Source organism: Morus notabilis, unplaced genomic scaffold, assembly GCF_000414095.1.
Source record: "Morus notabilis unplaced genomic scaffold, ASM41409v2 Scaffold235, whole genome shotgun sequence".
Lineage (NCBI taxonomy): Eukaryota > Viridiplantae > Streptophyta > Magnoliopsida > Rosales > Moraceae > Morus > Morus notabilis.
Genome location: NW_010360036.1, coordinates 302,063 through 370,243, shown reverse-complemented (window position 1 = coordinate 370,243; position 68,181 = coordinate 302,063). Strand labels below are relative to the sequence as shown.

The following is a 68,181-nucleotide window of genomic DNA, read 5'->3' as shown; positions in this document are numbered from 1 at the left end:
CTTTTTACTGTAGCAAAACTCGAATCAGCGAAAAAAATGAGACCGTAATTTTAAATTCCAATGAAACAGTAATTAGTGAAACAACAAAAATCTTAAATGCATAACAAAACAGTAATTAGTATCTAACAGCCACTTTCAAATGAGTTGCACAGTTGCCAAGCAGTCGCAGTCCCAAAGAGAGAGAGAAGAGGAAGAGGCGGAGATACAAAGGGGTCTTAGATTTTGAAAATTTCTTGTGTAAATATGCTATTAATTTATATTCCTCAAATTTCTGCCATATTGTTTTTCTTATACCCTGCAATATGATATTTACATCATTCTCCCTTTTATCTTTGTCAAACATGCCCTAAAAGGAAAACCGGATTAGTCCGAATTTTCAATTATTATAAATTTTACCTCATTATTGCTCGCATCACAAGTAGATTTTTTTTTTCTCATTTTGAATCTATCCTTTTCTTGTAGGGCAAGTACAATTTTAAAGTCTAACAAAAAAAGTAATTAGTAAAAATAGCAAAATGTTAAATGGCATAATTAAACTAAGAAATGGGTTTGGTGGGTACAAATTTTCAAAGTGACGTATCATTTATGCATAGCCTATATGAAATGTGGATTGGGTGATAACATTTGGATTCTCATAACATCATCCACTCCAAAACCTTTGGATATGCCAGAGTTCACAGGCCCACAAACACTTTTTGATGTCAGATTTTGATGACATATTATAATTACTACTACCTTTTGCACCTTTATGTTACGCCATTGTTAGGTCTAAGGTTGGTTTGTCTGCCCCAAAAAAGAACATTCTAGTATATTAAACGTTAGATAAGCTTGATTTGAATAGAACGATACAAGAAGAATGAGAATAATAAGAGAGAGCACAGGTCAGCTTAATGTGATAAAGATTACTTCTTTTTATACATTATTAAGATTTTTTTATGGCCCCATTTGATTCACACATTCAAGTCGGCATTATTAAGATTTTTTATGACCTATTTGATTTGCACATCTAAGTTAGTAATTTTGATTATGAATTTAAATTTTGTAATTGAACCTATTAAGAAACTTTTTTATTTAAATTTTTTGTGAGATAACAAAATTAGAATCGTAAATTTAAGTCTTAAAACCAAACGAACCCTTAGTACCTTGCAATAATTTAATCGCTTGTCCTAATTCAATGTCTCCGTTAATGTCGAGCAAATTATAAATGACCTCAATTTTCACTTTTCTTTTTTGTTTGGATAATTGCAAGTGACCTGGTTAGCCATAAGCTGCTTTAGTGTGATTAGAGAAAATATAATTGTTTAGTGGGGCTGTTGGGGATGTATAGGTGTTGGAAAGTAAGGGGGAAAAAAAAAAGAAAGAGAAGATAATTTTTTTTATATGGTCAAAAAAAAAAAAAACCATATCATTGAACTTTGGATTTTTTATTTAGTTATATTATATTTACATAAAATTTATATGATTTAGAGAGTGTTTGGTTTATGTATTCAGAATCATTCTTATTTTATGTGTATTTTTTGTGAGAAAAAATACTATAGAGAATCATGAATCATGATTCAGAATCAGAGACGAATATAAGAAACAAACGTCCCCTTACTGATTTAAGACTTCGCATTAATCCTGCTACAGAATCCCAAAAGGAAAAAAAAAAAAAAAAAAAAAACTTTGGTAAACAGTGTGCAGGCAAAGAATAGAGGATGATATGAGTGAGGTAATGATATAAAGGGTGGTTGTGGAATGATTAATGATTCTAACACGTCTTCACGTCCTTCATCTTCATTTAAAAAAATGGTAAAAGGTGGGAGTAATTTTTTTCTTTTCAAATACTTAAACTTTGATGTATTCACCGTTAAGATATGATTTCTTTTTTTATTTTATGATAAATATCATTATTATATTGGCAAATCAAACATGTATCGCGACCAATTCTTAAGCATTCATAATAAAGACGTACACAAAATATAGATCGACGAAGGATTTTTTCTTTTTTTTTCTTTTTTTAGGGAGAAAGAGGAAAATAGGTCAAGACTTGAGATAAATTAAAATTAATAGGCCAATAGTTTACATAAGTTAATAAATAGACCAAATTAATATTTTTGTCAATAATTTGTCTGGTTATGAACCATAACTTGACAAGTTATTGTCTATTTTTGTCTATAACTTATCTGGTTATGAACTATAACTTGATAAGTTTGTCCATAACTTGACAAGTTATGACCTATTAATTTCTATAACTAAAAGTTAGCCTATATACTTTCTTAAGCTTTTCATATTGGCTTATTTTCTACTATTTTCCTTTTTTTTAGAGCGTTACTAAAGAAAATATTTATATAAACAATAGTGATATTTTGATTTTTTAGTTAGATTATTTATAATAATTATTTGTTATAATATTTATTATAATAATTATTTTTGATAACTACCGACGTGATAATGTATAAATGATTTTTATTTACAAATTATTTTTGTTAAGCAACATCAATTAAGAACAACTTATCTCTTCAAGCTAAAACTAAAGAGTGCATTTTGACTCATTTACAAAAGAAAACAATACATTCCAAAAAAAAAAAAAGCGTATAACAAATTTATAAGAATGTTGAAATATAGCAGATTTTTATAAAATAATTTAATAATAGTAAAAGTCAACATGTAATGTAAGTAGTTACTGCGCAAGTTTAATAACTTTAATTTTTGCTATTTGTATAATATTCTATTTTTTTTTTTGTTATATTTTAACCTGAATTATTTGCTATACGTCTAATTTTCAAAAAAAAAAAAAAAAAAAAAAAGCTCAAATCAATTATGGGGCTTAGCCCGAACAAATTCGGGTTGGGAGTATATGATTCAGCCCACATAGAATGGGCCCAATAATCTTGGAAGTGATAAAAAAAACTCGGCCCACATAGTGTTACTGAATCCCTAAACCTACCACTATATAAAGTAGTTCTTCTTCTCTATTCGAGTTTGTTCACCGCTGGTCTTCTTCAACCCTAAAGTTCGCTGTGCTCAACAACGCAATCATGGTAAAACCATTCTCTTCATTTCGTCGTTATCCTCTTCATTTTCTTGCCCATTCCTTGCGTTAGATTCGTAATAAACGGATTAAATTGTGTAAAATTCTAGATTCTGCTTGGTTTAGGGTTAGGGTTGAGTTTTATCTGAGAGATTGTTGATGTAATTCGTTTTAGTCCATTGAAAATGATAATTTTCGTACTTTTTGAGGACTAAATAATACTCAGTTATTTGTTAAATTTAGTTTTTAATAGATTTTTATTTTCATTTTTATTGACTCGTGTTATGAAGCGATTGGCGAATAAGATTCTACTTGTATCTAGCGATTGTGATTTATTGTGGACTTTAATTATTGAAATGGCGGTTTATTTCGTTTAGGGTTTCTGTTTAGTTACTATGGTTTGTTTAGTATTAGTCTAATTTGAGAGGTAATTTCTTATATTTAATATGATTTGTCGCCTCGTTTATGGTTTTCTTATATTTGAAGAAACTTTACTAACTTCATTTTAACAAAATAGCGCTAGATTTCAGCAAATAAATAGAATGTCACTAGTTTACAACTCTAAAATAGCTTATTTGAATTGTTTAAATGATGCCCAGAAATTAGTTTATTACTTTCAAGTTTTTAAACAAGATGCCTGGATAATAGATTATCACTTTCATAGATAGAATAGTTGTACTTGTGGTTTGGTTACGATTTTTATTAAAATAATATATGTTTATGCTGTTGGAAAGGAATTCAATCCCGTAATGATGAACCTTTTTAATACTGCCTGATGTTGTGCTGAATTGTTTGGCTTTCATTGCGAGAAAACGAATGATTTGGCTTGTGTTATTGCAGGTGAACGTTCCAAAGACAAAGAAGACTTACTGCAAGAGTAAGGAATGCAAGAAGCACACCTTGCATAAGGTGACTCAGTACAAGAAGGGCAAGGATAGCCTTGCTGCTCAGGGTAAGCGTCGTTATGACCGCAAACAATCCGGTTATGGTGGTCAGACCAAGCCCGTCTTTCACAAGAAGGTAAATAATTCTACTTCTATGCCATTTTTCTTGTATGAAATTGAAATGAATCATCTAGATTATGTTTTGGAGGGAATTATTATGATTCTGATAAATGATTTTCTGAACAGGCGAAAACCACCAAGAAGATTGTTCTGAGGCTGCAGTGCCAGGCCTGCAAGCATGTGTCTCAGCACCCAATTAAGGTGGGTTGCTTTCGAATTCATTTGCTTATGTTGTTTATGGTATCTATTTTAGTATTTTGTACTGATTGCTGGTTTTGTTTGTTGTTGCTGATTCTGCAGAGGTGCAAGCACTTCGAGATTGGCGGAGACAAGAAGGGAAAGGGAACTTCGCTCTTTTAGATTCATCAGCTTTAGTTTTGATGTTAGTTTGTTTTACTTGTGCTTTCGATATTTTGTTGAGCTTGTTTTTGTTAGACATATGATGTCTTATTACTTGGATCATCTAATTTTGTGTGACTTTGCCAATGCTATCAGTTGAGATTGGAGTTTAAATTCTATTCGATTCTGTTGCACTCTATCTGGTTATCCTCTATATCCAAAATGGAACCATATGAGACAATCACAACCCCCTGTGGGAGAAAGAAAAAGAAATCTCAAAGCCAAATGAAGTCTTGAACTTGTTATAATCAGTTGTAAATTTGCTTGCAAATAATCAAATCGCAGTTCGATATATTGGAAAGCTTTTTTTTTTTATGTCGATTGAGCTTTTCTTGCGCTAACTTGTTTCTAAATAAGGGAAAGCCTACAACGCAATTTGCGCAATTTAAAGTAAAATTTTCTCCTTTCTCGGTCCAAAATCAAAGAATTACTTGTGATATTAGGGGTTGTTCTTTTGCATTTTTGAGTTAAGTATTCTTGAGTGAAGATCTTGAGTTGAGTTTGAGTTATAATTTGAGTTGAAGTTGTAACTTGAGTTTGTGTTTGGTTGTGTACATTTGAGTTATGGTTTGAGATAAGAATCTTTTTAAGTTTGTGTTTGAGTGAGTTAAAACTTGAATTTGTATTTAGATAGTATTTCAATAAAAATTCAATGCTTATGGAAAATTTTAATAGGGTATATGGGTGGGGTTTTATTCGTCTTTTCGTTGTCAACGCATAAAAAAAAATCATCTCAATCAGAATTAAAACGAAAAAGGTATAACATTTTTAAGAATAAAAAAATACTGTTTATTAATTTGAGTTCGAGTTTCTAAACTCGAATTGAAGGGAAAACTTGAACTCGAGTTTGAGATTAAAACTCGAGTTCAAACTTAAAAGAACATGAACTTGAATAAAGTTATAACTCGAGTTATATTTTTTTGAGTTTTATTGTTTGCCGAACAACCCCTTAGAATTTAAATTTTGTTATAGTAAAAAATTCTAAAAAATTGTCACATTTAATTTTTTTATTACAATAAAAAGTTCTCATATAAAATAACATCTTAACTCAAATTAAAAATTCGAATCAATAAATTAAATGGATCTTTAATTTTTGTTAGAAATTATGAAAAGGGCAACAGATTATGTGCTATTTGTAGTCTTAATTTTTGTTAGAAATTATTAAAAGGGCAACGGATTATAGTCTTAACTTTTGTTGTAAATTATTAAAAGGGCAACGGATTATTCTCACTGGTGTTGAATTTGAGGGTCATTCTTATTTAGCTTCTTAAATTTAAAAAGTCTAACTCTGCACTTTGAATTTTAAAATTTGTCCACTTACATTGCATAAGCTTGACTTTTCTCTTTAAATTTATGTTAAAAATAAATAGATAAAAACTAAATAACTACTTATTCTCTTCTTTTTTCTGTCCGATTTTAATAGAAATCCTTATAAAAATTTAAGTGGGTTTAATTTAAAATTTATGAGATAATGCGAGAATTTTAAAGGTTTAAGTAGTAATTGGAGATTAGGAGAATGAGTAAAGTTCAGGAGTATCAGTGAGAGAGAGATTTACCCTAGGGCCGGCAATATGGGTCACAACACGACGACACGACTCGAAAATGACTCGAATTTTACGGGTTAGGGTTGAGAAAAAAGAGGTTCGGGTCAGAATTGGGTCGACCTGAAATTGACACGAAAAATACAGGTTAATTTCGGGTTGGACCCGCCTAACCCGAACACGACACGAAACTCGTAAAAAATTAAAAAATACATATATTTTTCATTACATATTTTAAATTTTATTATGAATTTGTGATATCATGATAGTTATATTCAAAATCTTATACTATTATTTGTTTAATTTCAACTATTGTAATTTAGTGTGTTATGAATTTTAAGTTATTTCTAATATGTAAAAAACTAAATAAAAGTATACAATTTTCGTGTCAATTTCGGATTCACGGGTCAATTTCGTGTCACAGGTCATTTTCGGGTCGTGTCGTGTCAACTCGTAAAGTGGTCGTGTCGTGTTCGTGTTGTGAATTTTAAAAATTTTCGTGTCACGGGTCGTGTTCGGGTTGACTGTAAATTTAAAAAAAAATAATCAAAACACGACACGTGACACGAATTGACACTCCTAATTTACCCTACGTTTTATCTCTTTTCACCGTCATAAGCGACATGTTATTGTTTTAATTGTACGGCAGCAAATCTTTACATATGAATCCGTTAAACCAGAGTAAAATGTAAATCGGGCATCTCTCTTTTTAAGAGTAACACGATAGATTAAAGATTTGCCGTCTTGCAAACTTTCAGTCGTATGACTACATAGTTGAAAACTAGAAAAGACATGTCGTTCCGTCTACAAACGAGAAGCAATATCTATATACGACATGTCGTTTAAGCACACAGACGACAATCCAACGAGAAACGACATTCCAGCTTCTTCTTTAGTGGCGTTTACAAACATCGTAGATCATTGAACTTTTCAGCAACAGTTTCCAAATTTTCCCAGCAGAAAAGGACAAAGAAAAGGGGAGAAAAGAAAAAACTCATTTCAGTCATAAACCCTACAAATCCCCGGAAGAAACGAATCCCGGATTTTCTAGACTCTGCTTCTCACTCTCTCCATCTTCACGACGAGACGATGAGGAGCGTAATCTCGGGCGCGAAGCTCGCGGCTGCGGCGGCGAACAGCATGCGGCGGCCATGGCCTGGGGCGGCGGCTCGCGGGTACGGGCTGATCCCGATGGTTATAGAGCACTCCTCCCGAGGCGAGCGAGCCTACGACATCTTCTCCCGCCTCCTCAAGGAGCGCATCATCTGCATCAATGGCACCATCTCCGACGACACCTCCCACGTCGTTGTCGCCCAGCTCCTCTTCCTCGAGTCCGAGAACCCTTCCAAACCCATTCACATGTACATCAACTCCCCCGGTGGCCATGTCTCTGCAGGTTCCTTCTCCATTTCTTCCCCTTCTTCTTCCTCTTTTCAATCGTTTGATTTTTCGATTCGGATTTCGCGGATAGGATTGAAATTGTTGATTTGTTCGGATTCTATTTTCGTTTCTGGTTTATCTACGGTGTTTTAAAGTTAAAACTTTTGGATCTTAGGGCATGCGTACTAAATTGGAAATGAAAGAGAAGAAACAAGAAAGCTTTCTAGTGTTTGTTGGAATAGGAAACAATCCAATTCTCTTTCTAGTTATTTTAGTGATTTTAGAAATAGAGAAATCCTTATAGCTTAAATTATAAGATATCCTTGTGCATAAAATTGGTTAAACTTCAAGATTTAGTAAGTTTGTTTAAATTAATTTTGTGATTTATTTCGATTTGAAAGAAAACAAAATTGGGGGAACTTAGGATTGGTTTTCTCATTTTCTATATCATGTGGGTGTCACTAAATTAACAGTTCTAATTTAGTAAATAAACACATAAATAAGTGGAAAAGGAAAACACTTTGGCTTTCTCTTTCAATTCATGATAAGTAAACATGACCTTAGTAGGTGTTATAAACATTAGCGAACTTTTGTGATTTTTTCTTTTCCTTTTTTTTTTTTGGACAGGTCTTTTAAAGTTTCAATCTTTGATTTTGCTTACGAACTTATCTCTGATTGATTGACCATATCTTAAAACCTAAGATGTTGCTACTTTCAATTGTTACTTGGTGGGCTTGGGATGTCCGATGTGGTGCATGATGGCTAGGAAGTGGAAAGGTTATTCGATTGTGTTCGAGCGGGTACTTCATTCGGTTCTAATTTTGGGTTGGAAATATTGGGTTCTTACGAGAAATGTTAGCTTCAATTTTTGTGTAGTTGGCTAAAGATTGTAAGCAATGAGATATTTCAGATATGAATCCCTTCATGTGAGAACTGATAAAACTGAAAACTACGATTCAAGAGCCCACAAACATGAAAAGAACTAAAATTGACATCCTAAGCTACTAGGACAAACCATGTTAAGTAATATTTAGATTTACTACATACCTCGTCACCTGAAGCTTGAAGAAAAACTGAACCAGAGTTGTTACTAAGGATAAACAAGGGATGATGGAACCAATGAACTGTGATGGAAGTTCTATCTTCTATACTAATTGAATTTGGATTAAATGCACTCATATTTGTTTGACATAGCCTTTTCGAGCTAGCTGGGGTTGGACATAAGCCCTGGCCTAACATGAGTGTTTTAAGCCTACATGTTTGCTGTACGGTTTTTTTTGTATGCTGTACATATTATATTGTCCTTTCAATTTCTTCGTACCGTCATCTTATGACGTAATTCTTAACGCTTGAATGCGCATACATTACCTTATGTTTTTGTACATCTATTTGATCCCAAATTGACACAAGCATATGAGATCTGATAAATTTATTTGGTTAAGTGGAAGCATCGTTAACATTGCGTGGGGCTTTGTTGCTACAGGTCTTGCAATATATGACACAATGCAGTACATTCGGTCACCAGTCAACACCACTTGCTTAGGTCAAGCTGCATCAATGGGCTCTCTTCTTTTAGCTGCTGGTGCCAAGGGTGAGAGGCGATCGCTGCCTAATGCAACAATTATGATTCATCAGCCTTCTGGTGGTTACAGTGGGCAGGCAAAAGATATGACGATTCACACAAAGCAGATTGTTCGGGTTTGGGATGCCCTCAATGAGCTATACTCAAAGCACACAGGCCAGACAATCGATATAATTCAGAAGAACATGGATAGAGACTACTTTATGACCCCCCAAGAGGCAAAGGATTTTGGGATAATTGACGAGGTTATTGATCAAAGACCAGTGGCTCTTGTAACTGATGCTGTTGGTATTGAAGGCAAAGATAAAGATAAAGATAGAGGCTCCAATAAACATTAGAGGGTAAGATCTTGGCGTGGCAGATCGCTGCTTTTGAGTTTAATCTTGACTTTGTTAGAATGTACTTTCTTTATCTTTGGAAAATTTGTTTTTGTCTCCTTCTAGAATGTTCTAGCATTTGATTATCTATTGCTATTTATATTTGACCTTTGTTTGGGTTCATTCTTATGAAACTAATGTTACCTCCTCACTACTTTTTCAATATCAAGGACCAGAGCTTTTGATTTTACTCGTTTCTGCAAGTTGTAGTGTGTAAAATGGTTCTTAAAACTTTTGTCCTACAACTTTCAGATCTTATCTTACTGATTGGAAAAAAGAGGATAAATCTGAAAGCAATTATAAGAGACAGAGTTCATACATGCACTAGTTGAAAGTGAGGAATATGCTCTTCACTTGTTGATTTTGTTTTTGTTGGTTGGTTTAGAGAAAGAAAAATTGATATTTCCATTAGGCTTGGCCTCATTTATAATCAGGTAGTTTAAATCTACCGACCTTGCCTGGATTCTTGAGGGGGGGAATATTTCTGGTATAAAAGGCCTTAAATAGTTTTCCTCGAGAGAAAAATATCACATTTCTCTACCGTATTTAGTAGTACGATCTATCACCTATGTCATTGCATTTTTTGTTAGAAAACCCAAAACCAAAAGGGCATAGCTAGGCCTCCTAATTAAATGCTTTTTAAGTTTTGGCCAATACAAGGACTTCTTATATGCAATTATGTCTAAATAAACTCTTCTTCTTTCTTGAGCGTCCTTTGCTTAGTTCTCTTAAAACATCCTCAAATTGCACACATATTGCTGGCATTTATTCTTTTTGTATCTAATTTAAACCTTGGTGGAAAGAATAACAATAAGAAAGAAAGTGTGAAAAAAGAAGAAGCGTTGTTTCCCTTTTTTTTTGGGTATGTTGTTTCCCATTCAATATCAATAGAGCATTTACTTTGAGGGAAAGGAGAAAAATAATGAGTTGAATTTTAATCTTTTATTTTTTATTAATATATTTTTTAGTTAAACGGGTAATAATTAAGAGTAAAAGGTTTTTTTATTATTATTTTAAAAGTGGTTCAAAAATCGTCAATTTAGTTTGAAAATAATTCTTAAATTAAGGAGTATCTAATCTAATGTATCAAACAATTTAAAGGCAACGATGTCGTATGCTTTTTCTTCGCTGCTGTTTTTAAGGAAGACACCGACATAACCATCCTATAGTCCGAGGATTTATTAACCCTCCTTTAGAACCCCCAAAAATATAAAAATAAAACAAAAACATTTGTATAAAAAATGGGAAAATAAAAAATGTAAATAACGTTGTTTGTCTGTGAGTCGTCCCAAAGAAATAGTGAAAATACTCTCCATTCACCAATGCAAAAAAAAAAAAAAAAAATCCCAAAAATTCCCGTTTTGTCCCTTCCCCATACTTGCCCAAAGCCCCAACCAGACCCAAAGCCCAAACCTTTCTTCCTTCCTTTCTCTCTCACAAAATCTACTCTCTCTCTTCGACCGCCTCTCTTTTTCTCTCTATCGTTCACATACGCACGCACTGTTTCTCTTCCACAATTGTCGAATGCTGAAGCTTTCGCCTTCTCTCTCTCGTGCTCCGATGACCTAGCATCCGCGGCGCCGGGAGGTCCGCCGGCCGTCCACCGCCGGTCGAAGATTCCTGACCGAGTTCCGGTGATTTGGGGATATATCTAGGGTTTGGTTTTTGGCGTTTCTTCGATTCGATTGGGAGCGAGAGATACGAAGTTCGATAAATTTTTAGGTATTGTTTTCTTCTTCGCGGGTTGTGGTGGTAGTGGCGGCGTCGACGCCATGGCCGGGGGGCGTAGACGCGGAGCGAACAAGGCCAAGGCTAAGGGCCAGTTGAGCCTTGGTGATCTTGTCCTCGCCAAGGTCAAGGGATTCCCTTTCTGGCCTGCCAAGGTCTGCCTTCTTTAAAAAAAAAAAAATTATTTCTTTACAATTTCTCTTCTTCAAAATTTTGGTTTTCGCCTGCTATTACGATATCTATCATGGTATTTGCCGTTTGCGATTGTTTTGGCTGTCTCTCTCTCTGTTTTTTTAATAGTTTTTCTTTTAGATGTATTTTCTCTAGTTTTATCTAGCTATGTATCTGGTACGCTAACGGATTCGAACGAGGGATTTTTGGAATTGTAATTATTAGTATTTTCCTTTTGCATTAAGTTTTGCGGTGGAGTATTAGTTGCTGTTCAGTAATTTTGAATCTGTGAGCTTATTTATTTATTTATTCGTTTTTATTATATGTATTCCGTTGAATTTTTGTTGAAACTAGGGTTCTTTTGTTTTGATGGTTCCGTCTTTTCTAAAATGTCGTTTTTGCTGTATATCTCGCGGTTATGATTTGTAGATTCATGCATCTGAAACTAAGAAACGTGTGTTAAGCCTGCAAGTATTTTATTACCATGGTCCAATGGCTTCGTTGCCGAGTGAATCGGTTATGCTGAGTTTTTATATAGTTCATGTTGATGTGATTTTGCCTTTGAGGTGGATTTCTTTGGTTCTGGGTTTCAGATTAGCAGGCCTGAGGACTGGAAGAAACCTCATGATCCCAAGAAATATTTTGTTCAATTTTTTGGTACTGAGGAAATGTAAGTCCCATTGAGTTATTCCATATTATCTTATGATGTATAGTACATGTATTCTTGAACTGCAAATTAAACATAATTATGAGTTTTCCAATTCGGAAGTAGAACCCATATGGTAAAAATGGCAGCTTCTATTGAAGTATGAAAGTAAATATTGGTTTGTTGCATCCTTCTGAAAATTTGATCACAAAATTTTTTGAAAATTATGGCATTAATATTTTGTTTTCTTGCTTTTTCTTAATATTGGGTTTAATTTATAATTTCTTTAGAGAGTATTGATTACCGGAAGTTATTGTTGATTCATTTTGTTGTATTTCCTAATGTTGTGCATGTATTTTTGATGTGATAGTAGGTTCTGTTTAGTTGGTTAATAATTTCATTTTATGTTGGTTCCTAATATTTTTCATATGTTGTTTTTCTACTTCTATCAACCTTTATTTATTTATTTTTTCTCTCTTGTTTATTCTGATTGCTATGGCATCTTAGTTTTCCCACTTTATTATATTTGTCCTTTTTCAGCGCATTTGTTGCCCCTGCGGATATTCAGGCATTTACTAGTGAGGCAAAGGCTAAATTATCAGCTCGGTGCCAAGGTAAAGCAAAGCCCTTTACCCAAGCTGTGAAGCAAATCTGCGAGGCATTTGATGAGTTGCAGAAAAATAAATCAAGTGATTTGAGGGATGACACTGATAGATCGGAACTTGGATGTGAGGTTCGATCTATTGATGGGGTTGAGAATAATGAGGCCGACGCTGACACAAAGGATGGGTCGGGTATGATTGGCTCTGATGAGGAAACGATGAATGAGGAAATAGGTGATTCTAGCTCTAAGTTGGAGCGGTGTTCACAGAGACGAGGTGAAAGTGATAATCAGGATCTAAAGCCTTTTGTTGATGCTTGTTCAAGTGGCGGTGTGTCTTCTGCCTTGTCTAGTGAGAAAAAAGGTGAAATTCTTGAAGTTGCTAAATCAAAGGAGGTAATTGTGAAATCGGAACCAGATTCTTCCAATCCAGAGGAAGTCCTTTCTGATGATGGACAGAGGGCCGTGTCAAATGGTCACAAGTTGAAGAAAATGGGATCTGAATCAAAGAGAAAGAGTGAAGGTGGTCTTGAAGTACATAAAGATCCCAAATCTTGTGAGCAACTGAAAGATGGAATGAAAAAAAAAAATGCTACTGGTGGGAGCAGAAAGGAATATTTTTTGGAAAATAAAAGGGGTTCTGAAACTTGTGGTGGAAAAAAGGCTAAAGGCGAGGCTAAGACAAAAAATCATTTGAAGGTTCCAAATGATACACATCGTTCTTCTGTTGATCCTGAGGAACAGTCCGAGGAAAAACTTCCTGGAAGGACAAAAAGGCCCCAGCTTGGAATTGGCAAATCTAATTTGGAAGCAAATGACATTTTACGCTCTGCAAAAAAGTCAAAGTATATAGACGCAGGGGACAATTCCCCTGTGGAATCACTCTCCAAAAACAAAAATAAGGCAGCTCCAAAATCAGATTTAAAAAGATCAACATCACGAGGAAAGGCAGAAAATCACCTCACATCAAGAGCCCACAATGTTGTTGCACCCAATGTTCAAGGCAATGAAGCTGTCCTACCTCTGTCAAAACGTCGTCGGCAAGCACTAGAGGCTATGTCTGATTCACCTAATGTAGTCTCTGATATTAAGATGGAAAAGGATTCTGCAGTAAAGAATGGCGTTGCATGCTCCAGCAGTGTAAAAGTTGTGGCAACTCAGTTACAGAGAAAAAGGAGGGCTGTTTGCCTTTATGATGATGATGACGAGGATCCCAAAACCCCTGTTCATGGAGGATCTGCCACATTTGTTAAAACACCTTTACATGTTTCAGATGGTATCAAAAGTTCCAATGCAGGTAGTAAGAGATGTGAAAATGCTCTAGATAATGGTAGAGATTCTACTGAACCGTTGGTTAGTCACATCAAGGAATCCTCTATGCCAAATGGGTCTCTGTCACCCAAAAAACCTCAAGCCAACGAGGAGCAGCGTCCTAGCCAATCTCAAGGTGATGAAAAGGGGTCTGAGAGCCAACATGAAAGTGATGAAAAAAGGCTTGACAAGGCAGAGAAATCAGAATCTGAGTCGTTGTCAACCAAGGAGGCAAAACCAGTCTTGATATCTCCTATAAAGTCTCCACACGTGCTTTCTGCTGTCAAACCAGCAGTTGAACAACTTAAAGCTACAAAACCGTTGGCTAAAGTCACCAGTGCAGGCAGTCAAAAGAAAGCTCAGGCAGGGCTTAGCAAGGGCTTAGTTTCAGTTTCTAACGGTTCTCAAAATCAAGCAACAGCTCAGAGAAACAAGCCTGCTTCTTCTACAGAAAGATCTAAACCTACTACAAAATCTCTCTCTCGAACAAATGACACCACTGTTCTGAGAGAAAAATCTACAGAGCTTGGTGAAAGGTATGCATACTGGACTCTCGTAACTCTTTCTATTATATGCATCTTTCTTCTTTTTTTCCTTACCCCCCAATGACCCCCACTGTTTGTGGTTGCTAATAGCAGTTTGGAAGCCAGTAGAGAGGAGCGTGGCAGTTTATTCCTTGATTCTAGGACACCCGACTCTGCCATGTCTATGAAGCTTCTTATTGCAGCTGCACAAGCAAAGAGGAGGCAAGCTCAATCGCAAAACTTTACATTTGACATTCCAGGTTCTGCCTTTGTGTCCAACAATGATTTCCAAGGGAGGAGCCCCAGCCCTTCTGCAGTTCGACGTTTTTTATCTGGATCCAGTGATGCTATGCTGGCAGATATCCAGGGTTCTTATACTACTGCAACGTTAGGTTCTCCATCCACTCACGCTCGCGAGTCTGCATCACAAAGTCAGCTTGAAATTGAAGAACTTGAGGAGAGAAGAGTTAGTTCTGGAAATAGGGTTGCTGGAGGCTCACTTAGTGGGGGCACCGAGGCGGCTGTTGCTCGTGATGCTTTTGAAGGAATGATTGAGACTTTGTCTAGGACTAAAGAAAGTATTGGACGTGCAACTCGTCTTGCCATTGATTGTGCAAAGTATGGTATTGCAAATGAGGTAGGCTCTCATGCATATTCTCCTTTTTATTTCTGAATAATTTAGTTTTCTTTGAATTGGATTGTGTAAATAATAATAGTAAAAAAAAAAAAAAAAAAAAAAAAAAAAAAAAAAAACTGCTGGCAGCTGTCCACAACTTTTTTTTCTCCTCTAACTTCTTTGCTTTTCTTTTCTTATGCTGCTGCTGGCCTCTCTGCTTAGTTGGTTGCATGCATGTTTTTTTTTTTTAATTACTAAATGCCATTCTACGGTTGTAAACTTGTACATATAAATGTTGTTTATTTATAAGTTACTTACAATCATGGTGAATCAGTTAGAATTAAATACTTGCATAATTTATTACAGCACCGATCGTTGTACTTTTCTTGTGCTCTTTGCCCCTTTTTTTTCAACGCTCACTAGCTTCTAGACAATTTATGAGTCACTTCTTCGATTTTATTCTTTTTATTAATATTATTTGAGGCCTTCACTTTGAGCACCTCAGGGCATAAACATCACCTCACAAGTACAATGCACTACAGTACCTAAACTATCTTTTCAGAACACCTGTATAAAGTTCTATGGATTGGGCGGATAATAGGGGAGAGTGTAAAAGCTGTTCAAGTGCTATCTACCTAGGTTTTGGAATCAGCTTTTTTCCCTGTTTAGCATAAAAGTCGTTTTTACTTAGAAGGGTGAAAGTATTATCAAATGCACAAAAGGATGGTTAGTTGTTCAGAGATTGGTGTGTTTTGAACATCTTTGTTTTAGTAATTTGTGGAGTAAGGAGAGGGAGGGACCTACTGTTGAGGGAGAGAGAGAGAGAGACATACTGGAATAAACTCAGTTTTATTAAGGGATGCCTTTTTAGCCGAATTAAGATATAATTTCTCTTTACTATATTCGCTATCTGGTGCCTATTGTTGAGGGAGTTCGGACTTTTTCGGGTTACTCCAGGGAGCTGCAAGGAGTTGTGTGTCTTCCTTTTGGTCTGGACCTAATGTTAGGAGAGAACGTTTGGGGAAGGTTGCAGTTTAAGCTATTTTTTGGGGCATATGGTCTTGAGAGACCCTAGAATTTTTTAGGGCCCCGAGAAAGATTGTGACGTCAATTGTGACAGGGTTAAGTTATCAATTGCAGTCTGGGTCCATAGGGATAAGGAGTTTAGAAGTTTGTATTTTCTGACCTTATTAGGAGTTGGGATCCATTTTGTTAGCTTAGTCGCTTTGTTTTATTTTCTTCAGGATATCTCTTCCTCTTTTGGCAGTAAATAATCATTATCATTAATACAAATTTCTTGTTTCAAAAATAAAAAAAATCCTTATTTTTGCAGGTTGTGGAGCTATTAATCCGGAAATTGGAAACGGAGCCTAGTTTTCACCGAAAAGTAGACCTGTTTTTCCTTGTGGATTCCATCACCCAATGCTCTCATAATCAAAAAGGTATCTGGACTTGAGAAGTTCTTCATTCTAAATGTTAAGCTTTGTTTGTTTTTTACACGCAAAAGTGTGCACTGCTTTTGATAAGAGTGTACCTATGAGTTTTTGTCTCTGGGGGCATGGGCTTGAACATTTGTCTTGTCTACTAGATCTTTCTAATATTGCTAATACTAATTTTCAGGCATTGCGGGAGCCTCCTATGTTCCAACTGTTCAAGCAGCATTGCCTCGTCTACTTGGTGCTGCTGCTCCAGCTGGCTCGGGTGCTCGTGAAAATCGCCGACAGTGTCTCAAGGTAATATTACTTTTATTTAACTGAGGGGATCCTTTTTTATGTAAAATACACACTAATGATTTTAACAACCAGGTTTTACGGTTGTGGCTTGAGAGGAAAATTTTTCCTGAGTCACTTCTTCGTCGTTACATGGATGATATTGGAGTTTCGAATGATGATACGACTGCTGGATTTTCCCTTAGACGTCCATCTCGAGCTGAGCGTGCTGTTGATGATCCAATCAGAGAAATGGAAGGCATGCTTGTTGATGAGTACGGCAGGTCCGAAACTAATCTTTCTGCATCTGTGATTGCAGTATTCATTTGCTTGTCTTTTGTTCTTGGAAGGTTTCAATAAAGACTAGTTTTTTTAAGCCTTTTTTCAGTTGATCTGTATACTTTTCTTGTTAATTGACTTCCTGACGCGTGGATTGCATTTTGCATCAGCAATGCTACATTTCAGATGTCTGGATTTTTATCTTCTCACGTGTTTGATGATGAAGAAGAAGAAGAAGATGATGATGATCTTCCAAGTACTTCTAGGGAAAATGGCCATCCATCACACGTGGAACCTACTCATGCTTCTGGAGAGGCAGAAACATCCATAGTTACTCCAAGTGACAGGCGTCATTGCATCTTGGAGGATGTTGATGGTGAACTTGAAATGGAAGATGTTTCTGGACACCTGAGGGATGAAAAGACGGTGCCAAGTGGCTCTTTTGAAGCAGACACACAACAAGATGTATCAGACAGGATTTCAGAACCAGCTTCAACCATTTCCACCGAGTTGCCTCCTCTACTGGAGGGTTCTCCACCATTACCTCTTGATTCTCCTCCTCCACCCCCACCTTTGCCTCCTTCACCACCACCACCACCACCACCACCACCCCCATCATCTCCATCTCCGCCGCCGCCGCCACCACCACCGCCTCCTCTACCTTTAGAGTCACCTCCTCCTCCTTTGCCACCTTCTTGCCCCCCACCAATGTTGGTTTCTCAACCATCTATAGCGACTCAGCCTTCATTATTATTGCCTCAACAGATGATGCCATCGCAAACGTCAGCACAGACACATTGCTATGCTCCTACTGGAGTCTCTGGTCCTCGGGAATCCTCTGGGTTTAATTCTTCAAGGCAATTGGAACATGGACATAATGATATGTATGTGAACCCACAAGTTTCTCAACCGAACCAACAATTTCCACAAGGTAGTACTCCTTATGTACAAAGACCTTTACATCCTGTACCACCTCAAAACCCTTCCGGCCATTTCTCTTATACGAAGCCCACAATTCAGCAACATCCTCAGCATCCGTACCACCACCTATACCCTTTGCCGTCCCATCCTGATGGTCGGAGGCCGCCATTGGTTGGTGATGAACAGTGGAGGATGCCCACTAGCGAGTTCAAATCAGAGAATCAGCGTGGTGTATGGATGAATGGGGGGATGACAAATTCAGGCCCACCATTTGGCCAAGAAGGTATGGACTTTCCATCTTGTAGCAAGCTGGAGATGTTTATGAAAAATTTATGAATAACTGTTCAATCAAATCACATTGAATTCATTAGTTGGTGTTGAAAAAAGTGGACAAGATTACTTCGATAGGTTTTGTGGATTGATTATATTAGTTAGACCTTATGTAGTTTGGATGAAGTTGTAACTTCCTATTCTGATGAATGTTTACTTTATTGGTATATATTTATTGCATGAGCTTGCAATTGGATAAATATACTGAAAGTTCTGAGATTTCTGTACGTCCCTTATAGGTATAATGTGCCTTATAGGTATAATGTATGCATAAACAAAATGCCAACTTTACATGTATCTTTTAGATATAACCTAAGAAAAACAAGAGGGTTATTATGTTTTTTTTTTGAAATAGTTCGTACATTGAAATTGTAAGTTATGCATGGATGCTAAATAAAATTAAAAAATCCATGTGCTATTATTCTTAATGTTTCCTGGTGTAGTTTTTGAAAATTCCTGCAAATGCTTTAATGGATGATGCATGGCAGGTTATTTCCGGCCACCCTTTGAAAGGCCACCAACAAATAACGTGGGTTTTCAGCACTCTGCACCCAATCCTGTACCAACTGGTGCTCCAATATCAGGTAACTTCGATGTTCGTGTTGAAGTTGCTTCATCTCATTGGCAGAGTGATCATATGTCCTTATTAAATAATTGAACCGCTGCTACAAAGGAAAATTAGACCCTAGTGGTATTTTTTTATTCATTTTCATGTTTATTATTTTTTTTTTTTAACAGGTCATGGAGTTCCTCAGATGTTACCGAGTAGACCAGATATGTCCGCTCTTAATTGTTGGAGGCCAACTTAAGGTGAACTTGAAGTTTTCTTGTACGTTCCATGTTCATGTGTGAAGTACCCACTTCACAACTATTGAAACTTTGCCCAAAAACTGCTTGTCATTTTTATTTTTTTTACCTGTCCAGGTGGAAAAAAAGCTGGACTTATTAAAAATGATAAAATGGGATAAACATTAGAAATAATATTTAAAATAGTGCAATGGAGCACACTTCTCTTGATTCTTACATCTCTATATGATTTTCTGACTGAATGTTTACATCCAGTGAGTTTTCCAGTATAAATGTTATATTAACTTATTTAATTAATTTGATTCTTTTTCTCATCTCTCCTTTGGCTGATAAGTTATGCTTCAGTTGTTTCAGATCTGTGGATGGAAGAACAAATATTGAAGCCCCGTTATGCTGGGGGTCAAAGTAAATTGTGTACAAAATCCAACCACAACTTGAAGGCAGTGTTGAGAAGTGGAGGCCCTTGGCAGGATTGTGTATATTGTAATTTTTCCTGACAAATGTATCCCGAGAACATTTGCTTCCAAGTGTAGGCTCATGTTTCTGAGTTGGTTAGTATACCCATTTCTCTATTAATGTAATTCTTACTATTAAATTGATAGGCATCAAGCTCTGGAAATTAAGATGAGCTTCGTTAAAATCAACTTCTATTTATCTAGTCTTCTAAATAATTTTTTAATGCATGTCTTGTTTTCTTTACCTCTGTGGGTTAGAATGTCTGATATTGCGTGTTCTTTGGTTAACTTATTTTATCTCGTTTCTTGTATTCTTTTGGAGAGTCTCCATAAAAGCTCTCCTCCTTATGTTATTTTCTTGGTTGGGCTACATTTTTAATTGAGCTAACATTGGATATTGGCATCTTTTCATATGGAGGGTCCCCATTGAAGTTCTCCTTGTTATATGATTTTTTGGTTGGATACACGTAATTTAGCTAACATTGGATTTCAGTATGAGTTGTAATCTAGAGTCTATTATTTGTTTTGATTTAGGTGTAATGGTGATGTCCAAAATTTTCTTGTATATCATTGAGAATAGTTCAACATGCTAATTTTGTTAATGGAAGTCTATAAGATGCTTAAGCGATCCACGTTGCTTGATTAGACCAGGGTTCTAAATTGCGCAATTGGGTATTGAGGCGTATTCCTTTTGTGAGGCGAGGCATAAGCCTCAAAATAAAAATTTCTAATTAATAGTTATAAATCATAACTTAACATCAAAAAGTCGTATTAGTACTCAATCAGAAGTAAGATTTCTAAAATAAACAAGTTTCATAAGCAAGAAGTCTAAATTAAATACTAGTTATGTCTCCTAATCAAGAGTCACCCCACTCCCATCACTTAGTTGGTCTTCATTTTTATACTAACTTTGTGAGTATTGCACACATATATAACAAATCAAAGACATGTTTGTTCCAACTGACACGTTCAGTATTAAATATAGAAAACTTGGTTTACATACCCATTTTGATTTTGGGGATTATTGGCCAAAAAAACATTGTGGAGATTTTGCCGAGAGATCATTGACATTTCCACAAATATCCATGATATGTTGACGTTGTGGACTCATTTATACTGAAAGATCTTTATCTCTGTTGTTCATGTTGACTCTGAACAGATGGACTCTGTTGCAACAATATCAACGATCATGAATATTGCATTTAGTAGAAAACTATCCATTTAGAGAGCTATTCATTTTTGCTGATAGAATGATAAGGAAGTTAGGTATGTTTGATTAAATTTTCATGAACTAAGACCATTGCAGCTCCTTTTTATTAATCTACTAGATGTTTCTAAAATTTGGAAATGAACAGTTAATGGAGGTTTTGTATGGTGACTGACTGAAGAAAAATAATAAGAGAGATGGCTCACGATACTAAACAGCTGATGGAGGTTTTATGCTGTATAGAATATGATTAACTGGAGAAAAGTTTTAAGAGAAAGGGCACACTTCAAGTCCATTCTTTAAGTTGGTGCTACTGTCTCACACGGTAATGCAGAGATAAAGAAGAACTCTTGTAGACTATATGCGTGTTTACAGAGAAAATGGGAGAGAGGTACCTGATATATATACATATATATATAATATATAAATATATATATATATTTCTCCTTGAAAGGCTGTTAACCGTCATTTTGGTAAATGAAAAGGTGCATTCTTTTGCATGCATGCATATTGCATAATCATCGCAGAGGGAAGCATAATGTTGAATATCATATGACAGTTATTACATTAAGCATGCACATTTGCACAGTTACTCGAAGAGTTGGTTTAGAAAGAAGGCAACATGTAGAGAAGGGGATCTCCTTAACCCTTTTTTATGAACTTCAAGTAGAAGGGTATTTCTTATCTATTGTGTTTTTCATGGATCTATGCTCATGGTAAGATAGTACTCTCCATGTGCCTGCAGAGGAATTCTAATATGGCATTATTTTTCTCTGTGTACTTTTAGTGAAAATTCTTAATGAGAAACAGGATCATTTATTTTTAGATGTTTTGGTAGTGGCAAGCCGTGGCTCTCTTAATAGAGGAATCATATCTTTCCTGTTCAGCTTCCAAGAGAAGCACTTGACTTGGTGGATGGAGTGGGATGGAGCGGGGTTTCAGAATTCAAGAAAGGCTTTTCATGAATTGTGCTCTATTAACTTCGGTATAGCATTGTGGACACAGTATTTTTCAGAATTCAAGAAAGGGTTTCGAAGTTTCCTTAATTCTTATAATCCATAGGCTGGAAGAGTAACTTTAACTTTCTGTGAGTGCTCTTTGGTTCAACGTCCGCGCTTTATATCGTTTTCTTTTCCTTTCTCTCTTCCCTATAAGAAAGTATATTAGCATCTTGCTGTGATGGTGGCATTAGCTTCTTTGAGGGTTACCCTGCTTTCTTTAAAAATTGGATGCAAACTTTAGGAGCCTGGTTATAGTGTCTGTATTGATTCTTCGTAATAGTATCTAGATTTCATTTTTCAGATATTGCATTCGTTTTCAGCCTGAAATTTGAAATGCTTGTTAATGTTTTCTTTTTGTAATGATCCAAACATTGTCAAGCATTGTTCTCCATCTTTTGTGAATTTACCATGGACATGGAAGCGGATATCTCCACCATGACATGCGTGAACCAAGTTTTGCAGCAATAAAGCACGCTGTGCAAATAATTGTGAGATGGCAGTTTTGTTAGCTGAAGTGATAAATGGAACTTGTTATTATTTTCTTCAACATGTCCCACCCAAGTTTGTGCAATATGTCGGAGGGGTTGACCTCCTCATACACCATCCTTTTCTTGTTTTTCAAGGATTGAGGACTTGATTATTTTTGGATTTACTGAATTTCTGCTCCAATGAAAAATTTGGAGGAAAGTAGTTTTCACTTCAACTTGACCATACATGTGTTGAAAAATTTGTTTGTTCGTAAGTTTGGTTGCATCAGGCAATGAATTTGGACCGATATTTTTTTTTTTAATAGGATTTTACAGTTTATTATGCGACAAGGAATATGTAGTTCATGAATTATCCATGTAACCTCATCTATCGTTACCTTTGTGCTGAAGCCTGAAGGACAACTTCACTCGTGTAATTGCAGGTTTTTGCAAAAGGATTAATCCAATTTTGAAGTCATAATGTGGTCACTTACAAAGGCATAGTGTTCTACTTCTTAGCAGATAAGACTGCTTCAAAATGTTGAGGTAAATATTTTACATGATCTTTGGGCACGGACAATGCTCGTTATGATTTCTTGGTTGAGTACAGTTTCAATGCAACAGTATTCCAGTCCATGTAAATTTAGTTCTGGATGCTTCAGAAATGTTGAAAAAACTCACCTTTTTAAATAGTTTTTCATATTTTTATTTTTTTTTTACATATAATTATGTATTCTTATTTTATTTATTTATTTTTTGTTAACCATTTAAGAACGTATCCAAGTTTTTTTTTCCTAATAATTCGGATTTGATGGATCTGCTGTTCTGCATGCTGTACTAATACACACCTGACTATAAAAAATCACAGAATTGCTAATTGCTACTACGACTCTTCATTTTCTTACAAACAGTTCATTTCTGGTCATACCTTTATCATTTTTCAGTTCTGAACTTGGATATTCATTTGTTACTAATATTCAATCCCCTATTCTTTGAAAGTGAAGCTTTGTTAGGATTATTTGAAGTTGACTCCAGGTGAAGATTTACATTGAAAAAAGGATAACCATGAAGTCCGGATAGATTGGTTTCTACTGGTCTCATTAATTAATTAATCAGAGTACATCCAAATAAAGCGGATAGATTGGTTTTTCCACTCGGCTTATTCATTCCAATATATTCAGATTTGACTTCCAAGTAGGAGACCATGCTAGCTTTTAGAAATAGGTAATTTCTCTCTTCTGAGAGGCTGTTTTGTTTAGACTTTAGACATGCAAGTTTTATATTTTTGGCGCTTCAGTATTTTACTCGAAGGCATGACTAATTTTTTTGCTTCACCTTGCTGCATGCTAAAAAGCACAAAGCTTCTTTTATCTTTTTACCTGTCTACCAGACATTGAAATGCGCACTATTGCTTCCCTGGTTAATATTCCCGTTGACCTTTAACAAGTCGACTGGGTGATTATTCGAATCGGATGGGAGGTTCTGGTTCTTGGTGTGAACATTTTAAAACATGATGTATATACATAATTCGGCAAAAAAAGGAAAAAAAAAAAAAAGCGTCATTTAAACTAGGGAATAAATTATAATAATTAAAAAAGGGCAAAACAAAAAAGAAAAAATGAAATCAACTAGTGAACAGCCAAGTTGCTCGAGTTGGCAGTAAATTGCCCCAAATTGTTGACTCACAGGACTCCAGAACTGACCGCCAAAATTCTCCATACTCAGGAAGAGCATTTTCGTGCATAACGCGACAATTTAATCTCTTGCATTTTTTGCTTATTGCAACATTTAATTGAAAATAAAAGGAAATAAATAAATGAGAAAAAAAAGATAAAAAAGAAAAGGAACAAATAATTTAAATTATTTATTCACTGATATCTATAATGATTGTACATGAATATATATAAGAATGATCCTGATATATTCAAGCTGTCAATCAAGTTAGGCTACTAATTAGATTACCGATCAATCTCCTATAAGTAATCATAGGAATTTCCAATCATCTTGAAGTTTAAAGTATAACGAATTGCTAACTTCACTCTTAGTATAATGAAATGTTAACATTACTGTTTTTGTCATTTTTTTATCATTATCTGAATTCATTATTTAATATATGAAATTTATTATCTCATTTTCTATTGAAATAATAATATATCATGTTAATGTAATTCACATGTCAAATAATAAATACAAAAAATGATAAAAAAAAGTGCGTACTAATATTTCTCATAATGACAATAGTTTCAAATCTCCACATATATGTTCAAGAACTCCAAAAACTTGTAGAAAGTTCCACAACTCCAAGCTGTCAAAAATCACCCTTCACGGTCCGGTGAGAGCCTTTTTTTTTTTTTTTTTAATCAATATGTACCTTGAAAAAATTAACCTCGAAGTCCAATGCGCATGAGAAAATGCACTAGAAGAATAAACATAACCGTTTCCCATCACATTACAAGCGCATCCATTGTAATTCGTACAAGAAGCCATAAAATGTGCACGTATGGTAGGTAACTCCACTAAAGACAAGAGATTAAATCATGAAAAATGGGCTAAAAATAGAGAGCAAGACAAATAATATAATTAAGTAATATACAACAATTCTTTCCATTTAGCTAAGTGGACAAATAAATCTATATTATGCATTCTTAAATTGTAATCTTCTCTCGGAAAAATTTAATTTGGTTTTGGCTGCTACCTCATTAACGAAATGTAATCAGTTGCGTATGCTGTTCATTCCTTCTGGCTTGTCCTCTTACCTCGCAACAAGTAGAAGAAAAATCCAATCACATCCACACAAGAATGTTTATTTAATTTTGTTGTTTCCTTTTTCACTTCTCTTTCTATTTACTCAGCGAGCTGGTTCTGCAAGGCTCGTCAAAGAAAAAAAAAATTGTGAATAATTTATAATTAATCAAGTGCCGCTTTGCTTCTTCGACCTGTAATTGGCTTTGGCAAGCCATCAAATATTGGTTTGGCAATGGCTCCAGTTGAAAAGCCTTGTATATCTGGTTTCAAACTCCACTTAGATGCTGATCGGATCGATATAGAATTACTACTGTCTGGATCCTGTAAACTTGGTGTACTTGACGACTTTCTTACTCCAGAAAACCCATCAGTTACAAAAGAATCTCCAAGTCCAACTGGTATCTGATTCAATCCACTGGCTTCAACATCGGTTGCCATGGCAGTTCGGCTGCCCGCTTTGGGCCTAAGAGCCAAGTGTTTTCCTGTTATTGCCGAAAACCCACCACCACTACCACTATTATCTTCCAACAGCATTTCAGGGGTTCGAGAAAAGTCGGCTTCAGATTTCTGACGCCTTCTAATGAGTTTCTCGCTCCACTTGTCAGACTCGCCATCCCTAGCTTCAACAACAGGCGTAGTAGTATTAGTAATTTCACCGTTCTCTGAAAATCCGTTGACCAAGCATTTTGACTTCCTATGATGGCTCAAAGCTGGGTCTGAAATTCCAGTAAATACGCCATCGTCTAAATAATTTGGAAGTTCTTTTCTGTAGACTGCCATTTCAATAGCTTCAGAGCTAGGGTTTCTATTTGTTGGCTTAAGACCATAATAACCTTGTAAAGAGCTCATGGCTGGTGAAACATGCTGTGGAGGAGACTTGCTAACTCTTAGGGACTGGAATGATCCGAACAGATCACGGTGCATCCGTTGTGGTGGGGTACGGCCAGAACTGCTTGGTCTGTAAAAGTATCAAGTGACCTTAAGCACGATAAATTGCAAGCGAAATATGCTTGGTAATTTAAGAGAACCCAAATTGCTAACTAACTAAGTAGTTGATTACAGGAAGCTAAAAAACGGAAAATTACTCGCACTGTATGAACAAAGTCTAGATGCCTCCAAAACTACTTTTAAGAATAGTGTAAATATTACTATCATAAATTGAGAAATATGGGTAAAAAAATATAAAATATATATAAGTTAATAAAAGAAATAATTATATGTTTAATTATATAATTCTCATGCCACGGCAATATGTCATAAAGATCTCCCAGAAAATAAAACAATCTACAATGAGGAAGAACACTCCTTCATGAGCTTTGCACGAAATGCAATGGAAACTGGAAATCTGGTGGCAACAATAGAAATTTTAGTTCCTATAGCGGCCTACACGTCTCTGTTAAAATACCTTGACTATGTGTGGTGAATTGATATTTAGTAGCAACTATGATACATCATTTGATCTAGAACACTGTTCCGGGATAATACTTTTAGCAGCAAAACATATGCAACAAATGACACTCAAAAGTGATCTTATATCTAGGATTCTAAAGTAATTGCCTACCAACAGAAACATAGAGCACAAATTCAAGCATCACAAAAACTATAAAACATCGTATTGGTACCACACTATCGCTCATCCTACCATTTTTACCACTTTACTACTTGAATGTGGTGAAGTGGTAGGAAGTTGACAAAACAAGATGACTGAGAAATTCATATGAGGTTCCCGAGTGTCTGATAAAATGATACTGCACAAAACATATGTTTTTACAATGTCATTAGTCAACAAGTATGAACATACCCTGGTGTACTGGAACCGTTTGATAGACAAGGAGAAGGAGGGTGCCTCCCAGGTAGTGGAATCTGAATAGACTTTAGGGCAAACATTTGAAGATCTGTGACGAGACCATTCATCTTTTTTATGTCGGCAACCTATAAAAACATCACCAAAATAAAATATAATAAAAGCCCTTTTTTTGCAATACGGCCAAGGAAATAAGGTAAGGAACCAATACCCAAACAGAAGCCAGCTCCACAGTAGTTTAAACAAGAATTCTAAGCCACAAGAAGAATAATAGGAAGGCATTGCGTTCAAATAGCAACCGAACTCTCTCAATTAATTTATTTTATTGTTAAGGAAATGGAGACTCCTCTTTTTCTTCCCAATGGAAATCAATTCTCTTTACCAGACTTTCTTAGACAAGCAACTCAGGGAAAATGGGTAAAAATCCAAATTTTTAGTCCACCTTTAGCTATAATTTCAACTTTAGAAATCGAGACTGAATGGGAAAAATTGTCCTAATCTTCCTTGTACAACTTCGGGAATCAACATTGAATGGGAAATTTGCTAAATTTTTTAGTCCTCCCTCAGCTACAAGCGATCTAATTCCCATCACCAAGCAAAAAAGAAATAATTTTTCGAATAAAGAGAATATATAAGTAAATAACCATATTACCGTAATTACAGCGAAGTCCAATAAACCAAATATCCAAAAGAACCAATAAGACATTATAAAAAAACATCCGTCTTCAACACGCAGAGTCATATAACAAAAATGTTCAGTATCAATTCAAATCCATCAAAGGAAAATTCTCTACCTCGACACCGTATTTGATGGCGACGCCGGCGAGAGTGTCCAATTTGGAGACGGGATGTTCGATGTAACCGACGGCGGGCGGAGGCGAAGAAGGCAGCGGCGCCGACGAAACCGGAAGCACCGCCGCGGAAGAAGATGGAGAAGGAGAACGAGACGGCGAACTCGTCGGATACCGGCCATTGCAGTTGGTCTGATCTACGCGATTCGCATCGTTGTGGCAGCAAAGCTCACTGTAAATCCCTATGCAATTTCGACTCCGAATCTCTCTTTCCATCTGCATCTCGACCAAACACAACCAGGCATTTCCCAGTCAAAATAAAGAAAAAAAGAATTCACAAGAATTCGTGAGAAATCAATCAAACGGATTCGAAGAAAGAAAATTCAGGGATTATAGAGTGAAGAGGAAACCTAGATCTAAGTGCGTAGGGCGTGAGAAAGACTTGATGATAGGTTTGGCTGCTTTCTCTTTATCTGGATCGACGTTTCTCCCAGATTTTCCGGGAAAATTTGATGAAACATGCGCTCTCTCTCTCTCTCTCTCTCTCTCCTGAGTTCTCTTTCTCTCTCTCTCTCTCTAAAATGAGGTTATGACCTTATGTAAATGAAATCAAAATCATTTATGAAAAACTAACCGTATATACGAGCAAATTACGAGTCGTAAAACGAATCTAATATACGACTACAAATTCCAATTCTAATTTCCACATGAAAAATGTCAAAATATTTTATCCCAATTATGAAAAGTGTCGGTCGCATAAGACCCAATCAAGAAGAAAAAGGATCTTCCTACAAATAATAATAATAATAACAATAATAGAAATAAAAGAAAAAAAAGGAGATTTTTTTTTGACAATTTCTCCGATAGACCTCTCTCTACTAAAAGCTTGTTTTCTGATCGCTAAATTTGATTAGAATCACATTAAATTAAAAAAAATACATAGAACAAGTACAAATTCGATAGTGGAAAATAAAAAATTATTGCTACTTTGTTTTTTTTTAGTCCTGTTAGATAACTTGATTTTTTTTAGAAAGTTTTTTTTTTTTAAATCTCACGAATTAGACTAATGTTTAATACATATAATGTATATTATATTTACAATTATATTACCATATAGTTAACATATTATACAATAATATATATAGTTTAAAAATAAGATATAATTAAACATAACAGGTAAATGAGAATAAGGTTGGAGACTATTAAACCCGTTTATGTCCCACAACCCAAATTAAAATGTAAACTATTTGCAATTCAAATATATTTAAAACGGATTTTTCTCATCCCGTTTAATATGAGTCCCTATAGATAAATAGATTTATGGATAAAATTGTTATTCATACTACCAGCTAATTCTTTGCAAAGTATTTACTTTTTATGAGAAAAAATATATGGTGCATTTGGAATTGATTTTTCTTTATTTTTGAAAATGTTTTTACATGTCTTTTGAGGTACGAAAATAAAAATGGTCTGCCAACTGTGTTTGTTTAATAAATATTTTGAAAACAAAAACAAAAAAACATCGATAATGATTTTTGTGAAAGAATTTATTTTTTTTTTGTTTTTTGAAACGTTTTTACACTTCTTTTGAGGTATGAAAATGAAAATAGTCTGCAAACCATGTTTGTTTAACAAATGTTTTAAAAACGAAAACGAAAATAAAAAACACGAGAATGATTTTTCTAAAGGAATTAGAAAACAGTTGAAAGTTATTTTCCTTTTTCTGTTCATTTTCTAGTACTTATCAATAAAATTATAATATATTAATTAATAATTATATCTGAATATAATTTTTATTATATTCAAAATAATCTCTTAAAAAACTAACCAAACACAATTTTAGAATTAATTTTAAAATAATTTTCAAAATAATTTAATTTTTACTTTTGTATTAAAAATAAAGTTATTTTAAAAGTATTACCAAACGGCCCATAGCTTTTCTAAGAAAAAATATATATTTTGCAAAGAAAATATATTTCGCAAAATAAGTGGATCATGTGGTGCTATAATTGCTGTTTGCTTTAAATTCAAAAAGCAAAAGGGCAACAACGTCATTTAGCCTTAAAAAAATAGTAGACCTATTTTTGTTTTAAGGAAGATTATACCCCCATTAACTCTCGTTTTAACTTTTAAATTATAGATAACTGATTTTGTTTAGTCATTTAAGCTAAATTTCGTGCGAATGACATTTTCCATCTCTACAGCGTCATAAATAGGATCTTTAAGCTTCAAAGATAAGAAGAGAAGATGGTAATAATGAACCCCTCTCTCTATCTCTCTCTCCTCCAAAGAAAGAAAAGAAAATAATAATCGACCAGGAAAAGGAAACCAAGAAAGCGACTTTCTTCTTTTCTAAAACTTTGCTTCAGTAAAAAGAAGTTAATTTTTATTTAAATTAGTAATTGAGAACTATTACGATGATAAATAGATTTTATTTTATTTTTTTCTTTTTATAGTCAAATAAGATGGATTGATCACTCTACTTATAAATACATAGGGCTTGTTCTTTTAGAGTAAAACTAAAAAAAAAATTGAACTCAAGTTACAATTTTATTAAAGTTTATGTTCGTTTGTAAAATTTGAATTTGAACTTGAGTTTTAATTTAAGTTTGAGGCTAAAATCTAAATTCAAATTTCATTTTCAACTCAAGTTCATATTAACTTGTGTTATCATATAGTACACCTCCAAGTCTTTTTTTTTTTTTTTGTTTTAAAAGAAATGCATGAATTTACTTTATATTTCTTAAGAAAATTGAGATTATTCTCTACATTTTTCTATTCACACAAATATTATTCGTGCATTTTTTGTAATCACACAAAATACATTCCATGTGTAAAGTTTAGTCAAAATCAACCGTATGAAAAGATCTTTCACTGTAATATGTCGAGATAGATATAGTTTTAACCGCGTTTTGGTGTGGGTCAAGGTCCATTATTTTTCCAAAGGATTTGACCTAAAAAATTGTGGTTGTGGTGTAAATCCATTTCATTATCATTCACCTAATTTTTGATTAACTTTTCTGACTATTGTGGGGTTAGAATCCTTGACGCAGCCTTATTTTTAATTGTTATTTATACCCTTTCCTATACTATTTCGCCTACCAACCTAGTCGCATCGGTTAAACTTTAAAGACTTGTGAGTAGTGGATGAATAACGAAATCTCGAAAAGGTTTTTGACTCAAAACAGCAAAACTGATTCGCTTATGTGTAATTATTGACGAGGAAGTCGTAAAACAGGTAGTGTAATTATGTGTGTACAAACTTATCAACATGAAACAAAAAATGCATAAATATAGTAATTTTAATTATTATACAAAAAAGAAAAAGTTCCCTTAGTAAACAAATTTCTTTATTACTAATCATATTTCTTTTTAATTTTTTTTTTCTGTTATTCTCCATTTCGTGTTTGGAAAGTAGTTATTCGTACTTGAATCAGCAATTAAGTTGGCTCTAGCGTCATCTATGCATCCTATTGAGTAGCTTAACACTTGTTACTAAGCTGGCCCTGGTTCTTAGGTTAGATGATCCTATTTATTATTCTCTTTGTTATAGTTTATCTACCAATTTTTAAGTTCCCCCACCCAAAGAAAAAAAAAAAAAAAAAAAAACCATTAGGCTCTTCTCCTTCTTCTTCTTTCGGTGTTTATATTTCGTATACCATCTATCAACTTTTGTTACTTCTATTTTCTGGGTCATTCCAATGCAACATTATTTGTTGGAAGTTCTCACCAATATTTTAGAGTAAGCTCAATATCTGGCCATAATTTGTATATAGATCATAGATTGACCAAGCCCACCTATAATAATTGTTAGGGCCGGCAATTTCTGACACGACACAATGAAACGATACGAAAACGACACGATATAAATGGATTTAGACCGCATGATTATTAATTGGGTCGTTAACAGGCTGTCACGAATAACACGAAAATAAATAGGCTGGATTCGTGCCAGCCCGTTTAACCCGTTTAGTTATACAGGCCGTTATCGGGCTGACACGGCCCGGCCCGGCCCAACCAGTTTATTAAGCCCATATATATATGTGTGTGTGTAAATTTTCTAAAAAGAAACTCTCTTCTATTATTTTTGGAATAATAAAAAATAAGAATAAATAGGCTAAGAAAGAAACCTTATCTTCCTAAAATAAACTATCCTAATTAAAGATAAACTCTAACCTAATAAACCTTATCTCTAATGATAAACCATTTATCCTCTATTTTATTTAAATTCAAATACAAAGATTTTTTCTAACCGACTATATATATATATATTTATTAGACAAAACTCTACTTTTGACTCAGTCTCTTGAAACTAATTTTAGTTTTTAGAGCGCAGTTGGACATTCAACCTCAAGGCTCAAAGAAGACATTTTTTTTATATTTATTTTATGTTTTATGCACTTAAATATTCAAATGTTTGGTTATGTTTTCAAATTTATTTAAATGTACTTGGATATATTTTCAAACTTCTTTGGATGTTTGGTAATTTGTATGTTTTGAAACATATATACTTGATAATCTAGTAGTATCATATATATGTGTGTTTGATATTTAGATATTTTAATGTGTGTTGACTATTATGTATGATTTTATATTAAGTAGTCAATTAATATAGTTTTGAATACAATATAAAATTTCACTATTTTTGCTAGTTGGGTCATAAACGTGTTTTTTTTCGTGTCAGTCAGTCACGGCACGTTTAGTAATCGTGTTCGCGTGTCGTGTCGTGTTAACCGTGTTATTAGCGTTTCATGTTCGTGTTTGGATTTCTGATACGTTTATTAATCGTGTCGTATTCGTGTTCACTATAATCGTATCGTGCCGTAATCGTGCTGGTCTGAACACAACACGCAAACACGAATTGTCAGTCCCAATAATTGTTCCATCAAATAATACAAACCTCTAGTAACTCCATTAGAAGAGGTAAGAGTTATGTGAATTGTCATTTTTTAGGTGGCATATACAAAGTCATTGAAATAACACTTTTTGCTTTTGTAAAATATTTTTCTTCCTCCGGTGTAGCAATATTTTCAATTTGAAAATAGCCAAATGTACCGGTCCATGTAACAACTTCCATAATCCATATGTATTTTCAAGTCAAACTTGAGTGTCAATACTTTATCCAACAGCTCAAACGGTTTGTCGTATAGCGATGGCTCCCTTACCTATACACGGTTCTAGTCTTCACCGACGATTTTAGTTTCATATGACAGATCAAGCAGATCACTGCCAAATGCTATCACTAGGCACCAACACGTCAAATCAAGTATAATAATAAATAATTATCCCCGCAAAACCAAAAAAAAAAAAAACGAAAAATTCATAATTCTGACTCTCTACTTACCCATAGAAATATTTCTCTTCATAAGAAATTCAAAAAGTCCACGATTTTCCTCTGTCCAATCATGGGTATAAGAGGTTTACAAGACATAGCTGACCCTGAGTTCAAGCACATGCAAATAACAAGGCCAAAAAAAAAAAAGAAAAAAGAAAAAAAAGGCACATGCAAATACCAAAAGTAATAACAAAACAAAAGCGGCGTCTTACTATAATACTTTCCTTAAATATTGATTAAACGGCTGAACAACACCAATAAAATTCAAATCTATTATAATTTAGCTCGCTAGTTGTAGAAATCAAATAAATGATTGCTATTTGGTAAATACCAAATAATAAGCCTTCAGAGGACTAACATGATTGTTGCAGATTACAGAACGGTGATATTCACATTTAGCAGTTTCAGAAAAATTACAATATCGAACGACGAAAGTTTACCTCTCTTTTCAAAGAATTTGGTACAAATCATATAGGTAAATTTGCATCCATACAAAATTGCAAAGCATCATTGCAAAACCTGCACAAATTGAGTCGAAATTCCACTCATTAATTAGCTACCAGATTTTTGTTTTGTAATAATTTTACAGGATTTTGGCACCTTTTGTTTTCAGGGAGGAGATAAATGGTTGTGGTTAATTTCATAGACCTTAAATTAATTTAATTTGTCTTTTGTTTTTTGTTTTGTTTTTTTGTTTGGTTTTGTTTTGTTTTTTTTTTGTTTTTTGTTTTTTGTTTTTTGTTTTTTTGTTTTTTTTTTTTTTTCGCGCGAGAGATGGGAGATGTGCTGAAAAGATCAACAAGAAATTTCAATCCTTACCGAGTGTTAATTACAACTTTATCCAAGATACCGTAGCAAGACTCCATCATTACCCAGCACAAACCCTTTCTTATCATCGATAAACCTGAAATAAAATATTGCAAATATCAAGTGCTTGTTAATGCAAAAAGGCCTTTATAAGTTTGAACTTTTAGTTTCATATAATTCCTTCAAAATTATATTCATCCTCTTTATTTCCTGAGCTGCTAACTTTCAAGTTGGCCTTATTTAAATTAGATTCCAGTCTCGTTCTTTTTGATTTGGCCAAAAAAGGAGCAATTTAATACTGAAAAGGACTAGACCAGAATCAAATACGAGTAGAGGATAATTGAGAGCTTTGAGTAGGTGTCTTAGTCCATCTGGCTTACATTTGATGAATTATTTGTTTCATCAATTCAAGCATAAAAAATATGTGACACCTTTCACACAAAACACAGGTCTCAAAGTCTAAAACCATAAAGGCAATGTCTACACCGACACTCCAAATAGGACTAACTTTTGGAGGTTTTGATGTAGCATTAAGCTGGCTTAGCACACATGTTGTGGGTCAAAAGTCCCTCTCCTCAACCCCAAACACAATAACAACAACAAACAACATCAACAACAAACAACAACAACAGCAACAACAATAATAATAAAGAGGGCAATGAACTTACTTGACTGAGTATAGATTTGCAGCAATATTATCAGCTGCTTTGTCGCGGATCCATGACTTTCCACCATTGGTGGTTCTCAATAGTATTCCACTTCCACCTGCTGCCCACGCTTCCTCCTGCATAATTAAATCATCAGCTTACGTAAAAACTTGACTGAAAAAAGATTGCAGAAAATGACTACTACACTATTTGTACCTACTTTTTAGATGGGAAAGAATAAAATTTAGCAGCAAATTGTAGATATATGCAGTCTCAGATATAATTAAAGCTGCAAAGTCAATTCAAGTGAGTTCTAACATATTGCGGCTTCTATAGTCAATTGAAGCTCTATAACAATCTAGTGATGAAGTACCTGTGATCGGTACCCAACATCAAGAATGCCAAACCCCCGGCTTTGCACCGCCACTTCTTCAAAATCCTCGGTTATCTGCAATGAGCGGACTTTTCATTCAGTAATGAGAAAACAATCTTTGTTGTTCTACCCAAAATTCATTTCAGTATTTATTCTCTTCAAATGCATGAGAAGAAACTCATTACTTACCCCTGTACCTTTGCTGAGAAAGAGTCCCCCTCCACGAACAAGAAGCCAAAGGCCGCCATCAGCTCTCCAACCCATGTTTTGAATTCTTCTAGCGACTGCTCTATTATGTGGTTGCCAGAATGGCTGAAAACAAAATCGTAATTCGCGACAAGAAAGTTAAAATCAACAAAGCACATCATAACCAAGCTGCATAGTAACTATCAACAACACAAGAAAAAGAGGATAAAAATCCCAAAGGATATTCTTTACTTGATATAAAAGACAAACGAAATCCTTACCCATCACCTATTTAGACTTGGAAATAAATTACTATCTACATATTCAAACTGAAGATAATATTTGCTAAATAACATGAGACGGTGATTCAATGGGAACGGAGCTATGAACACAAGAGTACAACATGACATAACACAAGGAAAATCAGGCAATATCAAGAAGGAGATCAGTCTGACCTGCCCAGGTTCCCAAGTCAAGTAGAAGTTACCACGGCTTGAGACAGCAACATATCTTCCATCTGGTGAGCGGTTCACAGTGTTAAAAGTTCCTGTGTAATAACTTGCCCCACTAATTCCACTAGAAACTGTTCTGCAAGTGCAAAAGGGCTGAATTGAGTATCTCACTCTTTGAAAGTAACTTTTTTCCAAAAGAATAATTCGAATTTTGGCTCCAAAAGATCCTTTTATAAGGGGAATGCCAAATCCTCAGACACCAACTTATGAAAACGCTCTTTATATTTCATAAAATGATTATTTCACCATTTACTTTTGAAATGGCGCTGAAAAGGTATATCCACCATCTATGTTAATAGGTATTTGACGCTTCAAGTATTTCTTTCAAGCAAACCGACCAAATGAAAGCTTCCTTAAATGGTTTAGAAAGTTAGACTTGAATTTTGCGGAAATAAACCTGTTTAAAGTAGCTGAAACAGTCTCCTGAACAGCAGCCCTCCAGTTATACCCCTTATTCGAGGTAACATATATTGCACCTTGGTCAGTCACCATCTCTGCACCTTTTTCACCAGTCGCCTTTATGTACACCTGGAAGGAAACAAAAGCATAACTTAGCTTATACTAATGATTCCAAGTAAAAAAAAGAAAAAAAAAAAAAACTGTTGTGCATATTATTGGCTAAGCATTAGACAACTAACAGTTATATAAATCTACAGTAAATCATGTTCATAAGAAGTAATTTGGTTCAGTAACATTACTATACTAGCATGCATTTCATCATAAACAGACGCTCAGTAACGTTTCAGCGGCATCTGAATTGGTGTCAGAAAGAAGTAATATATTCAAAACATTTTTGCGAATGCAACACACCTTATACATTTTAATCAACATAAAGTCAAGGATCAACCATACAAGTCTTACAAGATTACCATATCTCCAGGTAGCTGAGCACTAAGTGCTATTCTTTCCCAGTTCTCTCCAGCATCAGAAGTGTACAAGAGGATTGCAGGTTTCCCGACAATCCATCCCTCCTTCCCTATAAAGCTAATAGAATTAAATCTGTAGTTGAAATCCTCATCTTCAGCTGACGGTATGGAACGGGGAACCCAAGTGTTCCCGCCATCTTTTGTCTCCAAAATGGTTTGCCTGGTTCCCAAAAGAAAGCCTACCATAGTAAACCAAATGTCAATAATTGAATTCGGTTGAGCATTAATGGGTGAATACTTGACCAAGATGGTTAAAGGCCTAGAAGCATAGTTTGAACAAGTAATGCCAAGTAATAACGAGTTTATACTTCTTAAGCATTTTACAAAGTAGCTGTCTTTCCCACATAATGTAAATGAAAATGTGTTTCCCTTCCCCACCTATTCATGCAATTACTTACAAAAGTCAGGAATGCTCTGTCCACCATGTCTTTATTTTTGTAACATTACTACTTTTTCATGAATAATTATTTATGCAAAGATATTTTAGTCCCTAAACTATTAGATTTCAGTTTCTAAAGTTAGTGAACACTAAAAAAGACTTGGATTATTTCCAATTCCTCGTCCTAATATGCATGGTAAATCAATAATAGAGAATCAATGCTCATTTATTACAATTCAGGAAACACAGCGAGAAAAGAAATAGCAATTTAGCAACTAATTAAACAAGAATTCATAAAAGAGTAGAGAAGTTTCGACTTCATCGGATCCTAAATTCTGACATCGCTAGCAATCAAATAAAAACAGCAGATAAAAAAAAGGCAAAAATTGGGTTATAAACTGACCGTGGTTCAAGTCATCAGGCACAAAGGCGATATCGAGGAGAACGACGCCAGGGTCGATCGGAAGGTAGCATCTTTCCCACTCGGAGAGCGCGTCTTCGGACTTTGCCGGTTGAACAGGCCCGAGGAATGGCGACGCCAAGGAAAGAGAGACCGCGGCGGTCTCCGCGATGAACCTTCTGCGACAGAGCAAAGAAGAAGAAGAAGAAGAAGACGAAGAAGAAGAAGCTTTAGGAATGAAGCGAGGCGGAGGTTGAGAGGATCGGAAATGGCGAGGAGAAGTAGTGTTGTTGAAGAAGAGAGAAGTGAAGGAAGGTTTGAGGAGAATGACTGGCTTGGAACAGTCCGGAAGTTGCAGGAGAGACGCCATGGAAGAAACGAATGGTTTCTCAGAGCTTGGGGGGTTTCTCTCTCTTCTCTCTCTCTCTCTCTCTCTCGCTCTCTCCCTATCTTATCCGAACATATAATATGTCCACGTTTCTCAACGGCTTCGCGGGTGATTTTTGAAGATTCGCTATTTATCGGAATATCTTAATGTACTTTTATTTTTTAAACTTTTTATATAAACGTTAGCTGCATGGGGATGTAGCTCAGATGGTAGAGCGCTCGCTTAGCATGCGAGAGGTACGGGGATCGATACCCCGCATCTCCATTTTTTTCCGCTTTTTTTCACTTTTGGTTCTTTTCGTCGTGTAAATAAATGTTGAAGATTGCACGACTATTTTCTCTGAAAATTTTGTTAATCGCTTTCAATTAGATTTCAGTTTCATCACTTTACTCTTTAATTGTTCAATATTATAAGAGTATACATAGTCAACGATATTATTGACTATATTGCAAATTATAATGCCTTTTTACGTCAATATTTTTTTTTCAACTTCATTGTATGGTAACAGTATCTAAATTTGCAGTCATGTAATTAAAACAAATCTTGTTTTACCTTAATTATGTTTATAATTGTTAAATTTTAACTAGCAAAGAGCTATGATTAGGGTGAAAAAAGTTGACTTATTTACTCAAAACTCAATTAGAGGCCCCTCAATCAGATCTCTAAACTAATTAGGGGGACAAACAAAACAAATATAGGGAAAAAGTTAAAACCAAACTATATATAATAAAGCTATGATTCACAGTCAATGACGACAATATTTCATATTTACCAAAAATTACTTTAGTATTGAGACCTAGTTGCCTTTGTTAACAAAACCAAATGAGGAAAAGTATTGGCAGCATTAGCCAAAAAACGACCGCTAAGATTTTCATGAGAAAGGGAATTTATTCATATTCTAATATTCTATATATGTAAATCCAAACGTGAATGATCAGTCGCGTTTAGGATTACATTTTGGGATTTTGCAATAAATGATAACGTACGTTAGAGAATAATTAGCTAGCCTGATCATGACTATCTTCTTATAAATCTTCCCTATAAATATATATGGCCTTGTAGCTTCATTTCTCTTCAAATAATTTCCAATTAGTATTATTTTCTTCTAAATTAGTAGTGTATAATATACCATGTCTCGTAGCAACATTAACAATAACAATAATAATGTTGTATTTGGTAATTTGGCTGTTATTATTTTGTGTTGTACATTGTTGTTTCAAGGAATATCTGCGACATCTTTGAATTATGGAGAAGCACTGAAAAAGTCATTGTTGTTTTATGAGGCTCAACGCTCTGGAAAGCTGCCTCGCAACCAAAGAGTGCAGTGGCGTGGAGATTCTGCCCTCAATGACGGTCGTGCTGGTCATGTAAGAAATAGCACTTCTAATCCTCTTCTTTTTTGTTTGTATATATGGTTGAGCAATATATATATATATATATATATATATGTATTATGAAAGGATTATTTCTCTATTATTCATCGTTAGATCTTTAGTTAGATGATATAATTATATCATAATTATCTTATAATTAATATATGCATATGCAAATTTTGTAACAAAATCTGAAAGAAGAGTTTGACTGACATATAAGAAACAATATTCACTACTTTCATATTTCTATGGCAATTGAAAGGATTGAAAAAATGGAGAATTTATCTTTGAGAGTGCATGAGTTTGGACATTTACTCCTTACTCTTGATAAATACTCTTTTATTAGTGTAATTATTTGACTAAAAAGATTATAAATCAAGAATAAAAGTTAAAAATCCTTACTCATGCATTTTTAAAGGGTATTTGTTAAGATTATCCTTAAAGATTCGGATGTATTAACGTTGAAATCTATTGATTAATAAAAGAAATTATAAATATAACGGCCCACATTTTATAAAATTTTTTATTATATATTTCATCAATAGATGCATGTATAAATATTTCTTCCTTCAAAACTAAAAATTATAGTCATTATATATATATATATATATATATATTATTAAAAAAATTACTAGCTTCATCATGGCTCTTCTTTACATGGCAGATTGATCTTGTTGGAGGATACTATGACGCAGGAGACAATCTCAAGTTAGGGTTTCCGATGGCATTTACAATAACTATGCTTTCATGGAGCACATTGGAGTTCAGAAACCATTTGAGAGCAAAGAATGAGCTCATGAATGCACTCAACGCCATCAAATGGGGCACTGATTACTTGCTCAAAGCGCACCCTCGGCCTGACCTCCTCTACGGCGAGATCGGCGACTGCGACTCTGATCACGAGTGCTGGGAAAGGCCAGAAGACATGACAACGCCAAGGACTGTTTTCAGGATTGACGACCAACATCCTGGCTCTGATCTCGCTGCCGAAACCGCGGCGGCTCTCGCTGCTGCATCCATTTCTTTCAGGTGGGCAAACCCCAGATATTCAGCCCTACTTCTTGCCCATGCAGAACAGGTATATATTACTTTCTCCACGAAATTGTACGTAACTGTATTTTCTGAAAAATCTTATATATGTATTATATAGTAGTCAATAGTCACATATTCATGACATTTATTCAACTATTCTAGCTATATATTTTTATCTATATAATATATATACTAATGCTGGTTATTATATATTTTTTGACATATCAACTTATAAGACTGTGAAATCCTGTATCATAATTAATGAATTTTAGAATTTACACATGAATTTATAACTAGCTGAGAAGGTCTGCGTACTGGGTGAGATATATCATTGCTATTATATCTAACAATTTGGTAATCTTTTTGCAGCTCTTCAATTTTGCTCGCAAACATCCTGGCCTTTACCAAAATAGCATTCCTGAGGCAGGAAAAATTTATGCTAGTAGTGGATATGAGGTAATTAACTTATTTTCTATGTGGCGATATTGAAATTTTTTTTTTTTTAATTTTTCTATGGTGCTCAAATGTGTTACATGTAACATATGGCTAATTATTAATAGTACTGCGAATTATTTTGCAGGACGAGATGTTATGGGCTGCTATATGGCTTCATCGTGCTACCAATAAAAAGACGTACTTAGACTTCCTTGAAAACGCGGAAAATACAGGCGGCACCAGATCCTCATTCTCATGGGATGACAAATTCGTGGGTGCACAGGTCTTAGTTGCAAAGGTAAATTTAATAATTGATAATACAATACAATTAGAAGAATGTCAGATAGGGATGAATTTGGTAATTTGAATACGTAAAAGTTTTTATGTAGTTATTGTTGTTAGCTAGAGAAAAGACTCCTCTTAATTATATTAACAATATTATGGTATACCGGTGGTGAGCACAGAAATTAATAGAAGATGTCTGGTTTGCAGCTTGTTTTGGAAGGCAAGATTAGTGCTGAAGATGTATGGGGCGACTACAAGGACCAGGCAGAGGCGTTCATATGCTCGTGCATTCAGAAGGCAGACAACAATGTGAAGAAGACGCCTGGGGGTTTGCTGTGGTTTCTTCCATGGAATAACGTTCAGTACGTTGCCACTGCTACATTTGTCACTACCGCCTACTCCAACTATCTCATCGCCAACAAACACGCCTCACTTGATTGTCCCGCCGGCCTCGTTAAGCCCAAAGATCTTCTCACAAGTGTCCGATCACAGGTATTCTAAATTTAGTTACTGCCACTGTCATATAGTCACTATTAGTGGCAATAAGAAATGCATGATTGAATCACATTTTGTTTTTAGGTGGACTATATCTTGGGTGTGAACCCCAAAAACATGAGTTACATGGTTGGTTTTGGTTCAAACTTTCCAAAGCAAGTACACCACAGAGGAGCTTCCATTGTGTCTATCAAGAAGGATCCGACGCCGGTGACGTGCAAAGGCGGGTACGAGGAGTGGTTCAACAGAAACGAACCAAATCCAAATGTATTGGATGGGGCAATGGTGAGCCCTGATGAGAATGATGGTTATACTGACGCCAGGTCAAACTACCAATGCACTGAACCAACGACAGTCACCAACGCACCACTTGTTGGTGTTTTTGCTTTCTTTGCTTTGTTTAAACAAAGCTATCTCTAAAGTATGTGTACACTTGTGTTTTTGTTGGTGAATTTGACTGAACCAACTTCTCAACAGACCATATTGGTTTTGGTTTTGGAATTTTGGAAGTTGTTATTAGCTAGCGATCTGCTTAGAGAACTGATTTTTGCAAATTCTCTCCCCTCTTTCTTTATCATTTTGTGTCCTTTCTTTTTTCAACCAAGAAAAAGAAGCGAAGAATAAATGACCATTTTATTGTGCAAGATAAATTTATATACATTAAATGATTAAAAATATATATATACAAAATACCAATTACCATGTTCTCTCTCCATATATTTTCGTTTTGAATCCATCTTCTATGCACATAACAAATGGAGGAGCCGCCATGTACACTTTGAAAGAAAATTCTTGCAGAAATCTGACAAATCCCATGGGCCAAGGATATTTTAAGTCAACTGTTCCGCCGCTTTCAGTATAATATATATATATATATATATATAGTTACACCTCCTTTTTCATGGCCGAAAAATCCTCATAGTTTTTGAGACCTGTAGACGACAAAATGGACACCTAGAAACAGCTGAAGAGCATCTCCTACAAAGAACATGGCCGCAAGGAACTATTGTAATGTCAACTTCAGCAGTCAAGCACACCCGACAAAGCCATGCTGCCTTTGCCGATTCAGCTTCTTTTGCTGCCACGTCAGCTTTTTCCTGCAAAATTGTTCAGAAATCGTAAGCGTTTAGTTGGGAAATCAATGAAGCATGAAACAGATTCATACAGCGGTTGAAATCATTGACATGGAATTTCATAGGTACCAACTTAAAAGGAGGTATAACTTTTTATGTATATTTCAAAAACTTGACGTACAATATATATTTACCCTCTTCCACCACAAAAATTGCATCAGTAAATTACTAACATTTTGCCTACTAATAACACTAACCTGCTCAAGTAAAAGTATTGTCTGCGACTCCTTTAGCTGTTCTTGTAGCATCACTGTTTTTTGCAGTAAGGACTGCTTCTCTACATCCATATGTATTCCAACTGCAGAAAGCATCTCATCTACGGCTTGCACCAGTTCTGCAGCTGAGACTCGGCCATATTGGAGCTCAGCACCGGGTTGCAGCTGCCAACAAAGAAAGCATTCTCAGTTTGATGCTTGATGTCATCCAAATAAACCAGTAAATACAATAGATACATCATCTTCTCAACAAACGATAATAATACTAATAATAAAAACCCTTGAAAGATACGGTTTGGAAGTCAAGTTCTCAAGCCCGGAGTAGGGATAGAAACATGGTATGCTATAAACCAACAAATTCAAAAATTTGCAGGATTGTCTAACCTAAAGGATTAAAAGATAGCAATTCTCTGCATACAAAGAGAGGAAAAAGCCATTCACCACCATGTAATGAGAACAGAGAGGCCCAAACCTGGGAAGATCTTGCTTTGGCTCTTGCTGAGGTTTCTGGAACTTCAGCATTATTCGTACTGTTAACTGTGTTACCATCATCCAACACCACTGTAGTCTCACTGCCCATTGATGTGCTTCTGAATGACAAAACTTGTGAAGAAAGAAGAAATTGTGTTTCCCCAGGTAAGGTTTCCACCTTGAATCTGTACAGTGCTTGTCCTGCTGATGGTCTAACGTCCTCTGGAACCCTACCGTATTTGAGCTTTTCACCGTTTTGAGGTCGCCATGCCACAACTTCCCCAGCGTAAAATGGTCTTAATGGATGAAACTGTACTTGACGAGTATCATGGGGCAATACTTTCCCTATCAGACTATTTCTTCCAACCAAAGTTTCCATTTCTTTTTTGTCAGAGCAAAGTTTTAAAATATCAACAATTGCATTTTCAGAGCCTCCAGGACAGACAAATAAAGATCCAATAGGTAATGGAGTCGGGGAACCTAAAACCTGGCTAATAACATTTGCAATAACATCAAAAACTGAGAGAAAAGCGGGTGGTTCAGCAACCAGAACACGGGTTTTGGACCAGTTTACATAATAAAGTCTCTGATGGTGGCATCCAGCAATACACTCCGGAATAATAGAATCCCTAACTTCATGGGTAATATCTATAGACTTTGGACGAAGCACAAAACGAGTATGAAGGCACTTAACAAACAGTAATTTTTCCGCAACAGCTTCTAAGCAATTTTGTATGCTTCCCGGGTTTAAGTTCTTAAGTGCAGGAATGTAACTGGCCATGCTATTTACAACAGTCCAAACAGCACCATGAAATGATTTGCTCAACAGTTTTTCTCTGATGGCTGAGAGCGGAACTGATCCAATATGTTCCAAAGTTTGTAAATGCTCCTCATGAACTAATTCCTGCAACCACAACGGAAGTTTTAGCAATGACTAGAGAAAGCCTCTGTTATTGAATATCTGTTAGTTTATCAATCCATCCCAAAAGCTTAAGCGGTTAAGAAGCGGGCCAACAATAGTTTTATACTTTAACACTCCTCCTCACGTGTGGGTTGGATAATAGGCAATCGTGTGGGTAAATTAATTAGAAAGCCCAACACGTGAATATTTAAGTCCGAGATATATTAAAGACCCAACACATGATGACAATTTAAATGGGGATAAAGAGTGCAATTACGGGGGTTTGAATTTAGAACCTCCCGCTCTGATACCAATCGATCCCAAAAGCTTAAGCTGTTAGGAGGTGGGCCAACAATAGTTTTATACTTTAACAATATCTCAAAAGAAACATAATCAACCAAGGTAGACGATTTGGAAAAAAAAAAAGAAGTTTTCGAATGTAATGTTACCTCAATTACTACATCAGACAGCTTTTTAATCCCCAGAAGTATACATAATCTCTCAGGAAGATCAGGGTGAATAAACCTTATCCTTGAAGTTTCAATGGATTTGACGAATCGGGAGCCATAAGAATCAACATATACACAGGATCTTGCATCAACAAGTCTGCAGCCATCATCCGGGACTATTGCTTCTGATTTCCAATGGGACCCAACAGAGATACTTGTCCCATCAGAACCATCGCAGATGAAAAACAAAATTTCTAATACTGCACGAAGCTCATTTGGGTTTAACCGTTGATATCCACAAGCTTTCTGAAGACTCAAAAGAAGATCCTTGGCAGAAGCAATTGATAGCGCATCCTGGAGTCCCAAATCTTTGAGAATCTTCACAAAAGGAAGATAGAGGGCCGGAAGTTCAAAAGCAAACGGGGATAAGTTAATTGATAGACGTGCAAAAAGCAGATTTGCAGTCACCAAGCGGGTTCCATTTGCAGCAGGAACAAAAGGCACTTTCTGCAACTCTTTTATATCTGAATACAAAATAAAACCACAGAATTTACTAATAATGTCACTTGAAGTTGGTAAATAAAAAAAATGGTAAAAAATTCTAATAAACTCACTATCCATAAACTATAATGCAGAAAGACCTAATTTTAGAGACAGTATTTGTCCTATTAACTTTAATGAATTAATTAAACAAAAAGGAACGACATTTACCTGAAGTAGAGAGGGAAGCCCAAATCTGATCCAGGTACTTCAGAACTTCACAAGAACCTTCATCAATGGTCATCATGCCTGAAGCAGTTGGCCAGTGCGCAAGTGTGTCCTCACCACTATTTTTTCCAATAATCTACAGCACAGTTATACGATTAAATTTCACACACACTATTAGTATTCTTGGATAGTCTAAGTAGTAGAATTACCTGCAAATGTTTTAGAACTGTAGAAAAAGCTGGGGGGCTCCTCAGGTGGAGTGAGCCCCAAGAGTATTGAGGAGGAACAAAATTTTTCCTCGACAGAATAGGAGTACAACTCCAAGCCAGAGGCCAATCCTTTGACAGAATAGCTTCACTGTAAGAAGTGAGCACTCTCTTGCCACCTTTCCTGCCACCAACATCTGGAAAGCCAAATTCAGCGGGTATGCATGCAATCTTTCCAAGGACATTACAGAAGTTATTGCCATATAGGACAGCAAAATTTGATAAGATCGTTTCAACAACTGAACCAGCTAACTTCCATATCTCCAATGAAACTTCGGTCTGCGAGCTTGTTGAGTTGTCAAAATCGTCCAAATCCCCAGATTTCATGCATTCCTTTCCAAGGAACTCCATTCTTCTGGCACATTCAAGTATAACATCTGCTTCCGCTGCAGTTCGGAGCCCAGTTTTTCTTAAAATGTGGAGCCAACCATCTCTAGTAAACCTTTCTCCTGGAAATCTTTTCCTCTCACCAGAGAAAACCGATGTCAGTAAGGAATCAACAGGATCAAACAATTCCTTGGGCTTTGATAAATCTGCACAAAATTCATCAGCATTCCTTACAAATTTAGTTTCCTTCAGAGCTTCTACTAATGAAGAATCTAGTTGAAGATCTTGCCAATTTGTAAAAAGATATATCAGTATATCCTCGCGTTCAGACTCAGGTTTCTCTTCAAACCCAGGCAACCCAAACCTAAGCAAGATTTGTTTATCATGCAATTCGGAGACTCCAAGGGCTATAAGCAATGAAAATTCAGTTGAATCTGTGGAATAAGAAAGGCAATGCTCATCATGAGGTTTAAGAAACGAATTTGAAGAAATCATACAGTGATCATTGCCATGCAATCTTGTGTACGATCCCACAACTGTTTTATATATAGGAAGAGAATGCAAAACTTCGAGTTCTTCACTTGTGTAATTGGAACCATTAGACAAGAAATCATTGGCAAAAAGTGCAAGAAGTTCATCTCGATCAGAAGCAACAAAAGAGGTTAGTTCAGGGAAATAGCCAGCATGTTTAGCTGCAACCAGCTTGGAAGCAATAACTTGCCCTAAAGATTGGCCAGAAGTTGGTAAGCAATTGCTCGGAGCAGCACAATCGATGAAAGCTATATCGAAAATTGGGATGTTGCATTGATTCAACAATGATAACAACCAAGGGTATTTGTTTTTGGCTTCTTCAAAAGCTGAAATGAAAGCTTGAACTGATTCAGAGCCAGGAGTCAAACTACTTCCTGAAGCATCTGTCTCCAAGGCACCTTCTGCAGAGTCCAAATTGCGAAGAGCAGGTGGAACAAAAACCAAGTTACGCTCCCTAACACGACATAGGATTGGTCTACCGAGGAAAGCAGGAATTATTGGCCAGTCTGAAAACAGTAAGAGGTCTTCTGAAGAGCCACTAAAATTTTTCCAGAAAAGTCTTATCCATTCAGAGGAAGGGCCCCCTTCACCACCTGAACCTGATGCACTTTCCCATGAAAACCAAGGAGCAACATTCGAGTCCATTACATGACTCACCCATTTTTCATGAAAAACTACCCTCATATGAGAAGCCAGTAACTGAAGAGTAAAATTGTGCAGCTTCAATAAAATTTGCAATGCGCCATTTGAGAAAATGTCAGCCAAGATTGATCTATCCAATACCTTGGGGTGAATAAACTTTGCAGCCAAAGGTTTCATCAGTATTTGTTGCTCCTGATTCCCAATCCAAAGTTCATTAGTCCCCAGCTTTGTTAAATGGTTTATAGTAGTTGGACACGGTAAACCTTTTAGTTCAGTGGCTACTAAAACAAGGTTCTGGTCTAAATTTCCATATCTACTGTTATTGCTACCTGCATCAGTTCTCCTCTGAGCCATGGGCCCTCCAGCTCTACCAATATCCTCAACAACTCCCCGACCAAAATCAAATAAGGCCTTCCCCAAACTTGTCATCATTTCAATGGCATCTCCTGAACTTGTTGCATTTTGGGTGGACAATGCAGGAAGATTATGAATATTGTGGTCAACTGAGAAAGAGTTTCTAATTGAATTGCATATTTCCCCAATCTGAATATCAGACAAGCAGTATTCAAGAACATCCACATATGTATCAACTGATTGAAGAACAATAGATGTCGAAGAAACTCGTAGAAGATCCCGAACCATTTTAGGTTTCACTTCTCTTACTGTAATCCCCACAGCTTGGATTTCTGTCACCAATTCCCAAGGTACCGAAAACACTGGGTAGTGCTCCTTTACAAAGGCACAAACAGTGGCTGGAAGAAGATTACCACCCACCCCATTACCAGGTTGAGAAAGAAACATGCCTTCTTCAGCCTTGACTAAATTTCCCGAGTACAACTGCCATAGTGGAAGGTCAACAACACGAGCATAGAAAGGCTTTACTACTTGTTCAATTAAGCACTCCCAATCTGCTTTAGAAACCTTTCTTGGAACTAAATTACTGACATCACCAACTTGACTGGACGGATCATCCCCGTAAGTCCTTGGCCAAAACGAATAAATTTGATCACCATGGGCTTTCAACAAGAGGCTAACTGCACGTCCTGCACTTGGCTCGATTGCAGAACTAGATTGTTCTCTTCTTAACCTCTGTATTTCCAGAACCAACTCGATGTAGGAATCACAAACACAAGACATCAGCTCTGTGTTCCAAGCTTCAACTAATTGATTTCCAGCATCAGTCCATGCCTCTTTTGAAGCTTCTCGATCATGGTCTTTAAAGAGATGACGACCATTATTGTGGCAAACCAAGAAATAACCGAGCACTGTGACCGGCAATTTTATGCCATTAGAAAGTGGGAGAGGGGTCATCACGGAACTCATCAAACAAATATCAGCAGGATGGCCATTTCGGGATATATGAGCTGCAACTCCAGCAACAGGTGTTAGGTTGTATGCCAGATACCGCCTGGTAAATAGTAAAACAACCATAAAAAACGTCTGAGAGAACATTTAGAAACAACTAGGAAAACAACCAGAATCTCTCAAGCATGGCAAGGTTGAAATAAGAATTAAGGTTGAACAGATCTATTCCGAGGAACCAAAGTTCCATCAAAGTAGAAATTCAAAACGTAGGAAGATGGAATATATAAATGCAAAGGAAAAGGAAATAATAAAGCAGAAGCCAATTACTGGAATCACAAATTCATCATGGCAAGGTCATACTGAACACGACGCATATCATAGTCACTTTTGCAGAATTGGATTAGTTAAGAACATTAATTGTAATATCACCTACAAATTACAGAAAAATACGGGGATCTATACCATTTTTAACGTAAATGCTCTCATATTGATAATGTTAAATATAATCATTTCTCTAAAGCAGAAAAAGTATAATCATTTTTCAATTTCAAAGCACATTGGAAGATTCAAGAGAAATGCCATAATTTTCCACTTCCTAACTCACCTATCAAGAGCCATATTTCTGGTTTGCCCAGAACCCAAGGTGAGCACTACAAGCCACTGATCAACAACTCTGTCTTGACCTTGTTTTGTGGTCACATCTATCACATGCAATTTTATCGCGGCATTTGAACTACTAAATAGCCTCGATATTTGGAACTTCCTCCATTTTTTTTCTGAAAATGGATTCCTCATGATAGCAGATGAAGAGTCGATGCAAACTGAATAATCTTCGCACGGACGCAGGCTCTCTTCCTCCCATGTCAACAGTGAAACCTGATCATATTTCAAATATTAAAGGTCACGCAATATGCTTATAAAACCAAGTTAAGAAGAACTTAACACGAATAATAAGAAATTATAGAAATGATAAAGGTAATTTTTTATTACAGCTTCAAGCTTTTTAAAGACAAACACCTCTACAGCATATAAGAATTATCTCTTTCACCGTCTAGATGAGCGCATAGTCATTCAAAATCAGAAAGACAAGAAATTATAAAGTCTAGAAAAGTTGAGGGGAAAAGTTCAGCTTTCAACGTCACATTCAACACTAATGATACCTGCATAACTGACTTTAGGAATAGAAGTGTTCTAGACCCTTGCTCCAAAAATCTGTCATTTATCTGTTTAATTCTTCTTAAACCAAGCTCAAGTTCATCTTTTAAACAATCCGATGACAGAGGCATACGAATAATTGTTGAATCTGATGACCATAACGTATTTTGACCAAGAAGCATAGGACTGAATTGATCACGAAACCGATCAGTCAAATTAGTACCTGAAACAGCAGCAGTAAAGAAGCTTTTTAGATAAACCGATTGTAAGGAGTTAGCCCCACTTAAAGAATGCAACATAGGCATAGAATTTTTGTATATGTGGGAAACAAAACATTATATTAAATGCAACACAGGTCCAATAACAAGAAGAGAACTAGGGGTGCCACCAGAAAAAAGAGGCAAGCAAGGAAAACTGTAATGTTAATTGGATCCTGAAACTCCTAGCTATTAAAATGCTCCCAAAATAACTATTGGAATAGCTGCAGCTATCAAAAGGTAGGAAAAAAAGCGTAAGCTCGGACTCCATATTCCAAATATGGAAGCAAACAATGGCATGATGATTCATAAATCAAGAATGAGAAGCACAACATATCAAGTAAAAGAGAAGTATGGAAACAATTGCAATTAAATGATATAAAAAAGGGTACCTGTCAAGGAAAATACTTTTGCTGCAGGGGAACGAGATGGAGGTACAGCAAATGTGGAACCACAAGGATCAAAGACATAAAAAAAGCCACCAGAAACCATTGACAAGAGATTACATACAGAATAGCAGCTCAGTAGACCCAAACCATAACTAAGAGTATTTCCTCGTAATCTCCATGGAGGTAAAAACTGGAGACTGCTTACTTCCTCTCTGCTCAAGATGGCCCCTTCCAGAACAGCAACGAGGGCAGGCCCTTGAAATTCACCTGTACAAGAGACAATGTTGTAAACAAGATGAATAAATTTTTTTCATTAAGAGAATCAAGCTTAAATAACATGCTCAATCCTATTTCTACATTTTCATCGAGTTTCCAAAATTAGAAGAACAGTACAGGACACAAAAATGTGAAATTCACCAGTCTCTTTAAATCTCAAAATCATTCTAAAATGTAGATTTTGCCTGAGAAGTCCTTTAAAAGTGCATTCTGACTGATAAAAAAAAAAAAGATAATTACAAATTTACCCAAGTTATGTTGCAGTAAAGACTGGCGAGGATGTGTCCTCTTGTCAAAGATGAGGTGTAGCTTCTTGGCTTTGCAGCAATCGGCCAATTCAAGTAGATCAAAAAGTAGAAGATCACTGTCCCCATGCAAGGCCAATAGCTCATTGATTCTAGCATAGTCCATGCACGGCAGGTCTTTAGTCATTTCTTCATCTACTAAAGAGAGGCAGCGGAGTGACTGTACTCCCAACCTATTTGCCAGATCATTGTTGATACTTGAATGAAGAAATTGTTTCCCGACAGGAGTGCTATTTTCCATCCATGGTGCATCATTATACACAACATCCCCTACATGCATCAAAACTCCAGAAAAAACTGGAACTAAGAGTGGGCTGGTGGAAGTCTCGGACAATGGCTTCTCTAAGTCTGCACAACAATCTGCTATAGCTTCAAGGACGCAGAGGACAAAACTTAACTGATCTGACGATAGTGGAAACCCTCTCAAATCATTTTGTAACCGATGTAATACATGCAAATAGTCCTGAATATCAAAACTAAGTTTAACACCCAACTCCAAGAGTAAATCCCTGAATTCTGATAATTCAGATGGAACAACATACAAATATGGCGAGAATTTCACAGGGGAATCAAAAGCAAGTGCATTTGGGGCTACAAAATCATCCCCAATCCAAATCCAAGAAACACCATGTAGTGCTGATTTAAGCTCCATCAATTCATTGGTTCCAACATATTCCTGCATCTTCAAATATAGCAATGGAATTCCCTTTTGTAATGCAGCATCAACAACAGCTCGTTCAGCTGAAGATGACTTGATTTGGCCATAAAACGTGCAGAGCTCAATCAACTGAGTGAACAAAAAAGTTAGTTTAATCTGATCCATCCAACCGAGTTTACGTTTTAGGTACACTGAGCAGCATTCGCCATCTAGTATATGCATTGAATGGGACACTAACCACATATCTGACTTGAGTCTCACAAGGCTTGGTGGTGCTACTTGCTGACTGGATTTCAACCATGGCAGTCCTTTTAGAGGTGGATCACTACAAACAGGACACCACGCAATTTCTCTCATTTTGGACCAAAATACTTCTTCAGTTTTATCATCAAGAAAGTCTCCAATAAATGGATTAATGTCTGAAACATCTACAGGATAGTTCTCCTCTCTCTTGGGAGACTCAAGATGCACCACCTCTTTCTCAGTACTAGCGTTCTCAAGTAACGTGTCCCTATTTGATTCATTGCAATTTCCTTCTTCCTGATTTGACAGCTTCAGTGACAAGGCATCCAAAAGGACTAGTAACTTCCTCCCATAATTTAGTGTCTCAGATTGGCCAGCATCCTGGAGTAGAGAAACGGATTTGGCACAGTCGAGCAATCCAGTAAAGCCAAGAGTTCTTCTGAGTCCAAAACTAAGTAAAGCCTCTAGAGTTTCGTTATCTGAGAACTCATCAGAAGGAAAAAAAACTTCTCTATGTAGCACGGCTTGTAGCTCAGGTACACGAGGATCATAGAGCCTGAAAAGAAAATGATTCAGTGAGACAAATATATTAGAAAGATAAGCCATATTAAATTCTAATAAAAAAGAGCCTGATGCAAAAGTGGGTTAAAAAGCTAACAAAACGAATGAAATGCCAAACAACCTGATAAGAAGGCAATTCAAGAACACTAACTACTAGAGTACTACCTAGTACTTAAGTAAATAGAAATCACAGAAACTGCATAACTGTACCTGGATGGCTGCTGCCAGGATCCATCAGCGGCTAAAACGAAAGCTACAGTGGAAAGATCAGACTTTACAGAATTATCCTCTTCAACGAGAAGCTTCAAGTCAAGCAAAATGGCTGAAAGGACTTCCTGCTGCGGAAGGAATTTTGACATGCAGTTTAACACATGATTATTATAAAATTCCACCTTGGAGGGTTCTCCAATCTCTAAATATGTTCTCAAAATACTACTTTCTCTCTCTGAATCTGTGCGTACAAAATCATCATCTAACAGATCCTCACGAACACCATTAGGTTTGAGCCGCTTGATAGGATTACTCAAACTTGCTAGCTTTCTACTTCTGTACAATTCAAACACAGGGAGGTGCTTGACGATGTCAATATGTACCTTTTCAATTTGCCCTTCCGAAAACCATTTAGACTGGAGAATGAAACTACGAAGCTCATGCAGCTCACCTTCGGATGCATTGTCGAAAAGGCCCTCAATGTTCTCTGGCTTACCAGCAATTGCAAGAAGTGCATTTAATATGCCAGTTGCTGTTGGCGGCTGAATAAATTTTCCCAATTGTGGATGGTCTACTGGGATGTCAGGACTCAAGAAAAGACATCCTATTTTCAGCAATAAAGAAGACATGTTCTCACTCCACCCACCATCTCTAATCACACGTGAATTTTCCACTAGTTGCATGAGACAATTATTTCCAACCGGTAATAAAGGCCACTTGGAAAAAAGGGACAGATCAGCGCAAGAAGACTTGAGATAGCCCCATAGAAGTCTTAACCATTCCAAACTTGGTTGACCTTGATGACTCGGAACCCAAATCACTTGTTTGGCATGTTGCCACTCTGCTGGCAGTAACTTGAAAAGAAGTTTTTCAAGTAAACGACATGATAAAAAGGAGATATTTGAGTCTCCACTCTGTGCTATGTCACAAAGCTTTTCATGAACTCCTTCTGGAATCGCGCTATCTACAAGTTGATTAGGAACTGAAACTTTGAGCAGAGCATACTCATCTCCTTGGGCAATATATATTCTTTCACCTGTTCCATTCTTCTCAAACAATGTAAATGAACCATCGGCAAGAGGAAGCAAAGGTAAACCATGCAGACAAGTAGGTTGAATGGGCATTTTCAAGTCAAGCAAGCAATATTCAAGGGTCAAGATCATTGCATTTCTGTCCTTGAATCCACGCCGTCTTCGAATCAGCAACGTTCTTAATAATTGAGGTGTCAAAAAATGCAACGATGGACACACATCCATAAATCGTTCAACAATTGGCTCGGAAACAGTAACAAGTGGTAGACCAGCGTCTGAAAGTACCTCAACAAGCTCACGAGCCTTGCTAAACATAAAATCAGGAAATATGGCTTGTTTGGTCGAAATCCACTGACCCCCTCTAGCTTTTGTGTATAGTACACGTAGACCCAAGTCTGCAATGAATATGTAGAGTTTTCTCACTACTGATGCCCAAGGTTGTAATCCTCTTGTCTGAGGCCAAAATGAAAAGAACAAATCACATGGACCAAGTTCCAATGCAATTTTCTCTAGCATACGGCCATAAGCTGGGGCCACAACATCTTCCAGCAAATAAATATTCCAGTCTGATCGTTTTTTGCCACCCCCTGCCATGTCATTACCGAACCAGATGTCTCTCCTATTTGATGACAATTCAAAATATGCATTAACATGTGCTGGAAGACCAGTATTAATTGGCAGAGGCAGAAAGCAAAAGGCACGGCCTTCAAAATCCTTCCTATCTTGAATTGAATCTGTTGGAATTTTAAACAACTCAGAAGCAATTCTACTTTCATCTTCCATCTTCATACTATCACTCAATTCTCTATCAACCTTGACAGATTGAAAATATGCAGCAACACATGCCCAAGGAATAAAAGCGTGAGATTTTTCATTTGACATTGCAGACTTTTTCTTAGTTTGCCCTCTACCTACACATTCAGAGGTTATCCAACAGTGTGATAAATTGCCAAATGAGCTTTCCTCTGTTATTACAATCTTCTGACATTTATATGGCAAGTCCCCATCTATTATTAATTGGTTCATTTTCTGTACAAATTGATCTTTATCCATTCCACCATGTTGCCGTCCATCGAAAAAGCTAAACATACTTTGCAGGGAATTAGATTCCATTTGAGGATCACTGATGCAATGCTTACGAGCACGATGTAGGAGTTGCATCTCATGTCCAGTTCCTTCCTTGACAAAAACGGATATAGTTTTCACATTGCGTAGAAAAAGTAGGGCCTCGGAAACAACCTGGGAAAAAGAATCAAAGAGAGAAATAACATCTTCAGGTGCGTATCCTTCTTTCTTTATTTGACTTCTAGAAGCAACACTCACAGTCCTAAGTGGAAACCGAAAAAGGGTTCCAGGAAATTCATGCTGCAAGTCACATCCAAAGTGTAAGAAGGGAGAAAATTGGTCAGGAAATTGGTCCAAAATCCTTCTGCCCACAAATTTAATTCGTAGCCCAGGATGAGACGGAGAGATCCCAGGCAAATGACAAGCATGAGGATCAAACATAACAATGTTTTCACCAGAAACAAATGTGGGGACGTCTGTAAAATGATAGACACAATTAAAACCTAGACCAAATCTTCCAATTGCAAAAGGCTTCTCTAGTTTACTTTCTTGGCCAATACGTGAGATTGCGTAAAGGTCTTGGGGAGTGAAAACGGAATCATTGAAGCAGTACAATGCAGGGCCTTGCCAATCTGCCATTTCAGGAGAAAGAAGAGAAGAAGTCCCATATTGAGTTTTATCCAACAGAAAGATCACTTCAGAAGCACCTGCATCCTCTGCGTTCTGCACAAGTTCATACAGAATCCCAGGGCCATCTGCATACATTTCAAGTATATGTTTGAGCCTAGTTGTCAAGGCTTCATGTTGTCCAAAAGCTTCTGCAGCTCCAGATAAACTCAGATTCATTGAATCAGCACTCTCAGCTAATAAAATCCTGCGAAGAGAGCAGACGCCAAGCTTTTCTGCAACATTATTTGATATGTTCCCATGCACAAATTTATGAACTGTTTTCCTTGCATTCAAGGTCACATTAGGAGTGACATTAAAAAGGTTACCGGGATCCTCTGAGCCAAGCAACCAAGGTGCATCATTATAAACCAAGTCGCTTGCAGGATAAAATGTGCCCGATACATCAGGTAAATAAAGCTTTACTTTTTGTTCGTGCAATGGAACTTCAGCCAGATGCTGCACAATCAATATGGCTGCCCTAAGTTCCTGTGCATTAAGAGGAGAGGAACCTTTCTTCATGGCCATTCTAAACAAAATATCACTATAATCTGTGGGCTTCAAGAATTCTCGGATGCCAAGTTCTAAAAATAATTCCTTGAAAACTGCTAAATCAATTGGTATAACACGTATATAAGGGGCCAAATGGAGAGGGCCATCCAGGACAACCTCATCTGCAATTGCAAATCCATCACCAACCCAAATCCATCGACAACCTTCAAGAATAGCCTTTACAATGTCCATCTCATCTGAACCAATCAAGCTTGTCAGTATTGAGTATATCCTTGGCATTGCCAAGGCTAATTCCTGGCGTAGCACCTGATCATTCACAATCTCATTGTTTTTGCCAAGCTCAAGTAGCTGAGCAGCAATCACACTTCCACCTGGTGGAGATGACCATCCCAGGCTGTATGATAATGCTGTGGACGAGCATTCTCCATCGAGTATTCGCATACTCCCTGAAACAAGCCACAGATCTGTTTGCAGTCTTACAAGCTTTGGAGGAGCAACCATGGATGAGACAACCGGCCACGGTAGACCTTGAAATGGAGCATAAATTAATACTGGGCACCAGCAGATCAACCGTAAATCACTCCAAAACTTCTCGAGATCAGATTTTAAGTTGCTAGGTCTGAATACGGTAACAGCTCGTGAGAACATTTTGTTCATTTTTCCTTGTTCAACATCCAATGGATCAGGCATCCACTTTCTTGCATTAACTTCCAAGTAGGACAGAAGCACCTGGCCTTTTGAATGAGCCCTTTGTTGATCCTCACGCATTAACCGTTCCACTTGTCGAGCACTTTCTATGACAGCCTCGGGGGATACTGATGTTCTGAGGCCCAAACCTTGTAGCATGTCCAAAATGCGAGATTCTTGGAAAAGACCACGAGGAAAACTCCCAGAATCTTCTAATAATGCATAGAGTTCTTCATTACGAGGATCATACAACATAGAAGGACACCTAAGAACACCACTCAAGGTTGGGACAAATTCCAAGTTTCTCAGAGACTCCTTGAAAGATATGTCTTCAATGCACAATTGTGGTAGGCTTTGCAAAATAGAAACGATGATGTGGTCACGAACTTCTGGTTGCAACTCCGGAATTCTATTTAAGACATATTGCTTGTAGAAACACGCCTTCCCCATTCTCTGAATGCCATAATATCTCAACAGAATATCTTGCTCGCTATCTGAAGAGCTAATAATGAAGTCATTCCCCAAAAAGCACTCAGGGATGTCAAATGGAGGTATATACTTCTGTGTACTTTGAAGATCGGAAAAGTGGAAATCTGGATTAGATCCCCCAGCATAAACTTTATAAATAGGAAGCCTTTTGCAATTTCTTATGTTAGACTCATTCATAAAGTCGCCAATATACCACTTTGGATCAAGGAGAAATACACGTAGTTCATCCCTCTCTTCTGCTTCCAAATTGCCCAAAAATGTTGAAAGCATACCGCCATTTGAGGTGAAAACATCATATATAGACTCCAGAATGCTTGCACCATTAACATCACTTACATAATGTGATAAATCTGAGTGCTCAATTCCATAACTAGGATTAAGTATCTTGCATCCAACTTTAATCAGTATATCACGTATCTTGTAAGGGAGCTTTTCAGCATTGACCATTTTTGATTGTCTAGAGGCTCTGTAAAGATGCCCGGATATGGAAGGCAAGATGGGCCAATCACTGAACAATGACAGTTTTTCACAATGATTTCTGAGATATTGCCAAAATAGCATTACCCATGCTGAAGTAGGATGATTACAAGACTCCAGGTCCCAGGACACTTTGTTCTTATACTTCCATTCAGCAGGGGCAAATCTTGAAAAAAACTGAAGTAAGTAATGAACATTGAAAATAACAAGATTTGACTTGGAGGACTTTGCAATAGCAGAAAGTCGACTCAGTATGTTATGAGGAATATTCATATCAATAACTCTGTCATGTATTCGTGGAAGCAGCTTGTATTCTAATTCATTGCAGATAAAGTAAGAACTTCCCTTTGAGGCTTCAGAGAATAATCCAAAATCACCATTTGCCAGTGGAAGCAGAAGTAGGTTACATGCGTGTTCACCAACATCTATGTCAATCAAGTCTTCAAGACAATATTCCAACAGTACAAGCTTGTAAGATTTTCCCAAAGCCGAAAGAGATTTGCACTCTCTGAGAAAATGACGTACTGTATCAGGTGTTACCACCTTTGGTTGAGATGTATAAGCAAATTTTAGGAGCATGTTAGATAAAGAGGTGGGCAGATGCACAATAGGCATTCCTAGCTGCGTCAGAGCCTCACCTAGCTCCTTACTTTTCAAAAATTCTTCATCGTGAAGAAAAGCTTCAATTGGTGATACCCATTTCCCACCCTCAAGATCTGTATACAGTACAGGTGCATCAGAAATATTTTTGTAAATTTGCTCAACCAAAATGTTCCACGGCTCTTCAAAAGATCCACAAGGCCATAAAGAGTAATAAAAACTTTTTGACTCTAGCGATCCTTGTACACCAAGAAGAAGTTGCCTAAAACTTGGAGCCACAACATCTTCTAAAAGGAGCCTGTTCCAGATAGAACGAATTTTTCCACTTCTGTCCATGTCATCTCCATACCAAATGCCACGACGATTTGATGAGACCTCGAAATATCCATTAACTTGCACAGATAAACCAGTTCTTAGAGGCAAAGGAAGGAAACAGAATGCCTGGCCAACCTTAAGAGCATCACTCTGTAAAATATCAAATTGCAGCAGCATTAGGTTTGGAACTAAAAGGGACAAGCAGGAGAACAAAATAACAATTAAGGAAGAAAATAAACAATTTAGCCTATATATATTATGTATGCAAAAGAATAAATGGCTGAGCATGTATATAAATATTATATATATATATATATATATATATATATAAGAGAAGAGCAGAAGATATGAACATATCAGGTATTAGAAATTATACTCAAAAGTATTAGGAAAGATAAATTATTGGAAACATATATGAAGGGTTAGATGTTGTAAATTACATGCAATGAATTATTCGATGTGCAAGCTGCAACTGATGCCCATGGGAGCAAGTGAATATCATATTCTTTAGAAGCAGTAGCAGCAAACAAACCGATCCTGCTGGATGTTGATGCCATTGTCTGTACAATATAAAAAGAATCTGTCTTCTTCTCAGAATGGTACCCTACTGCTGCCTCCCTCAAGAAGTTCAATGAATAGCAGTCCATCTCAGTATCTTTTGAAATTACCGACTTTGACAACCTCAATACTGCTTGCCGATGCCAAACAATGTCATGATTTGCTGAACTCACAGAGCATGAATAAAGCTTCCTAGGTTGAGATTCCTCGGCTTCCCATACATACATTTCAACACATAATACACTCTTTAGAAAGAGTAATGTGAATACTCCTTCATCATAAAGCTGCATAAACATGGAAGAAATGTCGTCCTCCAAATACGCTTGCCTCGAGAGCTTACTTCTGGATGCCTGATCTTCATTCCTCAGAGGAAAACGGAATAGAGTTCCAGCAAAAGGACTTGTCATGTCACAACCAAAAGCACAATATGGAAAAAACTGATCTCTGTATACTGAGATGGCTGAAGAACTAACATAGTCAATTCGTTTGCCGGGATTGGATGCAGAAACTTTGGGAAGATAAATACTCTGAGGATCAAATAATACGACATATTTTCCACTCACAAATGAAGGCAAATCTGTTAAATGGTACACCGAGTTGAAGCCAACCCTAAAGAAAAAAAATCAAATTAATGTCGGAAAATATTAAAGCCTTCCAAATTCTGACGTGACTATCTTTATTTAAACCAAGAATGAAAATATAGTTAGACCATATGCATCTTAACGCTAATAAGGTTATACTATTTTTGCTATTCTATTTATAAATATAATAAAGATCGTATTTTGATTATTATCAACTAAACAACTTTCAAAACAAAGAACACAATGCTGCCATGAAAAAACTTTAAAAACAAAAAAGAAAAAGAACAATAGATTCTTATAAGAGATTCTAATTCTAATTGTTGTTTGTACCAGAAAGTGATAATTTGATTTCTCCAACTTATATTTCATAGTACATTGCCGTTCCGAAACACCTGCTATTCTCAGGCTAAATTCGGAAAATTTGTATGCTAACAAAAACATGGAAAAAGAGTATAACAAAGCATTAATACGACAATTAAACACATATTTAGAACGATGGAGAAGCCGTTACCCAAACCGGCCGGTTTTCCATGCTTGGCCGTGCTTGCTACTACCACCGATCCTCGAAATACTGACGAAATCGTCCTCCGTAAAAACAGCGTCGTTGTAGGCCAAGAGCGCGGGTCCCTGCCACTGCGCCAGCGTCGGCGAGAGCAGAGACTCGGAGCCGTGGACGCGGCGATCCAAGCAGAGACAAACCTTGGTGGCGCCGGCGTCGTCGGCGTTCTGGATGAGCTCCTTCATCACCGTTGTCCCCTCCGGGTAGTTCAGGAGCACCTCGCGGATCCGGCGAGTCAGGTCAACCTTTTGCCCGAAGTCTTCCAGAAGGATCGCCATCGAGTCCGCCGAAGACGACGACCATGACGATGACGATGATTCCTCCATCACTCCTCCTCCTCAATTTTCCGGCGACACTCCTCCTCCTCATTTTCCCGGCGCCCTCCGCAGCCGCCGATCTTCCTTCTCTTTTGCGGCTCGTTGGTGTGGGTTTCCGAGGACTAGACCATGGAATTGGACCTTAAAGAAATATTTGGGAGACCATGCAATGGCGGTCCAGGAAAGGGCGGTGCTGAACTGAGGTAGTTTTTGGGAAACTTCTTCGTTGTGATTTTTTTTTTTTTTTTCCGCCTTTTGGCGCAAGTTTCTTAACGATACTGCCCGTCCGACGGCACCTATAATGAGATAAAAGTATATGTTTTTTCTTTTTTTTTTCCCCCTTTTGATTAATGTTTGATTCTTTGAAAAAACGACTGGAGGTCTCTATACAATGTATTTTCTAGCTTTTCCACCTCTGGCATTCACTTTTTGCTTAGAAAGCTTAAATTGATGTAGTTTAAACAAAACGGTGTCGTTTATGTTGTACGGTTTTTCTCAAGACGATGTCGTTTGACAAGCTAACACATTGGTGCCTCGCATAGTCGCATAGAAGACAACACAATAACCGAATTAATCTCTTTTTTGTTTTTTGAGAAAAAAAAAAAAAAACGTTCTTAAAACGATATTTAGTGTAATAAGGACAAAAAATAGAAATGAAAATAATTTTTTAATTTAGTATAAAATGAGAGAGAAATGAAAAATAATTTTTAGTCGTTTTTCATTTTTTATTTTTATTTTCTGCTCTCTCGAGCAGAGAAAGAGAAAAAGAGATATTAATGAATTTTTTTACACTGAAAATAATCTCTTGATAAAACTACCAAATGTATTTTTAAAAATAATTTCTGTCTGAGATTAAAAACGTTTTAATTTTTCTTTCAAAACACGCCTAATACTGCGGCAAGAAATTTTTTGGTTTTTTGTTTATCAAATTATGAGTTTTTTTTTTTTTCTGTACAAGTAAGATTAAAAGAAGCTATAATAGTGTTTTTCGGTTAGATAAATAAGTCGAGTTTTTCTATGCAAAACAGATTTTTTGATCCAGTATGATGTCGTTTCATTCTAGAATTGATATAGCGCTTTTTGTTTGAAGTTTTCCTACGTTTATTTTGCAAAACGTATGACGTTTTTTTTCAAAAAAAAAAAAAGAACTTGAAGAAACGCAACGTCTTTCAACTTCACTGATAACTCAAAATTGCCCTTCATGTAAAAATGACATGTCGTTTACCTTCAAAGTCTTTGTAATTAGCTTCATAATATTAGATGTCGTTTATCCCGCGAAACAATCCCTTCAATCTCGTTTATAGCCTGAAGTTGACATGTGATCTAATGGTGAAACATTGATTAGGTTGAGGGTTGAGCCCTATTATCTTTTCTTTTTTAATTTTTGAGGATTATATGCTCTTTTTTAATTAACAAAAAAAGAAAAGAAAGAAAGCAAAAAACCAAAATAATAAATGACCCTAGTTCCTCAAACACATATGACATTTGATATATTGGTTTCGTTATATGTTTAGGACGTGTAGTTATCGTTTATATCTTAAAATTGCCATTGCATGTCAACCAAATTTTGTTGTTGATAAGTGCGAAAAACAATTCTAAAAAAAAAAAAAAAAAAAGGTGCAAAAAACGACACGTCACTAAGGTAAATGATATTCAGAATTTTTTTTGTCGTTTACGTTAAAACGGCTCGTCGTGTATCGTGTTTAAACTAGTTTTTGATCCGAAATTGCTTCGTTTTATGTTAGAAATCAGTTGCCGACCATTTCAGGAAACAAACTGCGTTGTCATTTATACACTGAAAAGCGACATGTATTTCAATGTTCAAATATGTATGTTCTCCGTCATTTGTTCAGAGAAAAATGAGATTTTTTTTTTTTAACAATCTAGATCTTTACGTTTCATTTTTTTAGGCAGATGGTATTTGAAGATTTATTAAAATTCTTAAACAATTGAAAATATATGTTAGTTGAGGATAAAAATAATGTCCTTCTGAGGGGGAAAAAATAGAACAAAGAAAAAAAAAACACTAAGGCCCCATTCATTTCACCGATTCGAGTTTAGAATTCGAGTTTTGCTACAGTAAAAAGCTCTCAGAAACAGCACATCAAACTTTTTTACTACAATAAAAAGCTTTCACATAAAATCACATCTCAATTCGAATTAAAAACTCGAATTAGCGAACTAAACGGGCCCTAAACTAAAACTAAAATCCACAGGAAGAGGTGAGGAACAAAGAATAAAAAATGAATGTAAATGTTTGACAACACGAGGCAACACTTGAGGGCCATTTTATGGGTACATTGGATAAGTTAAGTGATACATTTGATAAGGCGAAGTAAATCTTATTCTTCCTAAATTATTTAAAATAATTGATTGCAGTTGACAATCAACATATATCTAATTATTTATTTTGAAAAAATATAATTGCACGTATCCAATTAAATTTTTTTTGTGCTCCAATCACTTTGTGATGTTCATAATTCCACACAGAAAATGGCTTCCTCTAACATTTGTCTACCAACCAACCTACTTACGAACTTAAATAAATATGAAGATGAAGGTCAATCAGTTTGGTTACCCAGCATTTGGACACAGATCATAAACAAGTCCACGTGGACGGACCTGATTTGCCATGCCATATTATGTGCACCCCAAGAAGCCATTTTAAGAACATAATCACAACGTGAGAAGCTCTACTATGTATTTGTGTCATCTATGAATTATGACTAAACAATGTCAATCACAACGTGCGGGCTACAACTAGTACAGTTCTAGTTAGTTTTAGTTTTCTTTTCTTCTTCTTCTTGTGTTTGATTCCCTATATAAACATTACTTGCACAAGTGGATAAAAACGTGCAATAGATCAGAACTAGGCAATTGTTGAACTTGCACTAGTCAAGAGTTGATCAAAACTTGTCCAAATCATGAAGAACTTGCTCTTCCTAGCATTGCTAGTCGGCGTTCTCCGACTAGAGGCGGCCGCGGAATTTAATTATGGAGAGGCCCTTGACAAGAGCTTGATGTTCTTGGAGGCACAAAGGTCCGGTAAACTACCACTCGACCAGCGAGTCAAGTGGCGCGGCGGCTCGGGGCTCAAGGATGGGTTGGCTCAGGGGGTAAGTTAAAAATTTACATTCTCACGCATTATAACAAGAAAAACTATTCGTTGCAGGATTTGTCAGTGATGTTGATAAACAACAACATTATTATCTATTGATAGTTGCCAACACTTTTTTTTATTTGTGGTGCAGGTGGATTTGGTTGGAGGGTATTATGATGCAGGAGATCACGTGAAATTTGGGCTGCCAATGGCATTTACTGTCACAATGCTTTCATGGGGAGTCATTGATTTCAGAAAGGAAATCACAGATTTAGACCAAATGGGACATACATTGTGGGCCATCAGATGGGGCACTGACTACTTCATGAAGGCACATCCACAGCCTAATGTTCTCTGGGCACAAGTAACTTTGCTCACCTATTTCATTTTCCTCGAGCCACTAGGGAAAATTTAAGCTTCTTTTTTTTTTTGTTTTTTTTTTGTTTCAATTCAAAAACAATCTTCATAAGTTCCAAATTTTGTCCTTTTATCAGACTTTCTCATGTCCTAATTTTATGTACCAATTTGCCATTTATGCATTATGAGCCTCAGTTTTTGGACATACGTTGACAGTAGGAGATCTTTTAAATTTTTCATCAAAATTACCTCAGGTGGGAGATGGGGACTCTGACCACTACTGTTGGGAGCGTGCCGAAGACATGACCACCTCGAGAACTGCTTACAAGCTCGACGAAAACCATCCAGGTTCTGACCTTGCCGGTGAAACCGCCGCCGCATTGGCTGCAGCTGCCATAGCTTTTAAGCCTTACAACTCTTCATACTCAAGCCTCCTCTTAGTTCATGCAAAACAGGTTTGTACATCTTCAAAGCCACATAATTAATGATATTCCACTAACATAATAAGGTTCAGTTGTTTTACTTTTTGCTACGCAGTAGTTCTCTTTTACCGACACACACGTATGGTGATGAATAACGCTTCTCTTTTTCCCATTTGTATTGGTAACGCTTTTCTGAAAGATTACATGTTTGACTTGTTTGTGCAGCTTTTCACTTTTGCTGATAGATTCAGAGGTCTATATGACGATTCTATCCAGAATGCTAAGGAATTCTATACCTCATCCGGTTACTCAGTAAGTGAACTATTTTCAATATGATCGTAACTGTTGTTATCTCTTGTTTTCTGTTTCCTAAATCTAATATTTCACTTTTGGCACTAAAAGGATGAGCTGCTATGGGCTGCCGCATGGCTCTACCGCGCAACCGATGAGGAGTACTACTTGAAGTATGTGGTTGACAATGCAGTTTACATGGGAGGAACCGGATGGGCAATGAAAGAGTTCTCTTGGGACAACAAATATGCTGGTGTTCAAATCCTTCTCTCTAAGGTACCAAATTCATGGCCTCTTTTTTTTTTTTCTTTTTGTTTTAGAGCCTTCAAATGTAAGAAACTGTCAGTTTACCACTTTTCCCGAAAAACTTAAGCTATCAGGGGTGAATCGACATTAGTTTTCGCTGTTTTGCAGATATTGTTGGAGGGGCGCGGCAGTGCTTACACTTCCACACTTAAACAATATCAGGCCAAAGCTGACTACTTTGCCTGTGCTTGTCTTCAAAAGAATGATGGTTACAATGCCTACATAACTCCTGGTAAGAGTCCAAACTATTCTTTGGAATTGCTTTCAAGACAAGTTTATAATTGAAGTATTCATGATATCTTTTTTTTTCTTTATTTTTTTCAATTAGGGGGGTTGTTGTATGTGCGTGAATGGAACAACATGCAGTATGTTTCCTCAGCTGCATTTCTTCTAGCCGTTTACTCCGATTATCTACGCGCGGCAAATGCCAAACTCACTTGCCCAGATGGCCAAGTTCAACCTCAAGAGCTTCTCAACTTTGCTAAGTCACAGGTTTATACTCTTTTCATCTTTCTTTTTGGTTATTCTAATAATAGTGGAGGAACAAAATCTAGTTTCTTATACTAGGGTAGAGGAGAAAATTGGAAGAAAAGAAAAGAGTGGAGGTATTCCTGAAAAGACCATTTTTAATTGATTCAAAAGTGGAGAGATTTTTAAAGAGAAAACTTATTAGTACTTGCATCAAAAGCTAAATTACCTTTTTTTCCCCCTCATTTTAAACCAAAATAATACTGATTATTAGTAAAAATAATCAAACGGAGTAGTAACACGGTACTTTATTTTCTACACAGGCTGATTACATTTTAGGTAAAAATCCCAAGGCCATGAGCTACTTGGTTGGATATGGACCAAAGTATCCAATCCATGTACACCACAGGGGTGCTTCCATTGCTTCTAAGTTCACTCTCAACTCCCTGGTTGGGTGTGTGCAAGGATTCGACGTGTGGTACCGTCGCCCCGAGGCGAATCCAAATGTCATCTATGGAGCCCTTGTTGGTGGCCCTGACAAGAATGATGACTTCTCCGATGACCGATCGGACTATGAACAAACGGAGCCAACACTTTCTGGTTGTGCCCCTCTTGTAGGCCTCTTCTCTAAGTTGCACATTACTGTGAATGGAATTCAAGGTGTGTACTTTGACTAAGGCCATCCTCTTTTGTGTTCAAATCTTTTGAGACATATCTGATATTTTCTTGTACCCTTTTTCATATATTACAGGTTCTTATCGTAGACAACAATCACCAATTTCCCACCAGACAACGCCAAGTATGTGTTTCATATCTCTGTTTGAAAGTTGTTAGTAACCAGAAAGAAAACGTTGAAAAGACTTTGTAGTTTACAACACATTTAAGTTGTTTATTTATTTATTTATTTATTCATTTTTTGCTTGAATGTTTATTTACTTGTGTTACCTAATGATTTTTCAGATACTTATAACCATGAAACACCAAGACCAAGCCCAAGCTCAGGTAAAGCAAAGATATCATAATGGACTTTTTTTCGGGTGTGTTTGGTTGGTGTATTCGTGACATGATTCGAATTATGATTCGTGATTCGTTACAGTATTTTTTCACACATAAATCGAGAATGATTATGAATCATGATTCTGAATCCGCGAACCAAACATTAATGATCAAAGAATAATGTCAAGGCTCTCTTAACATCAACTATGTGCAAAAAATTGTCACGTCGATTAGATATTAAATGCATCATCTATCAGCAAAAAGCATCATCTATCAGCAAAAATGACAAATATCTGTCACGTGAGTTGTTATAAAAAAGTTAAGGGCTTGACTCAACTATGAAAATCATACATATTATATTTATATCAACTAACATGGCCATGCGATTTGAATATCTTGCAGAAACCCCTGTCAAGTTTCTTCACGCGATAACCAACACGTGGACAATCGGAGGCCAAACGTATTATAGGCACAGGGTGATAATCAAGAACACATCAAAGAAGCCAATAACAGGTCTTAAATTGGGGCTTGAGAACCTCACAGGATCTTTATGGGGTCTCTCCAAGACTAACGAAAAGAACACTTACGAGCTTCCTCAATGGCACAAAGTCTTGAAGCCCGGAGAGCAGTGCAGTTTTGTATACGTCCAAGGAGGCCCTCAAGCCAGAGTTTCAATTCTTGCCTACCATTAGCCGTTTTTTCACTCAGAATCTGAGTTCAAATACTTGGGGCTCCACAGAAAGAGAGAAAAAAAAAAAAATAGTGGCCATTTTGTCCCGAAAATGTAATCTATTATTCTCGGTAGCAATTTAAGCAAATGCAAAGCTGACCGTTTATGGCATTTGCTCAAGCCTTAGAAGCTAAACCTGCGGACACTTAAAAAGGCTCATTTATTGACTGCGTTTAAACTTTAAACTCATAATTTTAATTTAATTACAATATTTTTTTTCATAAAAAATTTAAATTTTTTTTCTTTCACAAAGAATTTTAATTTTTTTTCTTTCACAAAATTTAAATTTCAAATGACAATAAAAAATCACTAATTTTAAACACAAAAACCACTAGCATGGTTTTGAATCTTTATTGTAGTCAATAGAATATAAATAAATAGTTCTTAAAAAGACTATATCATAAAAAGATAACTTAGAATTTGATACAGAAGTTGAGAAAAGAGTTGATATCCAGAACATCATATTCTAAAACAAACCGGGAAAAAGTCGCAACCTTTGTTCTTTTTTACTAAACTAATGAAAGAATTAGCTATAACGAACTAGTAGTAACCACAAGGATTTACTAGAATTGCACAAATCATATTGATTAATTCCCATCTCAAATGAAATCTAATGTGCAACATACTATTCAAATTTCGGGTTCCTTCATTTTTAGTCAATTTGCTTATTTTTCCTCTCAGATTTCATCAATTGTACGTACCTCAAAAATTAAAAGATTAATTCAAACTGATCTTAACAAAAAGTCATTGACTATCACTCAAAAGTCAACCCTGTTCACCCTAAGACAAGGCAGACTGCCATTGTCTTGTGGTCTGTAGATAACACGTTACTCAACATAGTAAATTTTCATGCATAGGATAATAATATTTAAATAGGAGATCATCACCTCCTGTAGTTTCAAGGGAAGCATGTAAAACATAAAAAGTGTATCATGACTCAAAATACCATACTCGCTTAAATTTAAGTGCACCTAAAAAAAACATGATGGAAAAACAAGGGAAAAACCATCATCCAAAATTGCCTATAATTACTCAATCGTCACCGAAGGTCGTCTTCTTTCCTGCGCAATAGAAAAGCAAAAATGAAATCCATCAGAGGAACGTTCACGGGTGCTAATCACATGTTTCTCCCATTTACTTATTGCTTGCATTATTTTCTTTCATCCTGTCGTTAACCATTAGGAAAGAAAAAAAATCTAACCTACTCCGGTTCCTCCAACACTGATTTAAGACATTCAAACCAAACAATAAAAAGAGGATAAATGCTCTGATAATCCAAGCAATACCTTGAGGAGTCAGGCTTGGTTTGTTGGGAGTTGAGCGACCTCGACCTCGGCCTCGATCTCGTCCTCCGCCAAAGCGACCAGGGCCCCGTCCAGACCTGTTACTACTACGTCCACCCGAATTATTTCTATCATTGAAACTGGTTCGGGGTTTTGCCTCTTCCACCGTCAAATAATTGTTGTCAAGTTCAACCCCATTTAGTTCTAGAGCTTTGTTGAAACTACCAGTGTCATTGAAGTCCAAGTACGCGAGCCTACACCAAGAAGTTTAAAGTTTACAGGCAGAGCCACAGCAATAAGAGAATTCAACGAGATTTAAACAACAAAACACAGCTGGTAGGATAACCATGAAGCACAAGATCTCTCATAAATATGTTCTGGTACTA

General features: G+C 36.2%; 9 protein-coding genes and 1 non-coding gene across 18 annotated transcripts in view; 6 read left to right on the top strand and 4 right to left on the bottom strand.

Annotated features, from left to right (window-relative positions):
* The first annotated feature begins 2,972 nt into the window (after nucleotides 1-2,972).
* Nucleotides 2,973-4,553, top strand: LOC21401077 (60S ribosomal protein L44). The gene is made up of 4 exons (XM_024164087.1): nucleotides 2,973-3,023; nucleotides 3,854-4,033; nucleotides 4,144-4,218; nucleotides 4,318-4,553. Exons 1-4 carry the CDS (start codon nucleotides 3,021-3,023, stop codon nucleotides 4,375-4,377), a joined length of 318 nt encoding a protein of 105 aa, XP_024019855.1. The 5' UTR covers nucleotides 2,973-3,020; the 3' UTR covers nucleotides 4,378-4,553.
* Nucleotides 4,554-6,909: 2,356 nt separating this feature from the next.
* LOC21401076 (ATP-dependent Clp protease proteolytic subunit 2, mitochondrial) lies at nucleotides 6,910-9,447 on the top strand. The gene is made up of 2 exons (XM_010095779.2): nucleotides 6,910-7,353; nucleotides 8,821-9,447. Exons 1-2 carry the CDS (start codon nucleotides 7,047-7,049, stop codon nucleotides 9,255-9,257), a joined length of 744 nt encoding a protein of 247 aa, XP_010094081.1. The 5' UTR covers nucleotides 6,910-7,046; the 3' UTR covers nucleotides 9,258-9,447.
* Nucleotides 9,448-10,494: 1,047 nt separating this feature from the next.
* LOC21401075 (ENHANCER OF AG-4 protein 2) lies at nucleotides 10,495-23,909 on the top strand. 9 transcript variants are annotated; one of them, XR_002902008.1, is made up of 15 exons: nucleotides 10,495-11,179; nucleotides 11,789-11,865; nucleotides 12,382-14,289; nucleotides 14,389-14,914; nucleotides 16,227-16,335; nucleotides 16,514-16,626; nucleotides 16,699-16,886; nucleotides 17,052-18,085; nucleotides 18,621-18,716; nucleotides 18,871-18,942; nucleotides 19,285-19,490; nucleotides 20,750-20,992; nucleotides 21,489-21,688; nucleotides 22,513-22,615; nucleotides 23,074-23,909. XR_002902008.1 is itself a non-coding variant. In XM_024164090.1 (11 exons), exons 1-10 carry the CDS (start codon nucleotides 11,069-11,071, stop codon nucleotides 18,939-18,941), a joined length of 4,233 nt encoding a protein of 1,410 aa, XP_024019858.1. In that variant the 5' UTR covers nucleotides 10,495-11,068; the 3' UTR covers nucleotide 18,942; nucleotides 19,285-19,533. The 9 variants fall into 9 exon arrangements, 1 of the variants encoding a protein (XP_024019858.1); XR_002902012.1 differs by lacking the exon at nucleotides 23,074-23,909 and having other exon boundaries at nucleotides 19,294-19,490; nucleotides 22,513-22,728; XR_002902010.1 differs by lacking the exon at nucleotides 23,074-23,909 and having other exon boundaries at nucleotides 21,489-21,586; nucleotides 22,513-22,728.
* A 966-nt stretch (nucleotides 23,910-24,875) lies between these two features.
* LOC21401074 lies at nucleotides 24,876-28,017 on the bottom strand. Its single transcript, XM_010095777.2, has 4 exons — nucleotides 27,820-28,017; nucleotides 27,413-27,685; nucleotides 26,616-26,746; nucleotides 24,876-25,772 (listed from the first exon to the last, which is right to left on the bottom strand). Exons 2-4 carry the CDS (start codon nucleotides 27,683-27,685, stop codon nucleotides 24,977-24,979), a joined length of 1,200 nt encoding a protein of 399 aa, XP_010094079.2. The 5' UTR covers nucleotides 27,820-28,017; the 3' UTR covers nucleotides 24,876-24,976.
* A 5,019-nt stretch (nucleotides 28,018-33,036) lies between these two features.
* LOC21401073 (photosystem II stability/assembly factor HCF136, chloroplastic) lies at nucleotides 33,037-37,449 on the bottom strand. The gene is made up of 9 exons (XM_010095776.2): nucleotides 36,978-37,449; nucleotides 36,139-36,374; nucleotides 35,667-35,797; nucleotides 35,213-35,345; nucleotides 34,761-34,883; nucleotides 34,572-34,646; nucleotides 34,220-34,335; nucleotides 33,564-33,648; nucleotides 33,037-33,263 (listed from the first exon to the last, which is right to left on the bottom strand). Exons 1-8 carry the CDS (start codon nucleotides 37,342-37,344, stop codon nucleotides 33,582-33,584), a joined length of 1,248 nt encoding a protein of 415 aa, XP_010094078.1. The 5' UTR covers nucleotides 37,345-37,449; the 3' UTR covers nucleotides 33,037-33,263; nucleotides 33,564-33,581.
* Nucleotides 37,450-37,553: 104 nt separating this feature from the next.
* Nucleotides 37,554-37,626, top strand: TRNAA-AGC. The gene has a single exon. It is a non-coding gene; the product is annotated as a tRNA-Ala (tRNA).
* Nucleotides 37,627-38,492: 866 nt separating this feature from the next.
* Nucleotides 38,493-41,402, top strand: LOC21401072 (endoglucanase 13). Its single transcript, XM_024164064.1, has 6 exons — nucleotides 38,493-38,729; nucleotides 39,400-39,813; nucleotides 40,137-40,223; nucleotides 40,348-40,500; nucleotides 40,695-40,979; nucleotides 41,067-41,402. The coding sequence occupies exons 1-6, from the start codon at nucleotides 38,493-38,495 to the stop codon at nucleotides 41,400-41,402; spliced, it is 1,512 nt and encodes a 503-aa protein (XP_024019832.1).
* Nucleotides 41,403-41,616: 214 nt separating this feature from the next.
* Nucleotides 41,617-59,877, bottom strand: LOC21401071 (sacsin). The gene is made up of 13 exons (XM_010095774.2): nucleotides 59,478-59,877; nucleotides 58,268-58,994; nucleotides 51,985-57,977; nucleotides 50,256-51,769; nucleotides 49,735-49,998; nucleotides 49,091-49,308; nucleotides 48,535-48,806; nucleotides 45,069-48,033; nucleotides 44,863-44,995; nucleotides 44,152-44,675; nucleotides 42,803-43,705; nucleotides 42,313-42,495; nucleotides 41,617-42,079 (listed from the first exon to the last, which is right to left on the bottom strand). The coding sequence occupies exons 1-13, from the start codon at nucleotides 59,849-59,851 to the stop codon at nucleotides 41,882-41,884; spliced, it is 14,268 nt and encodes a 4,755-aa protein (XP_010094076.1). The 5' UTR covers nucleotides 59,852-59,877; the 3' UTR covers nucleotides 41,617-41,881.
* Nucleotides 59,878-62,766: 2,889 nt separating this feature from the next.
* On the top strand, nucleotides 62,767-66,521 carry LOC21401070 (endoglucanase 5). Its single transcript, XM_010095773.2, has 11 exons — nucleotides 62,767-62,958; nucleotides 63,094-63,306; nucleotides 63,554-63,754; nucleotides 63,947-64,033; nucleotides 64,124-64,288; nucleotides 64,427-64,550; nucleotides 64,647-64,810; nucleotides 65,110-65,446; nucleotides 65,538-65,585; nucleotides 65,747-65,788; nucleotides 66,185-66,521. Exons 1-11 carry the CDS (start codon nucleotides 62,767-62,769, stop codon nucleotides 66,472-66,474), a joined length of 1,863 nt encoding a protein of 620 aa, XP_010094075.1. The 3' UTR covers nucleotides 66,475-66,521.
* A 724-nt stretch (nucleotides 66,522-67,245) lies between these two features.
* The window catches only part of LOC21401069 (nucleolin 2), a 5,419-nt gene continuing 4,483 nt past the window's right edge, over nucleotides 67,246-68,181 (bottom strand). The window contains exons 18-19 of the mRNA XM_024164060.1: nucleotides 67,799-68,049; nucleotides 67,246-67,573 (exon numbers count right to left, since the gene is read on the bottom strand). Coding sequence (XP_024019828.1) covers nucleotides 67,545-67,573; nucleotides 67,799-68,049 — 280 coding nt within the window. The 3' untranslated portion in view covers nucleotides 67,246-67,544. The remainder of the gene's footprint in view (nucleotides 67,574-67,798; nucleotides 68,050-68,181) is intronic.

What these genes read in the sequence shown, in the direction of transcription:
- LOC21401077 (XM_024164087.1), top strand. An exon ending in AGCCCGTCTTTCACAAGAAG is followed by an intron (nt 4,034 to 4,143) that starts GTAAATAATTCT and finishes TTTTCTGAACAG; the next exon opens with GCGAAAACCACCAAGAAGAT. An exon ending in TGTCTCAGCACCCAATTAAG is followed by an intron (nt 4,219 to 4,317) that starts GTGGGTTGCTTT and finishes CTGATTCTGCAG; the next exon opens with AGGTGCAAGCACTTCGAGAT.
- LOC21401076 (XM_010095779.2), top strand. Translation starts at nt 7,047, where the DNA reads ATGAGGAGCGTAATCTCGGGCGCGAAGCTCGCGGCTGCGGCGGCGAAC. An exon ending in CGGTGGCCATGTCTCTGCAG is followed by an intron (nt 7,354 to 8,820) that starts GTTCCTTCTCCA and finishes TTGTTGCTACAG; the next exon opens with GTCTTGCAATATATGACACA.
- LOC21401075 (XM_024164090.1), top strand. Translation starts at nt 11,069, where the DNA reads ATGGCCGGGGGGCGTAGACGCGGAGCGAACAAGGCCAAGGCTAAGGGC. An exon ending in TCCCTTTCTGGCCTGCCAAG is followed by an intron (nt 11,180 to 11,788) that starts GTCTGCCTTCTT and finishes TCTGGGTTTCAG; the next exon opens with ATTAGCAGGCCTGAGGACTG. An exon ending in CTTGTTGATGAGTACGGCAG is followed by an intron (nt 16,887 to 17,051) that starts GTCCGAAACTAA and finishes ATTTTGCATCAG; the next exon opens with CAATGCTACATTTCAGATGT.
- LOC21401074 (XM_010095777.2), bottom strand. Translation starts at nt 27,685, where the DNA reads ATGGAAAGAGAGATTCGGAGTCGAAATTGCATAGGGATTTACAGTGAG. An exon ending in CCATCAAATACGGTGTCGAG is followed by an intron (nt 26,747 to 27,412) that starts GTAGAGAATTTT and finishes ATGTTTTTATAG; the next exon opens with GTTGCCGACATAAAAAAGAT. An exon ending in AACGGTTCCAGTACACCAGG is followed by an intron (nt 25,773 to 26,615) that starts GTATGTTCATAC and finishes ATACTTTTACAG; the next exon opens with ACCAAGCAGTTCTGGCCGTA.
- LOC21401073 (XM_010095776.2), bottom strand. Translation starts at nt 37,344, where the DNA reads ATGGCGTCTCTCCTGCAACTTCCGGACTGTTCCAAGCCAGTCATTCTC. An exon ending in GCCTGATGACTTGAACCACG is followed by an intron (nt 36,375 to 36,977) that starts GTCAGTTTATAA and finishes TTACTATGGTAG; the next exon opens with GCTTTCTTTTGGGAACCAGG. An exon ending in TGACTTGGGAACCTGGGCAG is followed by an intron (nt 34,884 to 35,212) that starts GTCAGACTGATC and finishes TTTTGTTTTCAG; the next exon opens with CCATTCTGGCAACCACATAA.
- LOC21401072 (XM_024164064.1), top strand. Translation starts at nt 38,493, where the DNA reads ATGTCTCGTAGCAACATTAACAATAACAATAATAATGTTGTATTTGGT. An exon ending in TTCTTGCCCATGCAGAACAG is followed by an intron (nt 39,814 to 40,136) that starts GTATATATTACT and finishes ATCTTTTTGCAG; the next exon opens with CTCTTCAATTTTGCTCGCAA. An exon ending in TCACAAGTGTCCGATCACAG is followed by an intron (nt 40,980 to 41,066) that starts GTATTCTAAATT and finishes TTTTGTTTTTAG; the next exon opens with GTGGACTATATCTTGGGTGT.
- LOC21401071 (XM_010095774.2), bottom strand. Translation starts at nt 59,851, where the DNA reads ATGGAGGAATCATCGTCATCGTCATGGTCGTCGTCTTCGGCGGACTCG. An exon ending in CATCGAATAATTCATTGCAT is followed by an intron (nt 57,978 to 58,267) that starts GTAATTTACAAC and finishes GATATTTTACAG; the next exon opens with AGTGATGCTCTTAAGGTTGG. An exon ending in CAGTTCTAAAACATTTGCAG is followed by an intron (nt 44,996 to 45,068) that starts GTAATTCTACTA and finishes ACTGTGCTGTAG; the next exon opens with ATTATTGGAAAAAATAGTGG.
- LOC21401070 (XM_010095773.2), top strand. Translation starts at nt 62,767, where the DNA reads ATGAAGAACTTGCTCTTCCTAGCATTGCTAGTCGGCGTTCTCCGACTA. An exon ending in TACTGTGAATGGAATTCAAG is followed by an intron (nt 65,447 to 65,537) that starts GTGTGTACTTTG and finishes CATATATTACAG; the next exon opens with GTTCTTATCGTAGACAACAA. An exon ending in TTCCCACCAGACAACGCCAA is followed by an intron (nt 65,586 to 65,746) that starts GTATGTGTTTCA and finishes ATGATTTTTCAG; the next exon opens with ATACTTATAACCATGAAACA.